The sequence below is a fragment of the Aedes aegypti genome, chromosome 3, assembly GCF_002204515.2.
Source record: "Aedes aegypti strain LVP_AGWG chromosome 3, AaegL5.0 Primary Assembly, whole genome shotgun sequence".
NCBI lineage: Eukaryota > Metazoa > Arthropoda > Insecta > Diptera > Culicidae > Aedes > Aedes aegypti.
In genome coordinates this window covers 356,899,641-356,971,729 of record NC_035109.1, presented here as the reverse complement: position 1 = coordinate 356,971,729, position 72,089 = coordinate 356,899,641, and the positions used below count along the sequence as shown (strand labels likewise).

The window sequence follows — 72,089 nt, the reverse complement described above, 5'->3', positions numbered from 1 at the left end:
GACTCTAAGCTAAACTGCGCACTATGGCCCTCTGAACATTTAGGGGGAATGGTCCTCCGGAAATCTAGGGGGTTGGTGTCAGGCCCTGCAAGCCAACTGTAAAAACACATCAGCACAGGAACGTCAACGAGAGAATACGGACCGGAACAATCGGCAAAGACTACAGCGACGAAAATGGACTAGCGATTGGAAACTCGGTACGTGGAACGGCAAATCTCTCAACTTCATTGGAAGTACTCGCATACTCTCCGATGTACTGAAGACCCGCGGTTTCGACATCGTAGCGCTGCAGGAGGTGTGCTGGACAGGAGCATTGGTGCGAACGTTTAGAAGTAATCATACCATCTACCAGAGCTGCGGCAACACACGCGAGCTGGGAACAGCTTTCATAGTGATGGGTGATATGCAAAGGCGCGTGATCGGGTGGTGGCCGATCAATGAACGAATGTGCAAGTTAAGAATCAAAGGCCGATTCTTTAACTTCAGCATAATCAACGTGCATAGCCCACACTCCGGAAGCACTGATGATGACAAGGATGCATTTTACGCGCAGCTCGAACGCGAGTACGACCGCTGCCCAAGCCACGACGTCAAGATCATCATAGGAGATTTGAACGCTCAGGTTGGCCAGGAGGATGAGTTCAGACCGACGATTGGAAAGTTCAGCGCCCTCCGGCTGACGAACGAGAACGGCCTACGACTGATAGATTTTGTCGCCTCCAAGAACATGGCCATTCGTAGCACCTATTTCCAGCACAGCCTCCCGTATCGGTACACCTGGAGATCACCTCAGCAGACAGAATCGCAAATCGACCACGTTTTGATCGATGGACGGCACTTCTCCGACATAACCGACGTCAGAACCTATTGTGACGCCAACATTGACTCCGACCACTACCTGGTGATGGTGAAACTGCGCCTAAAACTATCCGTCATCAACAATGTACGGTACCGACGCCCGCCCCGGTACAATCTCGAGCGGCTGAAACAACCGGATGTCGCCAATGCGTACGCGCAGCATCTTGAGGCAGCGTTGCCGGATGAGGGCGAGCTCGATAGGGCCCCTCTTGAGGACTGCTGGAGGACAGTCAAAGCAGCCATTAACGACGCTGCCGAAAGCGTTGTCGGATATGTGGAACGGAGCTCAAGAAACGATTGGTTCGACGAGGAGTGCCAGGAGGTTTTAGAGGAGAAGAATGCAGCGCGGGCTGCAATGCTGCAGCATGGTACGCGGCAAAACGTGGAACGATACAGACTGAAGCGGAAACAGCAAACCCGCCTATTCCGGGACAAAAAGCGCCGCCTGGAAGAGGTGGAATGCCAAGAGATGGAGTTGCTGTACCGTTCTCAAGAAACGCGGAAGTTCTATGAGAAGCTCAACACATCCCGCAAAGGCTTCGTGCCGCGAGCTGAGATGTGCCGGGATAAGGATGGGAGCATCTTGACGGATGGACGTGAGGTGATCGAAAGGTGGAAGCAGCACTACGATGAACACCTGAATGGCGCAGAGAACACAGGCACAGAAGGTCAGGACAGCGAAGGCGATGGCTACGTCAGCACAGCGGACAGCGGAAACCAACCAGCTCCCACGATGGGGGAAGTTAAGGATGCCATTCAACAGCTCAAGAACGACAAAGCCGCTGGCAAGGATGGTATCGGAGCCGAACTCATCAAGATGGGCCCGGACAGGTTGGCCGCTTGTCTGCATCGGCTGATAGTCAGAATCTGGGAAACGCGTTATATGCCCTATCTACAAAAAAGGCGACAAACTGGAGTGTGAAAATTATCGTGCAATCACCATCCTAAACGCCGCCTATAAAGTGCTATCCCAGATTCTCTTCCGTCGTCTATCACCTATAGCAAACGAGTTCGTGGGAAGTTATCAAGCAGGTTTCATCGACGGCCGCTCGACAACGGACCAGATCTTTTCCGTGCGGCAAATCCTCCAGAAATGCCGTGAGTACCAGGTCCCTACGCACTTTTTTGTTCATCGATTTCAAGGTGGCATACGATAGTATCGACCGCATAGAGCTATGGAAAATCATGGACGAGAACAGCTTTCCCGGGAAGCTCACGAGACTGATAAGAGCGACGATGGAAGGTGTGCAAAACTGCGTGAGGATCTCGGGCGAACACTCCAGTTCGTTCGAGTCTCGGCGGGGACTACGACAGGGCGACGGACTTTCGTGCCTGTTGTTCAATATTGCGCTTGAAGGTGTCATGCGGAGAGCCGGACTTAACAGTCGAGGCACGATTTTCACGAGATCCGGACAATTTGTTTGCTTCGCGGACGACATGGATATTATTGGGAGAAAATTTGAAACGGTGGCAGATTTGTTCACCCGCTTGAAACGCGAAGCAACAAGAGTCGGGCTAATGGTGAATGCGTCGAAAACAAAGTACATGCTGGTTGGCGGAACTGAACGCGACAGGGCCCGCCTAGGAAGCAGTGTTACGATAGACGGGGATACCTTCGAGGTAGTGGACGAGTTCGTCTACCTCGGATCCTTGTTGACGGCTGACAACAATGTTAGTCGGGAAATACGAAGGTGCATCATCAGCGGAAGTCGTGCCTACTATGGGCTCCAGAAGAAACTGCGGTCAAGAAAGATTCACCCCCGCACCAAATGCACGAGCTCGCTCAACTCTACGGCAAACCCACTATCGTGAAGGTTGCTAAAGCTGGAAGGATACGCTGGGCAGGGCATGTTGCAAGAATGCCGGACAACAACCCTGTAAAGATGGTGTTCGCCACGAATCCGGTCGAAACAAGAAGGCGTGGGGCGCAGCGAGCTAGGTGGATTGACCAGGTACACCAGGACCTGGAGAGCGTGGGTCACAGTCGAGGATGGAGAGAAGCGGCCATGAACCGAGGGAATTGGCGAAATATTGTTGGCGAGGCTTTATCAAGATAATTGATGTAAAGCCAAATAACAACAACAATAATAAGTATTCAATCATCAAATATTACAGCACAAATTTTTTGTCGGCACAATGTAACGTAATAGAGGAAAATATGTCTTCATCATTCATCTTTAAAGCCGCACAATTAAAAAAACACTCCCAAAAAAAGTGCATCGTCCTAGGAAAAAAGATGCGATGCTGATCAAACCAAAGTAGTAAGAGAGGTCAAATAAGCTCCTTTAACTCTTGGGTCCTAGGGCCTTTTAACATTAAACCCAGGGCTTCAAAATTTTCTTTTTAAGACACCTAGCTCAATTAATTAGAAATGTTATAAATTTCATGGTGGTTTGAATGCTGTTCAAACAAGAGTCTTCTACTTCAAACATTATATAAATTGATTGAGATTTGAAAGAGTCATGGCTAGTAAATGTTTTAAGACGTGAAAATTGTAAATTTTGGTCCATCGTTCGTGTCAGAATAATAATAAAAATAAGACATATTTTAATGTACGGACGTTTCTAGGCCTATCATAAAGATTCTTTGAAGTGCATTAGTTTTTAGCATAAATGTCTGAAAATCATTATTAGCCCATAGTGGGCAAAAGCTCAAATTAGCGGGGCAAAAGTTAGAGCCATTTATTATCCCACGGTAAAAAATTCAAATTGCCTAAAATTCACATATTATCCTTAAGTTTTATGGAAGTTCAAAGTATATTTTTGTGCAAACATAATATAATGGTTGGTATAAAGTACGCCTGTAATAAAAGTATCGGCAATATGTTTGCTCCACACAAGATTTGAGTTTTTACCCCACCGGTAAACAAAAGTTCGTTTGAGCCAACAAAAGCTGGGTAAATATATTGATACAAGTTTGTTCAGAAAAACATGCTGAATGTTCACTGTTTGGTATCTATTTCTTATGACTTTATACAGTTTTTCTGGAAATATTGGTTATTCCATTGAGGTCGAAATATTTCCCCACCTTACTCATTTTGCATAGCAAATGCTACACTTTCGGCAATGTTTGACGGGTTGCCTTCGCTTGTGTGAAAAAGCACGAGTTGAAAGCGCTAAAAGGTAGCGAGGATATTTAAGAGAATTTTTTTCCATACACTCAGGCAAATCAGCTATCAAAATACATAGGAACCCTTTATGAACTCTCCGCAAGAAACTGGTAGCATTTCTTGACTTTGCCTTATGAACCATTTGATCGATAGGCTCATGCACAGTTATATCACGCGACTTTCAACGCCTTAATATAGAGAGATGCTAAGGTTAGCATTAGCATTCGCATTCGCATTAGCATTGAACAATTGGCACAAATTCGTAGGTGGTACAGTCCTAGACCGTTGTGTGAGGGTTGCCTCCTTTCCGTCCGTTACCAAAGTCAGAGGTTTGGGACTAATCTTTGACTCTTAAATAAGATTGACGCAGCTTCCAACAGTCGAAATCTGTCCTGGCCACGCACACTGTAGCCGTCGCTGAAAAAACGTGATCGAAATTGTTTTGACCTTGAAAACATGATTTTAGTACTATAGTGTCTTCGGGAAAGTTTTTCCATTAAATAATTGCTATTTTATGAAAGTGTCAATTTGGTGATTAATCCACCTAAAAGTGAGAACGAAATTTTATTTTTCGTATTTATGAATTTAAAAATAAACTTTATTCGGGAAAGTTGTAGGTAATATTTGAAGAAACAACTTTACTGAAGACACCGTATGCATATTTTTTGATTTTCATGTACATTTATGGATTTTTTTGTGGAACACCCCTAAAAATCACTTTTTTCATCATAACTTGGTTGGATGATTTTAAACAATTTTCAATTGTTCTAGTGTTATTTGTTTCTTGCAATAACGCATAACTTTCTCCAAAAGAGCATATTTTTATCTCTCATACTTTTCGAGTTATTGAAGGTTTTATATAAAATTTTGCACCTTTTTGACACTAAAATCATTAGGTCGCGCACATTTCCGCAGTCTGAAACATGTTCATCCAACGGTTTGAAACTAATACTATGAAATGCAGAGAAAGCCGCTTTTAGCCTGCTTTAGCCTGACGGTCAAAAGAAAGTCTGAAAAAATGTTTACTTACATGCAGATATAATTTACACTTATTCACTACAATATTGGCTTAACTTGAATATCTGGCATCACTGTATCGAATTTTATGCAATAAAGTCAACAATATAATCAATCAACAAAAGGTCGGAATAATCTGTTCAGACAAGTTTATCACAGACAAACAGACAACATATCAAACACACTTTTCGTCGTTCACCTTTCCAACGTTAGCTGTTTATTTTTTGCAGAAAACCACTTATTGCTATTTTTTCTGCAGGAAGTCTTAGTCCTTTCTTGAGAATTTTTCGGAGCTCGCAGCAAAAACTAAAATGTATAATATAACTATGAAATTTTTTTTTTTTTCGTTTAAAATTCATATGCAATCCATAAATCAGTAAATATTAATGTTTAAGATTATCATCATTATTTATAGCTTCGCTATCACTGGTTTGTTCGTTATCTTTTTTAACCAAAAAATTTTCTCATCCTGATAAGGAAACACTTTTTTCTCGGGAATGCTCTAATAGATGTAATCACAGGATTTGATGTCGCCAACAAACAGTGTAATAATTCTTACACAGAAAAAAATATTTAATTTTCAATGTGATGTAAACTGAAGTCTATTGTAAAAATAAATCAAATTCGTTTGTTTTTACAGCATCATGTAATAAGTGTAGAACTAGCCCTCGTGTGTTAAAATACACTCAAATAAAGATTTAAAAAAAAAAAAAAAAAAAAAAGCATCATGTAAACTTACATGAATATACAACCAAAAATGGTTGAATTTTACATGATCGTGTAAATTTAAAGTGTGTTCGATTGAAAAATAATGGATTGGTCGTTGAAATTTAGGTTTATTTTGATGCTCCAAATATGTGCATCAAAATAAACTTAAATTTACAACATATTTTTAAGCTGTGTAGTCAGTATCAATTCTGGAGATCCTCCAATTCTTAATATCCTTGTTATATTTTCTTGAGCCTCTTCAGTCAACTGTCCAATAGAGACCAAGAAAGAAATTACCTCACTTCCTCGTATAAGGATTCAGTGTACAAAGCGTTGAGCAAATTTCTCCATAGCATCGATGTTACTGAATCGATTTACATTTGAACTGTCGAATCTATTTATTGATTTAATCGAATCCTTTGCATCTATATATTTGAATTGAAATTTTTGAAGTTTGGGATGGGATCAAATGAATTAGCAGTCGACACCAACATCTTTCAATAAAATCAGTTTTCATTTTCGATACAACATATTCACTAATTAAAAATTTGGTTTCTCTCCCATCAATTCATTGAGAAATATTTATCGATTTCTACAAAATGAATCGAATCAAAAACTCGAATTTAGAAAATCAATTCATTCGATTCTAGATGCTCCAAATATCGATTCAAAATATCGATTAATCGTAATGACAACTTAAATATTTGAAATATCAATTTAAACTCAGCCAAAGCTAGTACGGATGCTGATATTGGGTGCTACTCATATAAACCAAGAAGCAATTAAACAGTTTGAAACGTATACTTACCGATTTTCTCGAATTAAAACTTATTTACACTATTATGAAGAAACAATCCACAATCGCCTTCGTGTACTGCCGTGCTACGCATATTTGGCTCGCAGCTCATAAGGTTTACATAGAAAATGGGACAAGTAAGTGTAGATGAGCAGTGTAAGCAGGTTGTAATTTATTAATGGTCCCTTTTATACATCACCACAAATGAACAAATTCAACAAAATGTTATCATAGAAAAATGTAAGAAAAAATTTTGTTACATGATCTTTAATATGATCATCTTAAGATTTCACTAATTCCGCTGTTTTATTTTGAATCTATGACAAAAGGTCGAAAGACAAAAGGCCGAAAGGACAGAAGGTCGAAAGACAAAAGGTCGAAAGGACAAAAGGTCGAAGAACAAGAAAGAAGGGACAAAAGGTCGAAAATATTTTTTCAAAAAAGGAAAAATTTCCCACCAAGCAAATCATTTTCGACCTTTTGTCCTTTCGACTTTTTGTCTATCGACCTTTTGTCCTTTCAACGTTTTGTCTTTCGACCTTTTGTCCATAAACCCTACCGATACTGATCGATGTAGTACCGTTGAATTGGTATTCAGCAAAAGTAGTCGGAGCCGGAATCCCTAATTGACCACCTACTTCCTATATGGAACTAACGTTAGAAAAGTGAACGATGAAAAGAGTGTATGATATTAAGTCTGTTTGTCTGTGGTAAACCTGTCTGAACAGATTATTGCGATCTGTTGTCATTGTTGATTTGATTGCATAAAATTCGATACAGTGATGCCAGATATTCAAGTTAAGCCAATATAGGGGGTAGTGAATAAGTGTAAATTTTATCTGCATGTAAGTAAACACTTTTTCAGACTTTCTTTTGACCGTCAGGCTAAAGCAGGCTAAAAGTGGATTTCTTTGCATTTCATAGTATTAGTTTCAAACCATTGGATGAGCATGTTTCAGACTGCGGAAATGTGCACAACCTAGTGATTTTTAGTGACAAAAAGGTGCAAAATTTTATATAAAAGCTTCAATAACTCGAAAAGTATGAGAGATAAAAATATGCTCTTCTGGAGAAAGTTATGCGTTATTGCAAGAAACAAATAACACTAGAACAATTGAAAATTGTACAAAATCATCCAACCAAGTTATGATGAAAAAAGTGATTTTTAGGGGTGTTCCACAAAAAACTCCACAAATGTACATGAAAATCAAAAAATATGCATACGGTGTCTTAAGCAAAGTTGTTCCTTTTAATATTACCTACAACTTTCCCGAATAAAGTTTATTTTTGAATTCATTAATACGAAAAATAAAATTTCGTTCTCACTTTTAGGTGGATTAATCACCAAATTGACACTTTCATAAAATAGCGATTATTTAATGGAAAAACTTTCCCGAAGACACTATAGTACTAAAATCATGTTTTCAAGGTCAAAACAATTTCGATCACGTTTTTTCAGCGACGGCTACAATGTGCCACGTCCTTGCGAATGCTGGGGGAAATGGGAAGGAATGAATTTTTGAACACCTACTTGAGAGAGATGCAGAGAACTCTACGACCTCTCATAGGTGTTAAAGGATGTTGTGGAATGTTGATGGGAAGAGTAATGCCGTGGGATACGGTTGCAGACGTTTTGGCCAAATAATCGTGATATTTTCGCACCCCCGGAGTCGCGAAAAACGAAACGCACTTCTTTTGCTGCACACAAAATAATTTTCTTCTATTTGCCGGGTGGCATATCACCATCAGCCGATTCAATTTTTCACCGGCCGAACTAGTAAAGGTGTAAACATAATAATGTTTGTGTAGTGATTGAAATGCTACATCAATATAGAATTAAATGCGTTTCACTCATGGTCAAATTATGACTCAAATATATTGCTAATAATTATGTCAAATGCAGGTCGGACTCGTTTATCCGGCGACTCGATTATCCGCAATACTAAACTCGACTATCCGGAGTATGTTTTTGATATTCTTGTTTTTCAGTTTTTATGCATACATTTGAGATAATTAAGTCTTGCAATATACAATGTGAATGGTTTAACAATTTTAGATGTAGGTATGGAAAAGGTGATCAACATTTTTTTTCTCAAGAACCCTAATGTTCCTTAAAATAATTTCTGGCTATGCTACTGCATATACATAAAACAACAAAAAAGATAATATTTAAGTTCTTTTATCGCAAATTTTAAATTTTCATTTAGTGATTCGATTATCCAGAGTGAAAAAAAATCGATACTCCTGATATTCAAGTCCGGCCTGTAATTGCAAATGACATTGCTTACGATAGCGTTGAAATACAAATCTGTTTAAAGTCAAATCAAACAGCTTCTACTATATTCATAAAAATGTGCTACAAAGAATTTAATAACATATTCATATATTAGATTATTTTAAAATATTGATCGCTTACTTATGTTGCTCTCAGTCCATGAGAATTTCCATAAGAATAATTTAGAATCGAACTAATAGAAAGGGATGAAGTTAATCGATTTATCGCAATCTTCTTTAACAATGAAAACACGTGAAATGGAGAACAATCAAAATGAACCAAGATTTTTTCATTGTCTTTCTAAATACTATTGACTTTTCAAATATTATCTTAAAGCCTTATAAGATGTCAATGTTCCATCATTCGGATATTTTATTTATTTATTTTTGTTTCGATAAATTCAATGAAGAACAATTTTTAAATCGTGATAAAATCGAAACACGTTTTAACGTGGTATTATTTGGGGAGCTACACCATACAATACATACAACACCTTCCAGAGCATGGCATCACACATGTCAACAAATCTTGCCAAGTAGCACTGAGCACTAAATTAATAGCAAGTATCGTTACATTACTTTTCCCGAGACAATAAATCTGAAACAAATCTCTCCCACCAGCTAGAAGCGATTTATCTGCGACACTACATCTTCCAGCTATCAGCCGAACAATTTAGGCTTGCATAATTTACGGACCTTGTCTTGCGGTTACATCTTCTTGCTGGCTGTGGAGATTCTAACTAACCCATAATTCAGCGCATCTTCCCGTTCGATGTTACCAAGCGCTCCGCTCGCTGGCCAGTAAGTAGCAGCGGTGACAAACTGTCTGCCCGTTCTGTCCAATGACATCGCTGGTATAAATTAGTCAGTAATGAATTTAAATTTAGCAAGCATACTGAAGGAAGCTCTACGGCTGAAACCATGTATCTACGGCCCGAGTGAGTGAGTCGGTGCATTCAACAGTGAACCTACCTATTCAATTTTGTACATTGCACAGCTCGCATACATCATCATTTCCCAACAAGCGAACGGTCGCTGGAAAAAAAAGGCAGCTTGTTTAATGCACCTATGAAGTATTAAAAATGTACGATAAGAAATTGAATGTGCTCTATGAAATCGTGTCCTTCATGCTAAAACTAATACAATTTAAAAAATGTTCAAAATCAAAAATTCGGCCGCGTTATAAGGTGACGGTTATTCACAGAGAATATGCCCAGATAGCCGTCTCTCAAGCCAACTCATGACATGCAAGCACCATTAAGTTTTTAATTATATAGGTGTTTATATTTTATACTTTTTTTGTATAAAGTAAAACGAGTAAATAATAGGAAAATTTTATGATTTACCAGGAAAATATCTAATTTTTAGGGTCAACTTTTCTTTCTCATGGAGAAAATTTGAAACGTTATTGGTATGTTCTTACATACTTTAAGTAGGGGAGGTGTACCAGTTTTAGCCACCCTAAGGAAAAATATTGTTTATACATAAATCAAACGACCTTTAATAACTGTCAATACATTAAACGAAAGCTTTCAATCCATGCTCAGCAGGGAAAATATAAAAACTAATCAGAAACTTTGTTTTTGTATTAAAAATTGGGGTGGCGAATACGGGACCACTTGTCCCATCTTTTGCCACAATTTTAATTTCGGTTTCTGAATTCGTGGCGTATCAAAAACACCAAGAATGTGTTCGTATCATCTTGAAGCAATATAGCGAACACTAAACAATTGGCAATCATATATGTCGTTAAACGGTATATAATCCGGGGTGGCGAATAACTGGAACATGGCGAATACAGGTACACCTTCCCTAGCACAACAAATTTTTATGACGTTTTTTTGTATTCAATTGTAGCATAAACCTTTTACCCTGGAAAAACGTGAACAACTTGGTAACCGGCTCCCTGTTTCGTCCACTTCTACCCCTTTTGTCACCCATCGAACGAATACAGACTGCATCAATCAAAAAATGATCAACTTTCAATCTCTTCTCCTACCAGGTTGGTTAAGTAAAACGGTTTGCGAGCAATTCTCAATGGTTTATGCTGTACATAAGCCCCGCTCTGCGCCACCATCTCCCGTTAGCAGCGGAATCGATACCGGCTGAGCTCACAACTACCACCAAGCCCTCAAAAAGCCGGCTTCGATTCCGACTCCTATGTGGAAAAGGCAGCTACCCTTCTACATTGCGATATATATATACAAAGAACTCGTGCCAATGCCGGTCACTTTGACAGCTCTCAGCTGATGTTATTTACCCGGCGAAAACCTGTGCTGTGCTCATAGATGGGTCGGTCGGTCGGTTTTTGACGTTGGATAACGTCCTTCGGCAACATATGGGGGTACAATTTCAAAAAACGAAAAATTGAGCATGTAACGAAAAATGGTCAGGTTTTGACCGCTAATAACTCAGCCATTTGTCGATAGATTTTCAATATTTATACATCAATCGATCGGAAATTTATCTACGCGTCGATTCAAATGGAGGACACTATTGATTATTGGCAACAAACTATTGAAAAATCGTAAAATGTTGACCCCTTTCTTATCTAACCAATTACGTTCAAGCACATTTTTGGGTTCCGCTTCCCACTATAAAAGCGCACCGGTCCTGCTTCTTCCCTCAGTCTTCTTTTTGCGGTCGGACTGTGAACACGGTCGGGCGAGTCATTTTCGCTTTGCGTTTGCTCCCGCCGTCACAGTTCGATTTGTGTCGTCGGAAGAGGAAGACGCAAGATTGATTTGCGGCGGCTATGACGGCGAACTACTGCCGCTCGGAAAAGCGTCCAAGCCGTCGTCATCGAGCGTCGAGCTTGTGAAATCGCTCAAGATTTTGAGAGTGAGCATCGTTTGCAGATTTCGACTTATGCCCGGTAATCAACAACCCGTTGCTCTTGTGCGCCATCCACGTCACGTCATTTAGATGGTTCGTCGTATAAGCAAATCGGCGCTTTTTAGGGCCATCAAATGTGTTGAAAAGAGTTGAAAGAATAATATTTGCGACCTTATTACATCTTATATTTCTCAATCAATCTCACAGCTTCATACAAAATTTAATTTGTCATGAATAATTGATGGCACGACAATTTGATACTGTATTCGCGGACGCTGCTGCAGTGCCGTCACAACATTTCACAACGATTGTAAAATAGAGTGGCATGTCCAACAGCTTCTTAGACTTGCCATATTTTATGAGAACATATGTAACAAAATTGCGACATATTTAGAATGCTTCTGAAAAGAAATTCTCATTGAACAATTATCATCATTTTGGCACCCATGGATCATAAATTTTCCTTCATACAAAAGAAAACTATTGATTATCAATAGCTAACCATTGCATATTGGAAATCTTTCTACGAATCGACTCCAATAATTAAAACTATTGATTTTCATGAATAAACTATTGAAAAATCGATAAATATCAAGGCATGTCTTATTTTCCATAGAAAAGCACATTTTTATTGTGTATTCCTAGCACAGACATCATTGCTCGATACCTTAGCCACTTTCGTCATGCAAAGGGAAACGCCCCTTTCGGTCTTCTTCTTACTCCTCTTTATTCTATCGTGTTCAGTCGAAGCCAACCAAGATTCAATGAGCCCCGCGCACATCAGTCAATCGTCGACCAGCAATTGGAGAAGGACTCCTATCGGAATAATTTTTACACATTCGTCGCTGCCGCTGCTTCTGCTCTTGTTTATTCCCAACCCAAGCTAAATGCTGCAGGTTCCGTGAAATCGCTCATCATGGCCATGGGCATCCAGCTACACCATCAAATTCGTGGAGAACTCGTCTAGAAACCTTGAAAATTGCCGTCGGAGGAGTGAGCGAACCAACGAAAACAACGAAGCACAACATTACCGACTGCATTTCGATTTAATCGTCTTCGGTAATCTTTTGGTGTGTTTCTGTCTAACAATAGATTGACAACCCAGTTCGATCGACGGTGACTAGCCCCAACCGTCCTTTTCAGGCCGACCATTTCATTTTGAAAGAGTTGTGAGAATTTTCCACCGTGAAGAGCGACATTACTGGTGATTGGATGTGATTGATTCAGAGTTTGGTCAGTAATTTGCATGCAATCATTTATCACGGCTAAATAATACTTCTCGAGAATCACAGTGTCAAGAAATAAAATTCCCATTGTGCGCGCGCGGTCGTCGCATGCTAGAGCGATCAGTAAAGAGCTAAAACTCATCAGCAACAGCTTTGTTGACGTTTTGATTTGGTAAGAAATTGTCGATCGAATCGAAATACACACACAGAGAAGACTGCAAAAATGCTACCGCCGCCCGACGAAGTTACAATTGAAAACTAAATATTAATTATTCAATAGTGGCCCTGTAAAGGGTTGTTGTTTGAAATTGTGCTTCAATGCAATTTAAGCATCTTCGCCACGGATACGACGAGCCAGCTGGATGTACTTCGGCATGATGGTGACACGCTTGGCGTGGATCGCGTACAGGTTGGTATCCTCAAACAAACCGACCAGTTAGGCCACGCTCGCTTCCTGCAGGGCCATGACTGTCGCGCTCTGGAATCGCAGATCGGTCTTAAGGTAAAACGGGAGACCGTTTTATTTTCCCTATCTTTTGTCTCACTCTAACAATTATCATCAAAACTTTGCAGAAGCAAATCTCCAGTTTTAGTGAACCGATTAAACTGAAAATTTAATGGGTTGTGCACTACATATATATAATGCTAGTGATACATTTTTCGCATCGATATATTGAGTGGTGCTTGAGATTAACTTTTCAAATGGAGAGGGTGATTAAAACACCGTCCCATGGCCTTAATCAAGAAGTCCTGATCAATTTCACCGCCAGCAACAACGATTGCTGTGGCGCACAAGATTCGCAAACTCTGCACCTGTTATGATGTGGAGCTGGGCTTGTCAGATGATTATGGTGATATTTGCGCTGCCGAGATCACTATAATGAATTGTCGGGAACTACTGGTTTGCTTCTATATTTCTCCGGATACCACAATGAAGCAGAAGAAGTTCTTTATGGCGCGGAACTTCTTCGAGTATCAAAAGGAGACCATGCCAATCATCGTGACAGTTAACTTCGACATCGATTTGAGCAAAGAGGAGTACACAGAGTTAGCGGACTTCATAGACAAGAGCCTCAACCTTGAACTGGCTTCGGAATCCACTAAAGCAACCAATCTTAGTGGATCATGAATGGACCTAACGTTCAACCGGTAGATTTGTTTGGAGAGCAAAAGTTACCGCTCATGCTTCATCTTCCATCGACCGGTTCTATCGGTGTTGAAGTGTTAACCGAACCAACCAAATAATAACACTCAATGTCCATAATAGATCAGAATTGACATGCAACAAATAGTTTGAAAATTGATTAGATTTTTTTGTCAGTACCTAGAAATCTTTCATAAGTTCGTGACGGTCCTAAATCAGGAAATAGAAGAAGCTAACGTTATCCAACGTCAACTTGGCGGTCGTATCTCGGAAACAACCTCTTACTTTTTGCTCCTCCTTAGGGTTACCAAAGATACTCTCACCGGAAAGAGTACATTTTTCAAGCTCTGTAAAAGAGTATTGAAGAGGACACTTAGCCTATCCTGAAAAATGGAAATGCAATTCTTACTACTTTTTTTTGTCTCAACTATCTTGTGTTGACTATTTTTTTTTTTCCTAATTCTGGAGTCTTAGTTGCAATATTTCTATGTATTAATTTTCAAAAGATAGATCTGAAAAAAGATTATAATATTTTTTAATTATTATTTTTTTGACAGAATTCAGACAGTTTATAAAATTTCGATAAAATATCAATATTCTTAAATAAAAGGGGAAGCCCATTTCGCCCCGTTTGTTCAATTTGCTAATAATACCCCAAATATTTTTGTAAAGAGTACACATGAGCCTGTTCATCAGAAAAGGCAACCCATCTTTAATACAAAACAGAGTGCATCTAGAAACCCTATTCCCGCTCGAAGCCGAACATGAGCTCCCCCACAGGGGGAAAAGCGCTGGCAAGAGGGAGGTGGAATGGAAAATGGAAGCCAAAGCAAAGCGAGAAAAACGAAACACAACAAACTGTTCGGCTTCGCTTTCGAAGGTCGCTGCACATACAAAGCAGAGAAGAGCCGGCTCGGTGTGGGTGGGCGGTCGGTCGGTGGGTGACAATGCCGGGATGGAAATGTGCTTCGGTGTTCGTCGGGAGGTTGGTCGCTCGCTCATATGTTTGCACGGCTGTGAGTTGAGCATAGTCTATTTCTGCAATGAAGCCCGGTGCATCCGCATAGCAACAGAGCGAATTCTCGGAAATGGAACCTTTTACTGATATTTTCGATCGAATTTCCGGGAATATCATACGGAGCCAGTTATGCACGGCATGATTGATGAATAGGCCGAAAAATTGGACGAGGTGAAAATTTTCATTTCTTTGTTCTGGAGGTGAGTCGGTCGATGTGTTTAAAAATGCTATAGCTTTGCACTGTTGAATCTCGGTACCAGCAGAAGCAGCATATATCAGTCGTTCTTAAACGTCGGACCACGATTCACAATAAAAATATTAGTAGTAGAACGCTGTTGTCACAAAGGTGAATTGATTTATATTTACCTTTAACTGTACACTTTCATTGTTTGTTGAATGCCATTTTGTAGATGATGATTTGTTATTATTTATAAACATTTATTTGGCCTTAATTTGTTCGAGATGGCTGAAGAAAATCGACCAAAGCCGCTTGTTGAAGCGCACATCGTCATCCGCACCGAAAATCTCACCGGGCGAGGAGGATTGCAACCAGTGCGCCGTCAAAGTGTGTCCGTGTTACGCAAATTCAACAATTCAATCGGCACTTTTCATAGCCAACAAATGTGTTTTAAAGAGTTAATTGTGTAATATTCGCTAATGTGTTTACCACATATTTGCTATAATTTCTTAATTCATCTCATAGCAGCATACAATAATTGATTTATTACGAATAATTGACAATACGGCAATTTGAGGATGTTTCCGAGGACGCTGCTGCAGTGCCGTCGGGATGCAATAACAGCATAATGCTAATCTTGTACATCCCTTACCCAGACATCAGTTTCATATAGCCGAAAATCCGAAAATCGATGCGAACAAGCTACCGGCTGAAGCAAGCGCTGGTCTCCCGACCAGTCAGTATGAGGCGAGTATTCTCGCAAATAACACCTTCTCAACCCTGAAGGATGGCGAAACTGGTGTTCCACCGGTTACCAACAAGCAGAAGAAACGGATCGCAGCTGTGCCAAGCATGGCTGACCCAGAGCGGAAGGAGAAGTGCCCGCCGATCTATATTCAAGGAGACCCTCCGGGTCTGCGTCAAACCCTCAGAGAACGCATTGCGAAGGGCACCCTCAAGTGTTCCTTACGGCTGTGCTCCGATGGGCTAAAAGTACTGGCTGATTCGAAGCCTCAATTTTATCGGGTGCTGGACATCCTGAAAATGGGAAAACATGAGTATTTTACTCATGATATTCCCGGGGACAAGCCACTGAAGGTAGTACTTCGTGGACTCGAAGACATGGACATCAAGAATGTCGAGAAGGAGCTGGAGAACTGTGGTCTGAAGGTGACAAACCTCTACAAGATCGCCCGGCGTGACACAACACGCAAATACCGCGACCAACTTTACCTGGTCCACATCGAGAGAAACTCCATCACCCTCAAGGAGCTGAAAACCATCAGGATCATCAACTACACCCAGGTTGAGTGGCAGCGTTATCGTCCAGTGCATCGCGAAGTGACACAATGCATGAATTGCTGTGGTTTTGGTCACGGCACAAGAAACTGCTTCATGGCTCCCCGCTGTGCTAAGTGTGGTGGAGATGACCACAACATCGAAGGATGCATGCGTGTTGCATTCGAGAAGGAATTTCCGGACACGAAAATGGAATCGAAATGCTCCAATTGTGGAGGCCCACATCAAGCTTCATCCAAAGATTGCCTGAAGCGTAAGGAGTTCATCGAAATTCGCAAAAAAGCAAGGACGAAGAACCAACCAAGAAGCCATCCTCCGGCGCTGGACATCCTGAACTTCCCGGAACTAACATCTGGATCAGCGGCTTCCAGATCCAATCCCACACCCAAGTCATTCAACAATCCGTGGCTGCCACCCCCTCCACCTCCTGGATTCCGGCGACAACAACAAGAAGGCGAATCCCTCCCGGAGGAGGGTTCTCCTCTATATACGATGGAGCAATTGGTGCCCATATTCCACCAACTTGCGGAACGACTGCGATGCTGCAAAACTCGCTACGAGCAGATCTGTGCTCTAGGCCTTTTCATCCTTGAAAATGGCAACTAGAGAGGTCCTGTTCGTAGGAATGTGAACGCCTGCCCCGGAGCTGGCCCTTTAGGCTAAGGAAGATTAGGTAGGTTATCAAATTAACAAATTAAAACAAACAGAGCTATTTAAGCCAAAATGTAAATTTTGAAAAATTACCTGAATTAAAACTAACATAAGACATGTTTAAAATATCGAAAACTAAAGATGAAGTACCTGAGAGTAGAAACACTTAAAATGTAAAATTATTGTAAAACCAAAACAAGAATGAATAAAATGAATTAAATTGGCAAAATTGAATTCGGTTTCATTCCCAAGTAACACCGAAAACATAAATCCAAATTTAAAAATACACAGTTTGTCCTACAATGGTTGCTAGAAAGTTTTTGAAACATGTCATGTCTCACGTAAGTCGCTATTTTGTTTTGTTAAACCTTTCAATATTGAACTTGAATGGAGATGTTCTACTAAGGCATATAATTTGTTTTGCAATACAAATCTACCATTTTGCTGAAAATGTTCTAATTATGTTTACTATGTTTCAACCATATTATGTTTTATATTTGTCTTCTTATGTTTATCAAAACATGTGTTTGGTTATATGTCTTATTTCGGTTGTTTTAGACATGTACGACAAATAAACAGTCTCAATATGTCATATTAATGTTACATGTATGTCATAATATATACTCTTTTCAAACATGTTCTGAATAAACAAATAATGTTTATATTCAGTCATAAATAAGTTTTTCTAGTTGTCTATAAAACAAATGCAACAAAAGTGACATTTAATACTTTTGATAGCATGAATGATACACTGCCGGCTAAGAAATTCGCCATATGGTGTTCACTGAATACTTTTAAGCAAATGTTTTGAGTAAATTATTATTTTTAAGGTATGCTCTAAATGCCGATTTATCAATTTATATGAATGAAAAGAGTGTGGTGGTTGTTTGCCACTGTTTAGTACGAAAGAGGTTCGATTTAATCCCTAACTCGCTTACAGTTGTGTTCATGCAGGGCTAGCGTGTTTTTGTGAAAAATTGTAGGAAAAAAATATAAATACTTAGAAAACACTTCATAGTCATTTGGTATAGGAGTTTTCCGTCAACAAAATTGTAACATAAAGTTTGCCGGAATAGTTTTTGGTAATAATCTGATTAGACTGTTTTACAACGGTTCGTGAGATTTGAGAAGCAACTTCCATGCTACAACTTCCATTCACGCTGTCATAGTCAAGTGATTTATCAAACTTATATCACACTGTAAATTTATGATCACACTAGTCCATGAAAACTTTTCACTGCCTTGAATGAAACAATGGCAAATGATTGGCAATGAAATTTTTGTCTTTTCCCAAAACACTCGTCATGCAGTGTGTCTAAGGGGATCATCTTTAATTTTTGAATTTAATTTTGAATATTTACCATAACGATGAGATTTTTGTTCTGAAGCTTTGAAAAAAGTAATAATAGTTCAGTAAAAGTTCAGTGTATTAGTAGAAAACAAAATAATGAACTAATTTGCAAAATTGTGATGATTCCTTTTGGAAGTATTTACTTGGCTTGATGTCGGAAAATTTATATTGAACGATTTATAAGGGCGAATTGATTTTTTCGAAGCAAAAGTGCATATTTCACCATAATTTTCGATTCACATATTAATTTAGTGTTAAATAACAGTTATCAATCAATAACAGTTATGCAATCAAAAATGAAGGCTTGTCAATGTTTGCACTTTTACATTTTTCATTGTCGACCATCCAATGCATTTCCACTACCAAATGTTCTCAGTATTTTGTTGCGTCAATGGTTTGTTGGACAAAGTATAATACATAATTATGTATACCTAAACCCATATGATACATAATTTTGACAACCAAAATATGTTGCACAAGCTCCACCTTCTGCGCTTTTTCAGTCATATATAAGTATGAATTCCAGTTTTTTCGCTATGAAACAGAACATTCTCATTAGTCATATTGAAGTCATTGTGATTTATATGAGACATGTTGTGTTACTTGGGTTTTGATAGCATGAATGATACACTGCCGGCTAAGAAATTCGCCATATGGTGTTCACTGAATACTTTTAAGCAAATGTTTTGAGTAAATTATTATTTTTAAGGTATGCTCTAAATGCCGATTTATCAATTTATATGAATGAAAAGAGTGTGGTGGTTGTTTGCCACTGTTTAGTACGAAAGAGGTTCGATTTAATCCCTAACTCGCTTACAGTTGTGTTCATGCAGGGCTAGCGTGTTTTTGTGAAAAATTGTAGGAAAAAAATATAAATACTTAGAAAACACTTCATAGTCATTTGGTATAGGAGTTTTCCGTCAACAAAATTGTAACATAAAGTTTGCCGGAATAGTTTTTGGTAATAATCTGATTAGACTGTTTTACAACGGTTCGTGAGATTTGAGAAGCAACTTCCATGCTACAACTTCCATTCACGCTGTCATAGTCAAGTGATTTATCAAACTTATATCACACTGTAAATTTATGATCACACTAGTCCATGAAAACTTTTCACTGCCTTGAATGAAACAATGGCAAATGATTGGCAATGAAATTTTTGTCTTTTCCCAAAACACTCGTCATGCAGTGTGTCTAAGGGGATCATCTTTAATTTTTGAATTTAATTTTGAATATTTACCATAACGATGAGATTTTTGTTCTGAAGCTTTGAAAAAAGTAATAATAGTTCAGTAAAAGTTCAGTGTATTAGTAGAAAACAAAATAATGAACTAATTTGCAAAATTGTGATGATTCCTTTTGGAAGTATTTACTTGGCTTGATGTCGGAAAATTTATATTGAACGATTTATAAGGGCGAATTGATTTTTTCGAAGCAAAAGTGCATATTTCACCATAATTTTCGATTCACATATTAATTTAGTGTTAAATAACAGTTATCAATCAATAACAGTTATGCAATCAAAAATGAAGGCTTGTCAATGTTTGCACTTTTACATTTTTCATTGTCGACCATCCAATGCATTTCCACTACCAAATGTTCTCAGTATTTTGTTGCGTCAATGGTTTGTTGGACAAAGTATAATACATAATTATGTATACCTAAACCCATATGATACATAATTTTGACAACCAAAATATGTTGCACAAGCTCCACCTTCTGCGCTTTTTCAGTCATATATAAGTATGAATTCCAGTTTTTTCGCTATGAAACAGAACATTCTCATTAGTCATATTGAAGTCATTGTGATTTATATGAGACATGTTGTGTTACTTGGGTTTTGATAGCATGAATGATACACTGCCGGCTAAGAAATTCGCCATATGGTGTTCACTGAATACTTTTAAGCAAATGTTTTGAGTAAATTATTATTTTTAAGGTATGCTCTAAATGCCGATTTATCAATTTATATGAATGAAAAGAGTGTGGTGGTTGTTTGCCACTGTTTAGTACGAAAGAGGTTCGATTTAATCCCTAACTCGCTTACAGTTGTGTTCATGCAGGGCTAGCGTGTTTTTGTGAAAAATTGTAGGAAAAAAATATAAATACTTAGAAAACACTTCATAGTCATTTGGTATAGGAGTTTTCCGTCAACAAAATTGTAACATAAAGTTTGCCGGAATAGTTTTTGGTAATAATCTGATTAGACTGTTTTACAACGGTTCGTGAGATTTGAGAAGCAACTTCCATGCTACAACTTCCATTCACGCTGTCATAGTCAAGTGATTTATCAAACTTATATCACACTGTAAATTTATGATCACACTAGTCCATGAAAACTTTTCACTGCCTTGAATGAAACAATGGCAAATGATTGGCAATGAAATTTTTGTCTTTTCCCAAAACACTCGTCATGCAGTGTGTCTAAGGGGATCATCTTTAATTTTTGAATTTAATTTTGAATATTTACCATAACGATGAGATTTTTGTTCTGAAGCTTTGAAAAAAGTAATAATAGTTCAGTAAAAGTTCAGTGTATTAGTAGAAAACAAAATCATGAACTAATTTGCAAAATTGTGATGATTCCTTTTGGAAGTATTTACTTGGCTTGATGTCGGAAAATTTATATTGAACGATTTATAAGGGCGAATTGATTTTTTCGAAGCAAAAGTGCATATTTCACCATAATTTTCGATTCGCATATTAATTTAGTGTTAAATAACAGTTATCAATCAATAACAGTTATGCAATCAAAAATGAAGGCTTGTCAATGTTTGCACTTTTACATTTTTCATTGTCGACCATCCAATGCATTTCCACTACCAAATGTTCTCAGTATTTTGTTGCGTCAATGGTTTGTTGGACAAAGTATAATACATAATTATGTATACCTAAACCCATATGATACATAATTTTGACAACCAAAATATGTTGCACAAGCTCCACCTTCTGCGCTTTTTCAGTCATATATAAGTATGAATTCCAGTTTTTTCGCTATGAAACAGAACATTCTCATTAGTCATATTGAAGTCATTGTGATTTATATGAGACATGTTGTGTTACTTGGGTTCTGTTTTCGCTTTCGAGCTGGTAAGAGCTCCTCCAAACCTGCTCAGCTCCTCGCTACCAGAGGCAAGCTGTTTGTACGAGATGGCTGAAGAAAATCGAACAAAGCCGCTTGTTGAAGCGCACATCGTCATCCGCACCGAAAATCTCATCGGGCGAGGAGGATTGCAACCAGTGCGCCGTCAAAGTGTGTCCGTGTTACGCAAATTCAACAACTCAATCGGCCCTTTCCAGAGCCAACAAATCCCATCATGAAGATGGCTGATATCTTGGCCTTGTCCAAAACTGGCAGCCCCTCAGAGGTAAAAGGATTTACCTGCGCCGCCAAGGCCAAGCGTTATTACGCTAGAGCTGCCGGTGTAGCAATACATCAAAACAACTCTGCGTCTACCTTGGCCTTACCTCACACGATCCGGCAAGAGTGTACCAGTCATGATGTGGAGCTGGGCCGTTCAGACCAATTTATTCGAGTATCAGAAGGAGGACAGACCAATGATCGTGACAGGAAATTTTAACATCGATCTTACCAACCAGGAAAATATCGAGTTTGTGGATTTCTTGAAGAAGTACCTGAAACTCAAACTAGCTTCGGATCCCTCTAAGCCAACCAATCTCAGCGGTTCTTGTGTCGACATGACCTTCACGCGCAACATTCGGGTGGAAAACATGGGTTATTATTCTTGTTTCTTCTTTCGCCGACCGATTCTTTCGGTGCTACAGTGTTAATCAAACAAACGGAATCAGGGCCTGAACTGAATCAGGGCCACCGAATTTTTCAAAAAGAGTTATTTAGCATTGATAAATTGCTTTAAACAAAGAAACAAAACAACAAACATATATCTTTTCTAAATTCACAAACCATTACATTCTGGATTATAACTAAAGGAAGGTTGCGTAATTATGGCATTTGACTATTATACAAATGCAGCAAATTACATAGCGTAGTTAACGTCATGCGGTCGTGTCTTGTACACAACCCCCACTGATTTTTTTTTTCAAAAACGTTTCTTGAATTCTTTCTGCAAATCCTACCATGATGGGACATGATCAGAATCGAAATCAGAGTGAGTAATCAGTTGGCTACAAAGATGACTAGAGTTGATTAAGACCAAATCAATCGTAGAATTGTTTCATGTAAAGCTTTTAGATTATTGAATTGATAAATAACCTGACGAGCACGAAATTAAAAGATTCTAACGGCTACCCGACGGATTAAAAATAGTTTATGAATGAGCATTATTATAATCTTCCTGATGGGTATGATTCTTAATCAAGCGATCGTTAACTGCGCATTGTTCAATACTCTACCAGGAAAATTTCGGAAACGACCATTATCGTAACAGACATTACCGTTCATCTGCCTGGCACGGACCTCGATGACTCCCCTACGCGAAGAGCAAGCTTAAAAATTTGACTTATGATTGCCCCGCAATTGGCGCTTATGAACTTATCGGTATCTTCCCTCACTGGACAGACGTCCTTAGCGCAAATCATTAGAGTTCATGCGGCAATTGATTAAACCATAACCCCACTTTTAACACCAACTGCACTGAGTGGGGTTCTGGTAATTTGCACCAGGTTTCTGGAAATGTCACACGGACATGGAATATAAGTTCAGCTTTTAGAAATAATTAATATTATTTAGATCTTTTTTGTTAAAAGGAACTAAATAATATTCTTGAGAAAGCCCGTTCCAAGCAATGCCAGATTGGGTTCTCATTTTCATAATGATTACTTGGAATGGGAAAAATCCAAGAAAATCATTTGTTCCATTTTTGATCTCTTCAGGTGACTTATTATCATTTGAGAGGCCTTTCAAGATGGCATCGAGCAAACGTTCAGTTTTGTCGTCATAAGTAAAAAGATTGCGCTTCTTCTCTTCAAAATGTTCGAGAAGAAGTTCACGATCTTTAAGAGTTTCCGGGAACACGTGACAGTCTCCTTTCTTTGCGATTTGGAAGGAGACCTTGATTCCCCTAATGGAGTTCAAGATCTCCTGCCTAAATCCCCCAAATTCGGAACAACTGACCACGATAGGCGGCACTCTTTGCTTCCTCACTTGAATTAAAGAGCCTGGGCTAGAGGCTGCTTCGATTTGGTGTTCGGAATATTTAGCTAGAGCATCGAACTGATTGCAATTATCAACATTATCCATTTCACCCTTGGAAAGAAGCGCGCATTCCGGAGAAACGTTATTTCTTTCATTCTTGTCACGTGTAGTGACAGTTTTGAATCCCACTTTTTTGGAAGGAAGTTGCGAATTCAGAGATTCACCATTCCTTTTGTTTGTGGTTGCATCCATGTTTAGTGAATAAACGAAAGAAGACGGGACCTCCCAAGAGGTTTTTTCCCAAGACGGTGTCCAAGAAGGATTACCACCGCCAGCTTTCGCCAACGGGTCCGACGAAAAATCGAAGGCACGGGTTCAAACAAGGATCGTAAAGCGATCAATGGTTGAAAAAATAGCACTGAAATGTACCGTTTTTTTAAATTTTAGCACTGAAAAATAGGGGAACTGGGTGTAAAATGCGCCGGTTGGGTTAAAACCCGCCACCCTTGTTTCGAACGAACGACGTGCTTTGGGATGCTGTTTTTCACCCGAGATAATTGAAAATGTATTAAAATGCTTCTCCATATATATATATTTTTAAGTGTTTTCCTGGCAAAAATCGTGAAAAACCATGCATAAAAAGTGTTGAATTTATCGAGGAATACTACCACTCCTATTTCATAACACCAAAACAGCCGTTTGAATTCAAATTCCAGCAAACGTAATACCAAGCTGTTGTTACGTGCCAATTTGATCCTTACAAATGCGCATTTTTCGAATCAGCATGTATACTATAATCGAACAATAACATCTGATCAAACGCCCTTATGTATGCAACGTATTTGCTAGCATGATTGCGCATGCGTGCGCGCGAACGACTAACGCCGAGATCAGGTGGCGCGTTTTACCCCGCAAAAAATAAAAATGCAGATAAGCAAGCATTTTAGAAAAATTGATTTATTAACACCAGAAAAAAGAAAATGGATTGCTGTTTCTACTAATTGATAGAAAACATGTTTGTCCATAAGATAATGAATTAAAAAAGGATAATAATAATGTTCTTCATCGCTAAAAACGTTTCCTTCCTTAGAAGGCGCGTTTTACCCCCAGTTACCCTACTGTTTTTGTAGCACTAAAAAGTTCTGTTTTGTTGCTTTAAGTAGTTTTTGAAAAAATTCCTAGAGCAGAGAGAATTCTTGTACGCACAGCACAGCTGAAACAGCTTCTTGTTTGTTGATTTAGCAAAAGCGTAAATAATAAAAAATCTTCAATATTTTTATCGCAATATGGAAGACTTTCTTCTGACAAATGTTTTTACACTGATGGCTCTAGCATAGATAATAGTGTAGGTTATGGTGTTTTCAATGAAAACGTTTCTATATACCATCAGCTTAAGAATCCATGTTCAGTATTTGTTGCGGAGTTGGCAGCGATATGTAATGCTTTAATTACACAGCGTAACAAAAATGACATTTTTGCGTGTCTCAAGGATCAAATTATGTGTCTCTAGTAGATTTGGGGTTGCTGAATCTGGTGCCATTCTCAGAAATGTTCCAGCACGTCACAATTTTTAGCTACAGGTCGCTAAAGTTGTATAAAATACTGGTTTTGTTAATGTTTACATGAAATTTAAAGTACAATTTATCGAACTTTTTTGTAATCTAATTCACCAAACATGCAAAATAGAACTTGAACCTTCGTTTCAAACATAATTTGATTGAAATTGCGCGATGAAATTTCGATTAAACCGATTTTTCTAACATGCTTGCAGTCTCCATACAAAATTCTTCGTTTCTTCTATATGGCAAAATACAACAATTCTGTAAACCATCAAAAAATAACTTTTCCGCATCGAAAGTATTACAATCTTTGATGATAAGTATTGTTATACACATAAAGATTGAATTCTGTGGCAAATTAGGCCAATATATTACCTTACAAGCTGGCAAACTTGCATGCAAGTTGGCTAAAATAGTCATTTTTGCATTTTCAACAGCCAATATCTCAAAAACAAGACGTGCTATGATATTTCTGAAAACGGCAATGGATTCAGCAACCCTTAATTAAGTGAATAGCGGTTTTTTGGTGCTGGAGACAAAAACGTGTTCCGCAGTGTTATCATCCTTAATTTATCGGTTGGCAACTATTACAACATATTTTCCGACAGTCTTAGCTCTATTGAAACTTTAAAATCAATAAATCCACAAAATGCAACATATTTTATTATTGAGATAAGAAAATTATTGAATACATTAACAATGCGCTCTTTCAGCATCACTTTCATATGGATACCATCGCATTGCCTCATCAATGGTAATGAAAAGGGAGATATTTTAGCCAAAAAAGGTGCCACAGTAGGTGACATTTTTGATAGAAAATTGATTTTAGGGAGTTTTTTCAAACATGTCGTAGGACAGCAATTGCTGAATGGCAAAGATCTTGGGATGAAGGATCTATGGGATGTTACTTATTCGGTCTTGAACCAAAAAAAAAAAATGGTTTAAAGATTATAATCTGACTAGAGACTTTATTTAGGTTATTTCTAGACTAATGTCGAATCATTATAGATCTAAGGCTCACCTTAAGCGTATTGATATAAGTAATACTAATCATTGAGACTGTAGTGAAGGATTTGAAGATATAGAACACGTTGTTTGGGTTTGTTCTAAATATGAAGTAAAAATCAGTGGGGGTTGTGTACAAGACACGACCGCATGACGTTAACTACGCTATGTAATTTGCTGCATTTGTATAATAGTCAAATGCCATAATTACGCAACCTTCCTTTAGTTATAATCCAGAATGTAATGGTTTGTGAATTTAGAAAAGATATATGTTTGTTGTTTTGTTTCTTTGTTTAAAGCAATTTATCAATGCTAAATAACTCTTTTTGAAAAATTCGGTGGCCCTGATTCAGTTCAGGCCCTGATTCCGTTTGTTTGATTAACACTGTAGCACCGAAAGAATCGGTCGGCGAAAGAAGAAACAAGAATAATAACCCATGTTTTCCACCCGAATGTTGCGCGTGAAGGTCATGTCGACACAAGAACCGCTGAGATTGGTTGGCTTAGAGGGATCCGAAGCTAGTTTGAGTTTCAGGTACTTCTTCAAGAAATCCACAAACTCGATATTTTCCTGGTTGGTAAGATCGATGTTAAAATTTCCTGTCACGATCATTGGTCTGTCCTCCTTCTGATACTCGAATAAATTGGTCTGAACGGCCCAGCTCCACATCATGACTGGTACACTCTTGCCGGATCGTGTGAGGTAAGGCCAAGGTAGACGCAGAGTTGTTTTGATGTATTGCTACACCGGCAGCTCTAGCGTAATAACGCTTGGCCTTGGCGGCGCAGGTAAATCCTTTTACCTCTGAGGGGCTGCCAGTTTTGGACAAGGCCAAGATATCAGCCATCTTCATGATGGGATTTGTTGGCTCTGGAAAGGGCCGATTGAGTTGTTGAATTTGCGTAACACGGACACACTTTGACGGCGCACTGGTTGCAATCCTCCTCGCCCGATGAGATTTTCGGTGCGGATGACGATGTGCGCTTCAACAAGCGGCTTTGTTCGATTTTCTTCAGCCATCTCGTACAAACAGCTTGCCTCTGGTAGCGAGGAGCTGAGCAGGTTTGGAGGAGCTCTTACCAGCTCGAAAGCGAAAACAGAACCCAAGTAACACAACATGTCTCATATAAATCACAATGACTTCAATATGACTAATGAGAATGTTCTGTTTCATAGCGAAAAAACTGGAATTCATACTTATATATGACTGAAAAAGCGCAGAAGGTGGAGCTTGTGCAACATATTTTGGTTGTCAAAATTATGTATCATATGGGTTTAGGTATACATAATTATGTATTATACTTTGTCCAACAAACCATTGACGCAACAAAATACTGAGAACATTTGGTAGTGGAAATGCATTGGATGGTCGACAATGAAAAATGTAAAAGTGCAAACATTGACAAGCCTTCATTTATGATTGCATAACTGTTATTGATTGATAACTGTTATTTAACACTAAATTAATATGCGAATCGAAAATTATGGTGAAATATGCACTTTTGCTTCGAAAAAATCAATTCGCCCTTATAAATCGTTCAATATAAATTTTCCGACATCAAGCCAAGTAAATACTTCCAAAAGGAATCATCACAATTTTGCAAATTAGTTCATTATTTTGTTTTCTACTAATACACTGAACTTTTACTGAACTATTATTACTTTTTTCAAAGCTTCAGAACAAAAATCTCATCGTTATGGTAAATATTCAAAATTAAATTCAAAAATTAAAGATGATCCCCTTAGACACACTGCATGACGAGTGTTTTGGGAAAAGACAAAAATTTCATTGCCAATCATTTGCCATTGTTTCATTCAAGGCAGTGAAAAGTTTTCATGGACTAGTGTGATCATAAATTTACAGTGTGATATAAGTTTGATAAATCACTTGACTATGACAGCGTGAATGGAAGTTGTAGCATGGAAGTTGCTTCTCAAATCTCACGAACCGTTGTAAAACAGTCTAATCAGATTATTACCAAAAACTATTCCGGCAAACTTTATGTTACAATTTTGTTGACGGAAAACTCCTATACCAAATGACTATGAAGTGTTTTCTAAGTATTTATATTTTTTTCCTACAATTTTTCACAAAAACACGCTAGCCCTGCATGAACACAACTGTAAGCGAGTTAGGGATTAAATCGAACCTCTTTCGTACTAAACAGTGGCAAACAACCACCACACTCTTTTCATTCATATAAATTGATAAATCGGCATTTAGAGCATACCTTAAAAATAATAATTTACTCAAAACATTTGCTTAAAAGTATTCAGTGAACACCATATGGCGAATTTCTTAGCCGGCAGTGTATCATTCATGCTATCAAAAGTATTAAATGTCACTTTTGTTGCATTTGTTTTATAGACAACTAGAAAAACTTATTTATGACTGAATATAAACATTATTTGTTTGTTTGAAAAGAGTATATATTATGACATACATGTAACATTAATATGACATATTGAGACTGTTTATTTGTCGTACATGTCTAAAACAACCGAAATAAGACACACAGCAAAAAATAATGTAATTTGCATCAACGTAATTCAACCGATGTAATAAAAATCCGATGTAACAGCAAAAATCAGATGCATAATAGCATATTTTTGATGTTATATTACATCGCCCTGAAATTACACGAAAACAAGAAATCAATTTCTCATTACATGGTACTTGCGTAATATTCACATCTTAAATATAGAAATATTACACAGATACCGCTGCAACCAAGTCAATCCGACGAACGTTGTCATATTACACAAATTTATGTGTTATTTTGCATCCCTAATTAACGCGATAATAAGTCTCGCAACACTTCCCATAATTTGTTTTCATTCGTTGCTGAGTCCGCCATGTTCTATTTTCTCCGATGTCTTTCCGTCGCGGCAAAATGATTAAATCTTGCACGAAAAGTGAGTGTTTTAAAAGTGTAGCTTCAGCCAAAGGTAAATATGATCGTGATTTGCCTGCAGAACAAAAAGATCCAGAGCGAGACGGTCGTTCCGCTGGACAAAGGCGATTCCTCTTCCACACCTCCGAATGCCGCCGAGGAAGTGCAGAAGAAGACGCACACTTTTTATCAGCTCAACGGGACCGTCCGCATACACGACCGAACGGAGGCCATCAACATCATGGGGAATCCGGAATCCAGCAGTATATGCCATTCCGGAGCTGACTCACTAGGACATATTGCCGTATAGTTCCGGCGAACAGCATCCGCTACAGCGCGATGTATTGGATAAGTTTCTGGGACATCAACCGGAGCGCGAAGAAGAATCTTCCCTGGGAACATACGGGAAAACCGTGGCACGGTAGTTTCGGTGTATTGGGTAAGTGAACGTTCTGTAACATTCCCCCGAATTCCACTCCTACCACCATTTCTGAGAAGAGCATTAGAGCTGGTTGCGCCTGAGTGTCTAAAAATTGGGAACTTCAGACCGCATACTTGAAAATAAGAGAACGCCGTCTATTCGTCCAGGAAAAGCGGGAAAACCCAGGGATTCTAAATAATCGGTAGAAATACGAGAATACCAGAAATTGTATAATAAACCGGTAAAAAGCACTATGAGCCAAAATAGAAAAAAATTGCCAGCAAAATCTTGTCAGAAATCGATGGTTTTACGTTACTTTGAAAGTTCCATGGATATGGAAATTCTTGAGGGTAGAAATAAGGCAGAGCTGACGGATTTTATGGAAAATTTCATGGGAGATCTAAGTGGAATTCTTATACTTTAGACAAATTAATTAAGAACTCCTGTTTAGAGGTTTTCTGGAGATACTAATGCTTGAAGAAGCTTTGTTTGGAATAATAACTCGACTAGTCCGTGATTTATGACAAAGCCCTTATGAGATCCCTGTCAAGATATTGTATGATTTTCTTCACATTTACAGCGGATTCTTCCAGTCATTATTTGAGACCTTTGATTAATGAATAAATGTCAATGACCCTTAGCTATTCTTAGGCTGATTTTAGTTTAGTTCCTGATGATATTCTTTACAAACATGCTTGATAAATACTTGTGAAGATACTTGTTTGGATTTGGTATCTATGTCAAATGTTTTGGCGAGCAAGTGATCAAATTTTCTTTGGTGGGATGTCGTTTTTGTCCTTGAATCAACAAGTGTGCCACCAGATCAAAAATTTCTTCAGGAATCATGTCTATCGCATTCTTAAGCTAGGTATGCTGTTCCGCTCAAGAAAAGTAAATATTTCTGCCCAAGAAATGGCCAAGAAATTTCCTACAGTGAGCTCCATTTGAATTGACATATCTTTTCAACTACGTACTGTGATTAAAGAAAAATGCTTTTCTTGATCATTTCTTGCAAAAAATTTCCCACGCATCGAGATAGGCGATTACTTTACTGTTAAAGTGCTTACTTCGCTTTAGAAGACAGTATAATTAGTCATATTACAGTGTATCGTATTATGAAACTATGGTAGAAATTTAAATGCACAAAGCAGTTCATATAATCCGAAATTCTCTCACTTGCCTTAAATAAATACTGGAAAGTTATTTTAACCGTGCCAAATATTTAATTAAAAAAAAATTGAAGTTATAAGTAATTTTAGGACAACAAATTTTAATTCAGATATCCAAAAAATCGAAGAATTGGTTACAGTCAGAATAAATATCGAAACTTCTATTTAAAATGCCTGGCAAATATGAAGTCGTATAACCATGATTCCATCAGTTTTAAAATTTCATGACATCTGGGAAAAACTTGAAAATTGGAAAACTGATTTTAAACCCAGGAATAAAAAATAGACCAAACTGGAACCAGGGTATACTAAAAAGTTACGCCAGGTGTAACATAAGGCATCATGTCATGATTTTGTCGGGGAATTTGATCACAAATAAATTCCCTGGGCTTGGTATTGTATTTTCCAGAGAGCGATGGTTTTAGATATTTTATCGCTGTATTTTGTAGTGTTGATTAGGTTGTACATAAATTTCAATAAATGTGTTTTCATTGTAATAATCAAAAATTTTCTTTATTTTCTACGTGGCTTACTTTTTCCCAGAGGTCAAAAATTCTTAGAAATATGTTTTAAAACTATATTAATTACATTCTTCTACCAGGAGTGACATTTTTTAAACCTTTTCCGTACTCATTTGATTTAATATTTAACATCAAAGTTGAGTAACTTATGGCAAAGAACTTTGACATTCAAAATTATCAAACAGAGCATCAAACCCTTGGAGTTCTATAGGATATATCGTCCAGGCCTCAGAGGTGCATCTAGAAATTACTCTAAAATTCGTAACGCAATGTCTTCACAAAGTTATTCATAAATCCGTAAGGAATGATTTCGGGAATTCTAATACGTTCTCCAACCATTTTTTCAGAGGTTTATTTAAACGCAGAGAAAACAATTTTGATATCAAATAACTATTTTGTATCAATTCCATTTAACAATTTTTATTTTGACAGCTTGGTGCAATATGGTTCAACTAAATTAATTTTAATTATTTTTTTAAGCAACTTTATTTTTACATGAAAATAAACTTTTTCTTTTTTGATTCTTCTTCTTGGCATTACATCCTACCTGGGACAGCGTCTGCTTCTCAGCTTTTAGTGTTCAATGAGCACTTCCACAGTTATTAACTTAGAGCTTTCTTTGCAAATTCCTATCACAATTCATCCATAGAGTTGTTCATAAATTCCGCCAGAAATTATTTCGAAAATTTTTTTTATAATTTCCTTCAGAAAATATTTCGAAAATTTCTTTTATAATTTCCTTCAGAAATTCCTTCGAGTATTCTTCCAGTTGTGTTTTTTATACATTGTTGGTAAAGAAAAATTCATTAGTTGCATTCAGAGGATACCCGTAAACAATTGCACAAAATCCTCAAAGAATTTATGAAGTAATTCTTGCAATAATTTCTCCAGTGGTTGCTCAAGTAATTATCTAGAATTCGTTGAACATTTTTGTTAAAGAACGCGTCGAAATTGATTCAAGAATTTCTCCTAAAATTTTCCTCTTAAATTGATTTAGGAGTTATTTTATAAATCTTCGGGGATTCGAACAAATATCATTTTAGAGATTTCTTCAAGATTATTCGTCATAAATTATTTTTAAGATTCTGCCAAATTCTTCTATAACCGTTTTCTAATGCAAATCTTTTAAGGTGAAACATCTCTGAATCCAAAAATGACACAATGGCCGACATCTTCCCCTACTCACGTTTTCAAAGGCACAAAACTGGAGAAAAAGTTGGCAAACGTTCCTTATCTTCTTATTTTAATCTTACTGCTAGTGCAATCCAAACTGTTTCACCTTAAGGATTCTTCCAAAATTATTAGATTGTCTATCTTAATTTCTTCAAAATTACTAACGCAATTCCTCCACAGAGTTGTCCATAAATTTCGTCTGGAATGATTGCGGGAATTTCTTTCATAGATTTTTCCAGAGTTTCGATCGAGTATTCTTCCAGCTGTTTTTTTTATTATTCGCGATGTTTTATTTTCATAAATCCCTCAAGGAATTTTTCAATTGATTCTTGCAAAACTCCAGGAATTTCGCAAGTTGTTATTGTAGAAGTCGCTAAAGATTTGTGTCCCTCTTGAAATTGTCTTCTAAAGTTGGTTCCAGGAATTATTTTTATTTGTTTTTTTTTATATATATATAGAAATTCACCATATCTGAAAAAGTCAAAACTTATTGAGAATATTTTAAAAACCCTCGGGAATCCGAACAACACATTTCTCACAGATTTTCATTAAGAGATTTACTCAGGTCTTGGTCCTTTTGAAATTACTTTTAAGATTCCGCCAGGAATTGAATTCTTTTAAAAATATCATAACAGTTTCCTAACGCAATTTTTTTCAGTATTTTTCTAGTAATTCTTAGTTTTTCTATCGTATTTTCTCTAAAATTCGTAACGAAATTCCTCCACAGAGTTGTTCATAAATTTCGCCAGGAATTGTTTAGATCATTTATATATTCCTCCAGAGATTCCTTCGAGAATTATTCCAGCTATTTCTTCGGTGTTTTTAAGAGGAAAATAATCTTAACAGTTTTACAATTTTTGTTGCTTAAAATTGAAGCAATGTTCATGAAAATCTATCATTGCATCACAATTGCTTTCTGTAATGTAATGATAGATTTTCATAAATTTGAACGAAAAACTGGTTTACAATTTTTGATGATTTGATGATTATTGAATGATGGATTCTTGAGAAGAAGAAATGTCAGTTCAAAAGGGAGTCGCTGTAGAAAATTTCTGCAATCGGCAAGAAATTTATTTAGCGATTCTTTTTCATCGCCAATTCAGGCTTCAACGTGAAATGCTGTTCTGTTGCTATCAAAACTGAGCAGATTTGTTAATTGATGAAAAAAAAACTTAATATTTGAAAATATTACTTCAAAGTCTATAGTTCGAAACAAACAATGTTGAAAGTGAAATAAAATAATAAAACTTCTGAAAATGTCTGAAAAAAATTAAGTTGCAGAACCATTATAATCCGATTCTGAACTTTGAAACATTCGGGAAAACATCGGGATTTGGAAACTTATTTTGAATGGATACCCTGAATAGATTACAAATGCAAAAATGATCAATCGGCAAAGAAAGCCCTCTATCCCAGTAAAGACGTATTGTGCATTGCGAGATTATTTATCGGGACGGCGATCTTGAAAACTTCTTGAAATGCGTATGTATGTAGATCGCCGCAGATATCGTAAAAGGGGTAACTTTGATAGTTTTTTCGAAGAAAACTTGACTATTTATGCATGCTGTTTCAAAGAAAAATAGTTTATTTTTTTAAAACAAGTACTGGCATCCTAGGTATCGATTGCAGTTGATAAATTGTCAAAAGATTTATTTTGAATGGATATATAATTTTTCAAACAATCGAAAGTCGGCTTTCTGTTTTGGGGTAACTTTGATAATGGAGTATAAATCGAACGAAATAGAATGAATTACGTAACATTTATAGGGCATTACATACCTCTAGGCGTTCAACCTTATATGGAAATTTCTGACTTAGATTACAAAAATGGTCCCAGTTTATGAAAATGATATTCGCTAAGAGATTAGGGCTGTCGAAAATAAGTGACCAAATATTTAAAACTACATCAAATAGTGATCATAGAACAGATTGTTTGTAAGCGTTTCGAAAATGCCAAAATCGTTTCAATTTTTAAAATTCGTATAAAGAGCCTCAAATGTTTTCAATTAAAATGAAAACAGCTCTTACATGAAGTGTCATACTAATATTCTTTAGTTTTGCATTCGTTTTACTTATCCGATTAACAGAAATTATGATATTTGGTTCAGTATATGGTGGGTAACGCACTATCAAAGTTACCCGCATTATCAAAGATACCCCGTTTTACGGTACTTCAAATCGTTTTGATGTCTTCTGCGCCATTATTCCTAATAGGGTCCTAAAGCCCTGTCCCAATTTTAGTGCCAAACGCTTGAGTTTAGGCCAAAAACACATGTTTACTCAATTTTCTAATGTTTTCCGTTGGTTTAAGTCCAAAAAACATTTTTTTAGATTTTGTCACATCCTTTGGCTTAAACTCAAATTTTGGGTGTATTTTGTTTTCCGTGTCACTTACGAAATGTCAGATAGGAACAACCCCAGTGGTCGAACTAAAACCCCTGTGGTGTTTTTGTCGACTAAGCGAACGTCAAACATGATCAAAAGTGTCAAGGTTCGTTTATGGACCAAATTTTTAAATTAAAGTTTAAACATGATATAGCCATTATTTGAGCGGGAAAAATTGCTAAAGTAGTTACAATAACATGCTTTTTCGTGTTATTAAATAAAAACAAGATTTCATTAAAAATTTTAGGACCCAATTGTCCAAGGTATGATCGCGCAGAAGACACCAAAACGATTTGAAGTACCGTTATTCGGGGTGTAGTTGATCAGTGGGGAAAAGTTGATCATTCCCGTACCCACATGTATAAACTGCCAACAGAGCTATTATCCGTTTTCAATTATCACAACTTCTGTCATATCGTATTGCCTGATAGCTGATCTTGATGTTTCTAAATTCAGTTCGTCGTTCAAGATAGTTATACCATGGAAAAAACAGATTTTTGAGGAAATGTTCAATAAACTGTTGAAGGGTTCTACTCCAAACATTCGACTATTGCCAAAGCTATATAAATACAATATTTAAATGAACTGTTTCATACATTCCATATATGTTCTGTGAACACAATTTTATTTTTGCATTGAGGATAAAAAATCATTTTCAAAGAAAAACAATGTTCTTTTTGTGAGCGAGTTGGCGTTTATTTGGTGTATTCTGTAATTCACAACATTCAATTCTAAAATTGACCGATTTTTTAACAAGTTGTAAGATTTTTGAGACTTAATTCGGAATAGTGATCCCAAATTCAGTAAATAGCATGTCTCTTTATTTTAGGAAACCTGTCACAGTAATTGATCAACTTCACCCCGGAATCTAAGATTCCACTTTTTGATTTCTAAAAAATGTTTTTGTTATTATGATAGCAATTCGTAAAAAAAATCGTTTGTATAATTCGATAAACATCCAACCAGTATAGGTTTTAAAAATATTTGGATGAGAATACATGCATCCTACTAGGAATTATAGAACAGAATCGCTCAAAAGTGATCAACTTCACCCCATTTTACGGTACCTACAAGCGTTTTTAAGAAAGTCTGCGCGAGAATTTTTTGCGCCAAGCATGATAACACCAGAAAGAAACATAAGATTGCTTAGAATACATTGACCATTCTTTCATTGAAATATGTTTACATTGCAATGAGCGAATGCCATTCGTTAATTGCAATACATATGCAGTGAACAAAATTGCATTGAACAAATGGTCACTGACTTTGTAAATTTCCAGAAAATGGCGAGATATAAATTCCACAAGTTGGTTGAAAATCATATGAATATGTGTGTGTGGATTAGTGGATTACTGTAGATGATCAAAATTTTTCGATATTTTTTAGCATCGATGTTGATGTTGATGATGTTGATATTTAAAACTAAATTTTCGTGCTGGACTTTTGCAGAGTTACTGGGATAAACATAAAATTCTTAGAAATAACTGAAGGAGGCTAATTGTTTCTAAGAATGTTTAACGATTTTTTATTATGTTTTTAACATTTCTAATTACAGGAAAATGTTTCTAAATGTTCATGAATTGAATTGAGAAGGCCTAGAAAAACAAATATATTTCTGGGAATATAAAAACATCGTTAGATGAACAAAAAAAAATTTGGAAATATTTAAAAATTATTATAAATTCTACGTTGTTAGAAATTAATAGCTAAAGTGACTGAAATCCAAAAATGTTAGAGTTTTTAAGAAATAAAAATGAGTTATATTTAGTGTATAGATTATTTGAAAAGTTGAAAGTTCAGGAAAAAACAAACATTTACCGTCAATTAAAAAAATCTACGTATCAAAAAATATTGTTTCCAAATTATTTAAAGCAAACTAAAATACCACTAAAAAGCGGAAATTTCAGGAAAAATTAAAATTAGTGATACATAACAAATAATTATTCAAATATTGTGCTTACAAATGTTATGTTAAGGTCGCCTCGTGCCGTTTTATCTGACCATATTTCATCAGTTTTTTTTTTATTTTGCTAACAAAACAATAGTTTCTGAAAGTTGTATGTACATGTGCACGAAGACTGGTGACTTAACGGTACATCAAGTGAGCATATTATGATTTTTTACTTTTGCTAAAAATGGGTAATTCTGGAAATGTTTGGCGGTTTGTAAGACTATGTTATTACTGATTCTTGAAATGATGAAGAATATTACAAAAATTTGTTTTCTTCTTTCTGACGTTTTGTAATAACAGAGACATAGCCTACTTCTCAGATTAGTGTTCTTATGAGCACTCCACAATTACTTACTGAAAACTTCCTTTGCCAATTGACCATTGTTGCATTCGTATATTGTGTGGCAAGCTCGTAGATACTCTTTGCACTGGGCAGTCGAGAATATTTCCTTTCACGAAAAGATCCTCAACCGGTGGGATTCGAACCCATGACCCTCAGCTGGGCCTTCAGGAATTCGTCCAGAAATTCTATTTCGTCATTCCATTTAATTTTGTTTCCTTTTTCTAAAGCATTGTTTAAAAAAAATGCTCCAGGAAATTCTTCAACTTCTCAACGCTTCCTTCACGAGCTTACACAGGGATTACTTCTAAACATTTTCCTGAAGATCATTCCCTAGTTATTTTTCCAGCTATTCTTATTGCGATTTCTTCAGTTGATACTCTACACGGTCAGATTGGTTGAATACTAAATTTAGTTGATGACTGTCAAAACATTAGGCGTGTTATTTTAACACATGCTAATAAATCTGCTCCTTTTTTGAAAAGTATATGACACATAAGGAATCGTGAGTTTGGAAAAATAAGTAGAAATCCGGAAGTAGAAGAGCTCGATTTTGTGTTTTTTTATTTTTTCCAAAGATTTTTGCAGGATTTCTATAAAACAATCTTCAAAGCAGATTTTTTTTAGAAATTCGATTGGGAATTTTCCTTCGACACCGAACAAGAATTCCTTTGGAAATACATAAATCAGCCGTGGGCTGAAAATCTCCCTGATAATAATAATAATGATGAAAGAATTCCTCTAAAAGTTCCTAAGACGAGTTTTAATCATTTTTTCCCGCCATTTTCGAAAGATTTTCTCTTAAAATTCATTAATAGCTGTTTCCACGGATTGCTTCAAAAATCCACGAGGGATTATTCTAGAAAAGCTTCTAGGGACTTTTCCAAGAGTTCCTCATTCTTCATGAAGTTCCTCCAGACATTTCTCTAGGAATTTCTTCAGCATTTCATGAAAGAATTACTCTTGAGTGCTTCAAAATGTGTATCGATTAATTTCCCTAGTGCAGCCTCCAGGGATCACTCGGTAGAGTTTACGAAAGCAAATAATACAGGAATTTTTCAAGAAATTCCAGGGATTCCGTCAAATGTTTTTAAGGATTTTTTCAGACAATTCAGCAGGATATAATCAATCTAGATATTCGACCTTAAGAATCCAGGAATTCTTTATGAAGGCCTTGCAGGTGTTCATTAGAAATCTGAACAGAAGTTTCAACAGTTTTTCATAGAATTTCGTTCAGGAATATCAGAGAAATCCGTGGAATAATTCTTGGATAAATTAATCTTAAAAGACATTTCTGGAGGAATTCCTGAAAGTATTCTCAGAGAAATTTTTGGTTGAAATCTTAAAGAAAATTATAGCAAAACTTGTAAGGGGAATTCTAAAAATCGTGGGAAACTTTTTGAAAGTAATCCAAGAAAAATCGACGGATGAATTCCTGAAGGACTTGGGACTTTCTTGAGAAATTTCTGAAATACCGTAAAATTGGATAAAGTTGATCACCTTCGAGCGATTCTGTTATATAACACCTGATAGCATGTATGTATTATCATCCAAATATTTTTGAATCCTATTCTGGTTGGATCCTTATCGAATTGTGTAAACGACAAAAACATGTTTTTGAAATCAAAAAGTAAAGTTTTTGATTCCGGGGGGGATATTTTTCATCCTTAATGCAAATTCAAAACTGAGTTCACAGAACAAAATTGGAATGTATGATATAGTTTATTTAAATGGTGGCCTTGGAAATAGTCGATTATTTGGAGGAGAACCCATCAACAGTTCATCAAACATTTCATAAAAAATTGTTTTTCCGTGGTATAATTATCTTGAATGTTTAACCGATCTAAGGAAAATCGAGAGTAGCTATCAGGTGATGTGACATCACAGAAATTATGATAATTGATATCAAATTATAGCTCTCTTGACAGTCTATGCATGTGGGTGCGGGAATGATCAACTTCTCCCCACTGATCGACTACACCTCGATTTGGGTAGTTTATGTAGGACTTCCTGAAGAAATTTCTGATGTACTCTAAAACCAGGATTCTGAAATTTTCTTTTTCTTGGCATCTCTACTGGTACAGAGTCTGGCTTAGTTTAGTGTTTTAAGAGTAATTCCACAGTTTTAAAGTAAAAGCTTTCTTTTCCACAGTTGCATGGCAGATAAGAAGATACTCTATGACCTGGGAAGTCAAAAAATACCATTACAAAAAGATCCTGGACCTACCGGGAATCGAACCCAGTTACCTTCAGCTTGGTTTTGCTTGGCAGTTAAGGACGCATACTGTAGTGCTTATCGTAATGTCAAGAGTAGTTCATTGAAAACTCTTTTAAATGTCTGGTTGTATTATCTGCGAAACATTTATAAGAACTTATATATTTGATTTTTGTTTGGTTTCTGATTGTTTATTTGATTCCTTTATGGTTTCATTTTGGTCGTTGTTTGAAGCATGTATTATTTTATTTTTAGTTTTAAGGCACTCAATTACTACCAGCCCAGTGGGATTTCTGAAAATATTTGATAAAGATTAGTTTTGACTCTGATTCTGTGAATTAAAAAAGTTGAGGAATTTAATAAGGTATTTAAAGCTTAGAAGGAAATTCATAAATTACACCATAAGAATTGTCTTGAAGATTTTTGGACTAAACATGGAAAATTCCAGGAGTTGCTTCGAAAAGAAATATAAAAAAGCGTCTAGAGTATTGTATGGAAACCCTATTTAAAGAATTTCACGTATGAATTGAAAAAAAAACTGGATGGATTTTAAGCCCCGAAGGTATTTCAGAAAATATTGAACTCCATAATAATTTAAGAAGGATTCTCTGCAGGAGTATCTTGGAAGAATATCAATTAGAACTTTCAGTTTTTGTAGTATTAAGTTACTCAAGGAGGAATTCATATAAGAACGTTAGAAGGATTCAAGTTATAACTCCAGAAGCAATTCCCTAAGAAACACCAAAAGTAACCTATGGAGCAATTTTATAAGACACCTCCAGATTAATTTTCAATGAACATTTGGATAAATTTATCAGAAGATCTTGTAGGAATTCCAGAAAGAACTCTGAGAAGTTCCAAAACATAATAATGGAGTTTGGAAGCAATTTCACATCGACCTCCAGGAAAAATCTGAATGTAGCCTGTGGGGAAATAAAATAGATTAAAATTCAAAAATTTTGAGTAAATCCGGGGAAATTCCTGTAGAAATCCTTAAACGACTTGACCAATTTTTCAAGGAGTTTCTAAGCAAATTCAAGGGGAACAAGATTCCAGAAGGTTATTCTTGAAAAATTCCAAGAAGAAATATTGTAGAAGCTTTCGAGATAATGATGTGATTTAAATTCATAAAGAAATGTAAAAAAATGAAAATGATAAATTCAAGTGAAAATTATATTGACTGGTCCGCTGGATATGATACACCGCGCGACTATTTAAAATTTCAAAAACGTTCATTTGCCCAAAATTCCACGCGTCGAATGGTCCAGGAAAGGAACAACCGCGTTTGATGAAACGCCGCAATGTTATCTCCCATAAGAATCTAGTGAAAAATAAGCAAAACCGCGGTTGTTCCTTTCCTCCATGGTACGCCACGTGTCCTCTTGAGCAACCGCGCTAATAGAGAAATTTTATAACAAAACTTCGACGGAATGTCAGAAGGTAAATGTGTTTGAATTTTACTATTTTTGTGGTGAAAACTTGAAATATATGTATTCAACTCGATACCACCCTAACACAATGGTCCCTTCAATATCGAGCTAGGAAAATTTTACTGCATTGTGCAAATCATCTAATATAACACTGCAGAACACGTGTTTGTCTCAAGCACCAAAATACCGCTATTTACTTAATAAAGGGTTGCTGAATTTATTGCCGTTTTCATAAATATCATAGCATGTCTGGTTTTCGAGATAAAGGCTGTTGAAAATGTAAAATTGAACTATTTCAGCTGACTTGCGTTTACTAGCTTGTATGGCAATTTATTTGTTAAATTTGGCACAGAATTCAAACTTCATGTGTTTAACAATACATATCAACAAAGTTTCTAATACTTTCTTCGCTCAAAAGTTATTTTTTTGATGCTTCAGAAAAGTATTGTGTTTCAACACTTAAGAGATACGACGAATTTTGTATGGAGACAGCAAGTATGTTGAAGAAATCGATTTAATCTAAATTTTATCGTGCAATTTCAACCGGATTACCTATATCTATAATGAATCTATCTGCATCTATATCTATTATGAAAGTTAAAGTTCTATTTCGCATGCTTGGTGGATCAGATCATTAGTTTGATAAATCATACCTTAAATTTCATGTAAACATCAGTGAAACCAGTGTTTTATACAACTTTAGCGACCTGTAGCTAAAAATTGTGACGTGCTGAAAAATTTCTGAGAAAAGCATCTGATTCAGCGACCCCAAATCTACAAGAGACACATAATTTGATCCTTGAGACACACAAAACTATAATTTTTGTTACGCTGTCTAATCATTTGAGCTTGAAGAGCAATCTGTAGTGGGATTCTCGAAGCGCTTAAACTTGAAAATCTCAGAAAAACCTTGGTTGCAATTTCAACAGGATGACTAAAAAAGACATTCCTTGCAAAATATTTTTTTTTTTTTTTAATTCTTTATTAGAGTGTATTTTAACGCACGAGGGCTCCTTGCAAAATACCTGCAATAATTTCTAGACGAGGAAACTGTTTCTAGAATTTCTGAAAGAATTCCCAAAAAAAACAAGATCTTGAAAATATACATCGTAGTGAATTATTTGAATAGAACTTCATATTTAACATAACAATACTTCCTCGAATGTTTAATCCCCCCTAAAATAATTCAATATTTTCTTTCTTTTTTCTTTTAGATCGGTACAAACACATCCCCGAGTGCTTATATTTTATCTGCACAGCAAAAAATAATGTAATTTGCATCGACGTAATTCATGCCGATGTAACAAATATTCGATGTAACCGCTAATTTCAAGTGCAAAATGGCATATTTTTGATGTTATATTACATCGCTTAGAAATTACACAAAAATATAATTACCATTTTTCATCACATTGACATTGTGTAATATTCACATCTAAACTATATAAATATTACACAGAAACAAATGCAACCAAGTCATTCCGATATACCTTAGTAATATTACACAAATTCAATGCTATTTCGCATGCGTAACGAATGCAATAATCAGTCCCGCAACACTGCCCAGACTTTGTTTCGGTCGGTGTCTGACGAAGTGTCATGGCGTCAGATTCCGTGCGCGTTTGCATCAGATATTTTTTTTGTCGAGTTTGCATGCAGATATTTCCTGCTATTATAATAAATTTAATCAATGGTAAGTAAACACCTGTTTAAATATGATTTTAACAAACCAATAATAATTATTAATGGCCATTCAACATTGTTCATTCCAGGTCAAAAATTCTTCCGGAATTTCTTAAGGAGTTCCAGGAGTTTTTAGAAGTACATCCAGGAGTTCCTCCAGGAATTGCTGCCCAAGTTCCTCAGGTAATTTCGCTTGGAGTTTCTCTACGAATTCTTCATGAGTTTCTTCAACAACTTCTCCAGAAGTTCCTTCAGGAATTCCTCCATGAGTGTCTCAGAAACTCTGTAGGATTCTTTTTCAGGAATTACTCCAGGATTTCTTCAAATTTTCTTCGATAATTTCCTTAAGTGCCTTAAGAAATCAGCCACGAATTCCTCTAGGAGTTCTCCATAAAATTCCACTAAGAGATGTTTTCCATGAATTTTTACTGGAGTTCTTTCAAGAGTACAGAAAATCCACCAGGAGTTCCTTCTGGAATTCGTTCAGGTGTTCCCACTGGAATTTCTACAAGAGTTCCTTTAGGAGATCTTTAAGGAACATCCCAAGGAATCCCACCAATAGTTCTTTCATGAATTCCTTCAGAAACAAAGGGATTTGAGCAGTAATTTCTTTCAGGAGTTCCATTGGGAATTCCTTTAGGAATTCTTCCAGGAGTTCCTCAGGTTTTTATACAGGAATTCCAAGGATATCATTCATCTTCTCATTGAGGTAGTTTACAAACAAGCAATCAATAATCTCTAGAAGGGTGATAAAGAGTGTCACGAAATAATATTTACATTAGGCGCTCAGCTTCCGGCTTGCCTATTTAAACACTTTTTTTAATCGGTTCTCCCTTCTTCTTGTCTGTGTGTTTTGTTTTAGGATGGCGGTGAAGGCCTCGTTAGAACGGTGCGTAATTTCGAGTCTCAAGAAGAGGTGGTCGTCGTTTACGACAAAGGCACTGCTAGCAACTATTGGTACGCGGACGCATCTGATCTTCGAATCCTGGATAGTGCCCCGACCGAAATTAAACACGTGAGAACCATGTACGACAGATGCCGATAATTGCCATATGCTGGAAGTGTGCCGAGTGTAACAATTACGATCTGTGCTCGATCTGCTATCACGGAGATATGCATCATTTGAGGAATCGGTTGCATCGAATTTTGACACCAGGTGGCGAAAAAACGCTGTTGGAACCGCAACGCAAATTAAAAAACATTGCAGTGCGGGGGATTTTTCCTGGGGCACGTTTTGTCCGAGGAGTCGATTGGCAGTAGGAAGATCAGGACGGTGGTAATGGCCGACGCGAAAAGGTCAATGTAATTCAGGACTGGTCTTCGGCTTCAACAAATTCAGCTGCACTGCAACAATTTGCTGTGGGTGATTTTGTCGAGATTTGCAGTGATTTGGAGAGGATCAAGTGGTGAGATTTGCTTTTTTTGCCATGTCGAAGAACTTCTAAGTCTCAATTTCTAATTATAGGCATTTTCATCGGATGGATCAACGGCTGTTACTACAAATGGAGAACGATTGTCGGCACTTTTGGAAAAGTTATTTGAACCACACGCGTCTGATGATACGACTGAAGAATTGGTGAAGGCAGCCAATGGTGATGTTGCTAAGGTAAAAGAATTTCTCTTCGGATCTTCCTCACAAAATGTCCTTTCATCTTCTACCAGCTCCCAGCATTCCTCCCAAGTGGTAAAAGTCGATGTTAACGGAGTCTTTGCCAATCACACGGCTCTGCAAGCGGCCAGCCAAAATGGTCACCTTTAGGAAATCCTTCAGGAATATCCCTGGGAATCCCACCATTAGTTCTTTCATGAATTCCTACAAGAATTCAGGAATTCCTTCAGAAATATAGGAATTCGACCATTAGTTTCTTAAGAAATTCCTCCAGAATTGTTTCTTTCATGAGTTCCATTGGAAATTCCTTTAGGAATTCATCCAGGAGTACTCCAGGATTTTATCCAGGAATTCCAAGTATTTCTTTCAAGAATTCATCCAGAAATTTTACCAGGATTGCATTCAGAAATTCCTCCAGGGGTTCTTTCATAAATTGCTACAGAGATTCCTTCAGGAGCTGTTTCTTAAATTGCTTTATGAATTTCACCAGGAATTCGTTCAGAAATTCTTAAAAATTTCACCTAGAGTTCCTTCAGAAATTCATCCAGGATTTCCTCCAGAAATTTCCTCCCCTTGGTTATGGGACCTTGACATTAGCCCATATGATAGAAACCAAAGGCGTAACCTGTAGTGGTGGTATCACATTTTGGCATTTTTTGCTTAAAGCCGCGTCATTATTCATATGGCATAGACGCAATAATATCTCGGATGTGATCCAACGGACATTCTGCGTCATTGATAGAATTGATGCCCATTTCAAATAATTAATCTATTCGAAGTGGACCTTAATACTATTGGTGACGATCAGTTTGCCTTTTGCTAACCAGGATGATCCGTAGCCACTCTTACTATTAGCTAGCGAGAAACATCCTTATTATGTACGACGTAGGGAATATTACTTTGAGGAAAATGACTAGTAGATTCACTGAGTAGAAACAAGTGGCGACAATCTTATTTAAATATAGTTTTTACATTGCCATAATAATAAATACCTCTTTTGTAACATTGGTATAAATAATCTAATTCCAGCTTCGTTTTTGCAAAATTTACAAGTAGAAAGTAGGCGTTGTGAAGCATTGCATTTGCCACCGAAAAGTGAATCTTGTAGGAGACTGTAATAGAAGCCTAAGGTAACTTTACTCAAAATATTCACTATAATAATGACTATTGAAAGTAAGACGCTGGGATCGATCATTATGGTACATTTGCTAGTTTCGAGAAATTGAACAGACAAGGAAAGTGACTTTTTTCTTCAAGGATATATGAACGTAATGACCAATAAATACTTTTAACAACAAAAATGAAATTAACTAGAACTACTACTAAACAGCCTAATTTTGTTAAGACTTGACGACAATTGACGTTTAAGACTCTAATCTTACGTGAAAGACAGGAATAATCAGAATAGCACTTGAATGACAAATTATTCAAAACCATTTCGACTAGACAGTATTAGTAATGACTACTACACTACTATTTCAAACAAATTCTGATGGAGCTGTTGATTTTCACAATGCTTCCTTTTCTCAGAACCAAGGGAATATGGGTACTTTTCAAAAACTAGCACGTCACAACACTAATAAAAAAGCAGTGTTCATGTGGGCACCAATGCCTAGTCCGTCTGAGTATTGGTCCTGGTAGAGGGGGAAACTTGGCAAAAGCCAGACCGAGGGTTCGGCCTTGACAAGTTAAGCTGTCAGGCAGCTCCAACTGAATACTATACAAAAAAAAAGGATTTCCTCCAGAAATTCATACAAGGGTTCCTTTAGCAATTGCGCCAGGAACTTTTTCATACATTATTTAATGAGTTGTACGGGAAATTCCATCAAAGATGTTTCCACAGGTATTCAACCAGAAATTCCATCAAAAACATCCCCGAGAATTTCACCTAAAGTTCTTTCATGAATTAATACATATAATTTCCATCAGCAGTTTCTTCAGGAATACGATCAGTAGTTCCTTCAGAAATTTCTAAATAAATATTTCTAGAAAATTCTACAGAAGTTTCCCAGAAATTCATCCAGGATACGTCCAGAAATTTCTTCAGGAGTTCCTCCAAAAGTGCAATTGGAATTTCTTTAGGAATTCTTTCAGTAGTTCCCCAGGATTTTATCCAGGAATTCCACTAGGTGTTTCTTCAAGAATTCCCTAAGAAAATCTTTCAAGAATTCCTCCAGGAATGTCACCAGGATTGGATTCGAAAATTCCACCAATAGTTCTTTTATAAATTGTCACAGTACTTCTGTCAGAAATTCCACCAGGAGTTATTTTATAAATTGCTTCATAAATTCCCCCTTCAGTAATACAGGAATTACTCAAAAAAAACTTTAGGAATTCCCCCAGGAGTTCCCCAGAAATCCATCCAGGACATCCTTCAGGAAGTCCTGTAGGAATTGCTCCTGGCACTTTTTCACAAATTCTTCGAAAAGTTACTAGAGGAATTCTATCAGGAATTTTTCCATGAATTAATCGTGGTATCTCCCTAGAATTCCACAAGAAGTTTCCCTAGAAATAATAACGGTTCTCTCCCAAGAATTCCACAAAGATTTTCCACTAGAATTTCCAGAGTTTCTTCTGCAACTCCACCATAAGTTCCTTTAAAATTTCCTCCAGAAGCTTCTTTGGATATTCCTTCTTCAAAAATCCCTCCAGTAGTTCTTTCAGGAAGTCTTCAAAAATTTCCTCCAGAAGTTTCTACAGGTGTTCCTCCAAGAGTTCCTTCCAAAGGAATTTCTCCAAAAATTTCTCCAGAAATTCCTGCTAATGTTCCTCTAGCAATTTCTTCAGGAGTTCCTCCATTATTTTTTCATAAGTTCTTCCAGTAATTATTCCAAAAGTATCCAGGAATTCCTTCCGTAGTTTCTTAAGGTTTTCCTACAGAAATTCTTCCAGGAATTCGTTCCAGAATTTTTCCAAAGAGTTGTTTAGGAGTTTCCCCAGAAGTTTCTAGAAATTCATCCAAAAGATCCTCTAGAAATTTCTACCCAAGTTCTTCCAGTAATTTCTTCAGGAGTCTCTCCAGGAGTTCCTTCAGGTGTTCCCAGCGGAATTTTTACAAGAGTTCCTTCCGAAATTCTTCCCATAAGTTTTGTCGGCATTTCATGTAGGAATTTCACTAGGAGTCCCTCTAAGAATTCCTCCAGCGGATCTTTCAAGATATTTTCAAGAATTTCATCAGGATTTCCTTCAGAAATTCCACAAGGAGTTCTTTAATTATTTGCAACAGTGATTCCTTTTGAAAAAAACAAGGCTATCCGTTCCAACTACAGACTACTACTGACTGATATTGCTGCGATGTCAGCAGCACCTTGTCTTCCACATCTGGATACATATTTACAACATGGATACATATTTACAATCTTACTCGCTAAGCGTAACCTCTATAATTCTTACACGAAGATATCTCCAATGCAGGATGTGTGATAACCTGCTCTTCAACAATTCCATGAGGTGTTCTCTCATAAATTTCTACAGGAAGTCAAGGAATTCCATTAGAAATTCCAAATGGAATTCTTTCATAAAATAAGACAGGAATTTCTCTAGGAGCTCCCCCTGGAATTCCTCCGGGAATTCTGTCAGGAATTCCACCAGTATTTCATTAACTAATTGTTACAGGAATTCCACTAGGAGTTCTTAAATTGCTACAGGAATTTCATCAGAAGATCCTTCAGTAATTCCTAAAAATAAAATAACTCTGGAAATTCCTACAGAATTTTCTCCTGAAATTCATCCAGGACCGGAATTCATCACAGGAATTCTACCAGGAGTTTCCCCAGGAAGTTACTTTAGAATTTCCGCCAGTATTTTCTTCTAATATTGCTTCAATAATTCCTTCAAGTATTTTATCAGGAGTTTCGTCATGTATTTCTCCAAAGAAATTACTTTAAAAATTGTTCTATGAGTTATCACAAATTCATCCAGAAGGTTCTCCAGAAATTCCTGCGGGAGTTATTTAAAAATTCCTCCATTAGTTTCTTCAATAATTTCCAAAAGAGTTTCTTTTCTTTTAAAGCTTCAAAAATTATTTAGATAGCCCCATTACTTTCCTGTAATACTTTCAAGTAATGTCCATGTTCCGTTAGGATTTTACTCATATTTTTTATAGAATTATTAGAGAATTCATCAGAATTTGTTAAAGAATCTCCTTAGAAATATTTCGACTATTGCTCTGACGAACATTGTGTTTCATTTCAAGAAATCTTTCAAAAATTTTCTCAAAAATAACCAGAAGTTTTTCCGAAATCTTCTATAATTTTCGCCAAAGATTCATTAATCGATTCTGATTTGCTTTTACCTTGATGAGATTTTTATTATTGTAAAACGGGTTGACATTTATTTACCCCCCTCGTAAAAGTGCAAATCAACATTTTTCGATGGCACATTTACAATGCATGAATGGTGGTTCTCGTTCTTAAATTCATTAACTTATGGGAATTGAGGTTTTTGATAAAATTGAGTTTTGTTTTTATGCGCAAATTTATGAACTTTTCAAAACAACGATTTCCATGATTATGGATTACATTACCGAAGATTCATGCCTCACATGAATGCTGCAAATGAAATACGTAAAGAAATTGTTGTTATTACTAAAAATAATATCAACGAAAACGATTTAGTTGTCATTTTTTCAAATTATGTTCAATTTAGCAAAAAGAGCGAATTACTATAAAGAATCCCAAATTGCTCTAGTAAATTGCCTATATTTAGGCGTATTCCACGCTTTATTTGGTTTTTAATTTTCAAATAAGGTACCGTGGAACAAGTGGGTAATGAAAATCCTATAGTTGAGACTCTTCAAATTCTAAAGACGTTAAGTTGAAATAAATGAGGTCGTGTATATTTTTTAATTTGACTCCCACTAAATATAAGCGGTATTCTAAAATTGAGTTTTATGTAAAATTGAAAAAAAAACAGAAAAATTTTTTAAATGTATACCTACTTTTCACATGCCCCATAAGTTTTGAATAATAAATTGATAAACTAACAGTTATATTTACGATTTCTATTATCTTTAACATTTGTTAAGCAGTTCTAATGAACAATAACATAAGTAACTTGTTAACAAAAAAATTGTATTATAGTCATTTAAATTTCTTGTTCAATTGATTCGACAACATTACAACTATAATATTTTCAATGTTAGTTCTTATATCATGGAATTGCAATTGCATTTCAGTAGGTGAATTGCGGCGAACAATTTCTTCGAAGAGAAGACATTTTCTTCCACTACTAAACAAGAAAATTTCCTTTTCTTCTAAGAAAATACGCGCCGGAATTCGCCTACGGCTCTGTTGAATTTCCACTGCTTGTTATTTGTTTCTAAGCAAGTCGGAAATGACGTCGAATAACATTTCGGGAGAAACCGTTTTAGGAACGGAATCCTTCAATAAAGTGTTTAGAATCTTTTTCGTGTGGATAGAGCTATACTCCATTTTTATGTTTTTAACTAGCCTTACATAGAAATTCCACGGATTTCCGTGCGTTTCCTTTTATATTTGAACTTTTCAATCAACGTATTCCTTTCAATCGGCTGTACGAAGTAGACACATTAATATCGTAATGTTTGGCAAACTCTTTTAAAAAAGTTTCATGATTTCTAATAGCTTTGAGTAAAGTGTTTCTTTAATTATTAGCACGTGCTTTTCTCTCACCTAAAGAGCAAGCAAAAAATCAATCCCTAATGAAAAACTTTTCACTTGCCCCACGTGATTAGAAAATTGACAATGTTTTAATTTCGTTATTTTTAGGTCTACGTCGAATTAATTTTAAAATTGTTTTTATTTCAGTTTGAAACTGAAACTTAAAAATGGTAGAGAAAATTATTGTCCGCAACTTTTTTCCACTAAAAATATCGAAATAAGACTGCACTCCTCTAACTTGTTGCGGATTTATAGTTAACAAGTTAAAAATATTTTAATCTTTTATGCAATAATGGTTGAAAAATCTCAGGAAACTCTTCCCTATCGTAATGTTCTGAATTGCCCCAAAGGATTAGGCATGGGTTTAAAACGTTAATTCACATATTCAGTAAAATACACACATTATGTTCATTTACCCTATTTACTCACTTGCCCCGCGGTACCTTATCTAAAAAAGTAAATGACTTGTAAAAGTTCGGTCTTCATATTCGGTTTCAGGGGGCCATGATTTTAGTAATGACATTTTCAACATTACCGAACATTGTTCACTTGGGCAATCAATGTTGCCCTATATCAGCTAAACCAAAAAAGCGCTTTAAACACTTTTCAAAAAATGCTTAAAACTTAAAAAAAAACAAAAAGTCACAAGCGATGGGTGCCAGTAGTTTTTTTTTTGTATGGTGTTCAGTTGGAGCTGCCTGACAGCTTAACTTGTCAAGGCTGAACCCTCGGTCTGGCTTTTGCCAAGTTTCCCCTCTACCAGGACCAATACTCAGACGGACTAGGCTATGGTGCCCACATGAACACTGTTTTTTATTAGTATCGTGACGTGGTAGTTTTTGAAAAATACTTATATTTCCTTGCGTCTGAGAAAAGGAAGCATTGTGAAAATCAGCAGCTCCACCAGAATTTGTTTGAAATAGTAGTGTAGTAGTGTCATTACTAATACTGTCTAGTCGAAATGGTTTTGAATAATTTGTCATTCAAGTGCAATTCTGATTAATCCTGTCTTTTACGTAAGATTAGAGTCTTAAATGTCAATTTTCGTCTTAACAAAAATAGGCTATTTAGTAGTAGATCTAGTTAATTTCATTTTTTGTTGTTAAAAGTATTTATTGGTCATTACGTTCATAAAGAAAAAAGTCACTTTCCTTGCCTGTTCAACAATGTCTCGAACCTAGCAAGTGAACCCTAATGATCGATCTCAGCGTCTTACTTTCCGTAGTCATTTTTATAGTGAATATTTAAGATTAAAGTTACTATAGGGGTCTATTACAGTTTCCTACAAGATTCACTTTTCGGTGGCAAATGCAATGCTTCACAACGCCTACTTTCTACTTGTAAATTTTGCAAAAACGAAGCTGGAATTAGATTATTTATACCAATGTTACAAAAGAGGTATTTATTATTATGGCAATGTAAAAACTATATTTAAATAAGATTGTCGCCACTTGTTTCTACTCAGTGAATCTACTAGTCATTTTCCTCAAAGTAATATTCCCTACGTCGTACATAATAAGGATGTTTCTCGCTAGCTAATAGTAAGAGTGGCTACGGATCATCCTGGTTAGCAAAAGGCAAACTGATCGTCACCAATAGTATTAAGGTCCACTTCGAATAGATTAATTATTTGAAATGGGCATCAATTCTATCAATGACGCAGAATGTCCGTTGGATCACATCCGAGATATTATTGCGTCTATGCCATATGAATAATGACGCGGCTTTAAGCAAAAAATGCCAAAATGTGATACCACGCCTTTGGTTACGCCTTTGGTTTCCATCATATGGGCTAATGGATTATGCCCTCCCATCGCGGCAAGGTCGCATAACCAAGGGGAGGGCACAAGCGATAGGTGCCAGTAGTTGTTTTAAAAATATTAAATTAGCAACATTTACATTTTTAAATGATTTTTGACGTTAACTACGTCTTACGGCAATATATTGGGTGTCAATTGAAAATCTTAAATGTTGCGACCGTCACGAAATTATGTAAGATTTTGAATACTAATAATTCAGCCATTTACAGGTAGATTTTCAATATTTTCCCACCAATCGGTCGGGAATTTATACAACATTTTACTCAAATTAAGAAAACTTTTGATTGTTGACGATAGACTGTCGAAAATTGTGAAAATGTCGACCCCTTTCTTACGCAACCAAGCACGTGGGTTGGGAAGCACACTATAAAACCAGACCAATTTCTGCTTCTTCGCTCATTCTTCTTTTGACGTTAACTACGTCTTACGGCAATATACTGGGTGTCAATTGAAAATCTATAATGTTGCGACCGTTACGATATCATGTTAGAGTTTGAACTAAAGGAAGGCTGCAACTATGACAATCGACTAAAATTCAAATGCAGAAAATCACTTGGCGTAGTTAACGTCATGAGGTCGTGTCTTGTACACAACCCCCTCTGATTTTTTTTAATTATTCAAAGAACCTGATCAATGTTACCCCAGATTACGGTACCAAGAAATTTGTTCGGTAATGCTTTCAGAATCTCTTCTAATCGTTTCCCTTGGAATCCATGTATTTCTTCTTCTGCTGTTGCAATGACTTCTCTTCGATCTTTTTTCCTAATATTTCCCAAGAACTTTTTTCTAGAGAAAAAAAAAACAAAAGAAATCTGAATTATTCTCAGAAATTGCTTTAGAAATAACTACTGTAATTTATCAAGTTACGAATCTTGAACAAATTGCTCCAGAAAATTCTCCTGCGGTTCCTCGTGATGTTATTTTCATGTACTACCAATAAAAAATCATCCAATCAGTATCTGTATACAGTTATAACTAATGTTATTATTTTTCAGGATTGAACCCAACTATTCAGAAAAACCAGCTAGCAGAAGTTCGGGAGGAATCCAAATCCGTAGAGACGCATATTACGTATAAGGAAAAAGGAATAAAAAAATAATAATCAGGTAAATCTCACGAAATCTCTGTATGCCTACAGGATATCCTAGAGTTTCAAAAATAATTTCTATAGAAAGTTAAATGCGAAGAGATGTTAAAAAGCCTTAAATTAAGCCAAATCTCAAGTAACCATGCTACTCAAACTGCAATTTAGACATATAAATAAACGGTATACATAAAGCTTGCATTCCTGTATAACTACAAATAAAGTTGATTTATTATCGTTTATAATATGAGTGGCTTGAAAAATTCTCGCGCCGGCGATCTTATTCATAAAACGCTTGTAGATCGTCGCAGGTATTCCAAACAGTTTTGGTGTCTTCTGCGCGATATTCGCTTGGTCAATCAGGAATAATCGTGCAGAAGAAACCAAAACGATTTGAAGTAGCTGCGACGATCTACAAGCATTTTAAAAAAAAAGTAAGAGGTTGTTTCCGAGATACGACCGCCAAGTTGACGTTGGATAACGTTAGCTTCTTCTATTTCCTGATTTAGGACCGTCACGAACTTATGAAAGATTTACCTAGAAATCTAAAAATCTAATCAATTTTCAAACTATTTGTTGCATGTCAATTCTGATCTATTATGGATATTGAGTATTATTATTTGGTTGGTTCGGTTAACACTTCAACACCGATAGAACCGGTCGATGGAAGAAGAAGCATGGGCGGTAACTTTTGCTCTCCAAATAAACAGAGAAAGAGTTTTGGGTGATCTGTTTGTAGTATGAAAATGATGTCCGTAATAGGGAATGCATCACCAAACTCGCAACTAATCAATGATCATGACTGCGATAATTGACAAGAAAATTATGAATAAAATGGATCACTTGGGAAATGCGACCGTTCCTTATGAATAATCCCAGAGATAATCATATTCTTTAGTCCTTACATTTAATAGATGGAAATAATATCCTTAGGGGCCATCCATTTATTACATAAAGTTTCAGGGGGGAAGGGGGTTTCAGATTTCTCACGCGCCATGCAATTTATATTTTAATTTATTTTTATTTCTATACAAAAATCAAAGGGGGCTGTGTACAAGACCCGATTGCATGACGTTAACTACGCTGCGTCCTCGGAAACAGCCTCAAATTGCCGTATTGTCAATTATTCGTAATTAATCAATTATTGTATGATGGAATGAGATTAAGAGATTATAGCAAATATGTGGTAAACACATTAGGGAATATTATACAAATAACTCTTTAAAACACATTTGTTGGCTCTGAAAAGGGCCGATTGAGTTGTTGAATTTGCGTAACATGGACACATTTTGACGGCGCACTGGTTTCAATCCTCCTCGCCGATGAGATTTGCGATGCGCATGACGATGTGCGCTTCAACAAGCGGCTTTGGTCGATTTTCTTCAGCCATCTCGTACAACAGCTTGCCTCTGGTAGCGAGGAGCTGAGCAGGTTTGGAGAAGCTCTTACCAGCTCGAAAGCGAAAACAGAATGAAACCAGATTCAACGAAGGAGGGATGCTTTATACCCTTAGAATAGCAGGTGATGCTCCTCCTTGCATATTCTTCGTTTTCTTATCTGGGAAATAGGCTATATGAAACTGATGTCTGGGTAAGGGATGTACAGATTAGCATTATGCTGTTATTGCAACCCGACGGCACTGCAGCAGCATCCTTGGAAACAGCTTCAAATTGCCGTATTGTCAATTATTCGTAATAAATCAATTATTGTATGATGCTATGAGATGAATTAAGAGATTATAGCAAGTATGTGGTAAACACATTAGGGAATATTATACAAATAACTCTTTAAAACACATTTGTTGGCTCTCAAAAGGGCCGATTGAGTTGTTGAATTTGCGTAACACGGACACATTTTAACGGCGCACTGGTTTCATTCCTCCTCGCCCGATGCGATTTGCGGTGCGGATGACGATGTGCGCTTCAGCAAGCGGCTTTGGTCGATTTTCTTCAGCCATCTCGAACAAATTAGGGAATATTACACAATCAACTCTTTAAAACACATTTGTTGGCTCTGAAAAGGGCCGATTGATTTGTTGAATTTGCGTAACACGGACACATTTTGACGGCGCACTGGTTTCAATCCTCCTCGCCTGATGAGATTTGCGGTGCGGATGACGATGTGCGCTTCAACAAGCGGCTTTGGTCGACTTTCTTCAGCTTGCCTCTGGTGGCGAGGAGCTGAGCAGGTTTGGAGAAGCTCTTACCAGCTCGAAAGCGAAAACAGAATGAAACCAGATTCAACGAAGGAGGGATGCTTTATACCCTTAGAATAGCAGGTGATGCTCCTCCTTTCATATTCTTCGTTTTCTTATCTGGGAAATAGGCTATACGAAACTGATGTCTGGGTAAGGGATGTACAGATTAGCATTATGCTGTTATTGCAACCCGACGGCACTGCAGCAGCATCCTCGGAAACAGCTTCAAATTGCCGTATTGTCAATTATTCGTAATAAATCAATTATTGTATGATGCTATGAGATGAATTAAGAGATTATAGCAAGTATGTGGTAAACACATTAGGGAATATTATACAAATAACTCTTTAAAACACATTTGTTGGCTCTCAAAAGGGCCGATTGAGTTGTTGAATTTGCGTAACACGGACACATTTTAACGGCGCACTGGTTTCATTCCTCCTCGCCCGATGCGATTTGCGGTGCGGATGACGATGTGCGCTTCAGCAAGCGGCTTTGGTCGATTTTCTTCAGCCATCTCGAACAAATTAGGGAATATTACACAATCAACTCTTTAAAACACATTTGTTGGCTCTGAAAAGGGCCGATTGATTTGTTGAATTTGCGTAACACGGACACATTTTGACGGCGCACTGGTTTCAATCCTCCTCGCCTGATGAGATTTGCGGTGCGGATGACGATGTGCGCTTCAACAAGCGGCTTTGGTCGATTTTCTTCAGCCATCTCGAACAAATTAGGGAATATTACACAATCAACTCTTTAAAACACATTTGTTGGCTCTGAAAAGGGCCGATTGATTTGTTGAATTTGCGTAACACGGACACATTTTGACGGCGCACTGGTTTCAATCCTCCTCGCCTGATGAGATTTGCGGTGCGGATGACGATGTGCGCTTCAACAAGCGGCTTTGGTCGACTTTCTTCAGCTTGCCTCTGGTGGCGAGGAGCTGAGCAGGTTTGGAGAAGCTCTTACCAGCTCGAAAGCGAAAACAGAATGAAACCAGATTCGTTGTTGTTGTTGTTTGAGAGGGACTTTAACCCGAAGGTCATTCGTCCCTTGAAACCAGATTCAACGAAGGAGGGATGCTTTATACCCTTAGAATAGCAGGTGATGCTCCTCCTTTCATATTCTTCGTTTTCTTATCTGGGAAATAGGCTATATGAAACTGATGTCTGGGTAAGGGATGTACAGATTAGCATTATGCTGTTATTGCAACCCGACGGTACTGCAGCAGCATCCTCGGAAACAGCTTCAAATTGCCGTATTGTCAATTATTCGTAATAAATCAACTATTGTATGATGCTATGAGATGAATTAAGAGGTTATAGCAAGTATGTGGTAAACACATTAGGGAATATTATACAAATAACTCTTTAAAACACATTTGTTGGCTCCGGAAAGGGCCGATTGAATTGTTGAATTTGCGTAACACGGACACATTTTGGCGGCTTTGGTCGATTTTCTTCAGCCATCTCGAATAAATTAAAGAATATTACACAATCAACTCTTTAAAACACATTTGTTGGCTCTGAAAAGTGCCGATTGAATTGTTGAATTTGCGTAACACAGACAAACTTTGACGGCGCACTGGTTGCAATCCTCCTCGCCCGATGAGATTTGCGGTGCTGATGACGATGTGCGCTTCAACAAGCGGCTTTGGTCGATTTTCTTCAGCCATCTCGTACAAATTAGGGAATATTACACGGACGGTGACGGCTGTGCCGCTCGATCTAATGAACCAGAATGACCGCGCTAGCCTCCCGCATGGCAATGACAGCGGAGCACTGGCTGGTAGCGACGATTTCTGGCCGAAAACGATTATGCTGGCTGGTGCACTCAAATGAGCGGCTTCAGTTGCTGCGGCTCCGAAATGCGTGGTTCTGCGGTTCTAATGCGTGTTGTATTCGCGTCCTATTGAAAACTGAACTGAGGACGCGAATGACTCTCGAAATTTGCTCGCCGACCGTGTTCACAGTCTGACGGCAAAAAGAAGAATGAGGGAAGAAGCAGGGTGCGGTGCGCTTTTATAGTGGGAAGCGGAACCGAAAAATGTGCTTGAACGTGATTGGTTAGATAAGAAAGGGGTCAACGTTTTACGATATTTCAATAGTTTGTTGCTAATAATCAATAGGGTCCTCCATTTGAATCGACGCGTAGATAAATTTCCAATCGATTCATGGATAAATATTGAAAATCTATCGATAAACGACTGAGTTATTAGCGGTCAAAACCTGACCATTTTTCGTTACATGCTCAATTTTTCGTTTTTCTGAATTGTACCCCCATATGTTGCCGTAAGACGTTATCCAACGTCAAAAAAATTCAAGATCCCCATCGCGATGAATAGGGTGATCAAATTAATTTGGACAGACCGTTACGCGTATATAATTTGGCCATTTACGGCAAAATCAAATGGAGATGGCCAAATTATATACGCGTAACGCTCTGTCCAAAATACATAAAACACCCTAATCGCGCAATACACATAATTCATAAATTGCAGCTTGAGCAAAGAATCTTCCTGAAATTTCTGTAATGAGGACTAGGCGTGCACCTGAAAAGTAATCGCCTATCTCGATTCGTGGGAAGTTTTTTGTCTGAAATGCTTGTCTTAAGTCATAAACGTTTCGGAAGATCTCTGAACCAATCTGATTCAATATTCTCTCGTCACATGATAGTTTTGAAAAATGAATAACCGAACATGACAAAAAATGTGTAGCCTGCGAGATATTTAAGGTAAAACATCTCGAAATTCAAAGATAGCCGTCACAATGGCTGACTTGTACCACTATTTTCTGTTTTCAGAAGCATTAAACTGATTAAACAGTCAGCTAATATATCTTAAAATTTTAAGCTTTTGGCTAGTACACAAAGTACCGATGTCCTAAAATCCTTAAATAAACAGGGTACTGTTGTTCGATGCTTTGTTCGCAGATTTATACCTTTGAAATTTTGGTACAAGATTGAACTAGGATTCCAAGGTGTTTCATCTTAAGAAAATTATGGCTACGCGTCGGGCTCCCTAGAAATTAAAAAATTGTTAACAATTCCAGGTAGATGAATAATTATATTAGATTTATTTACTAAAAATCACATTTTACATTTAAAAATTATCAAACATTACATTTCTCTAATATTTCATTTTATTTTATTTTGGTATAGGTTCAACAGACTTGTACGAACTGCTCAAAATGGTTCACAGTCTACTCTGGAAGTCAGCACACAAGATTGAGCGTCTTCTAGCATTCATCCCTCTGGGTGCCATTACGAAGGACTACATATAATTAAAAAATTAAATAAATATAAAAAAGGATTTATAATAAAATAAAATAAAATTTATGACTGTTTGTTTAAACATTCGTTATTTTTATTATCAAATTCTGTACAATGGCTGTTCAAATTGCTTTTTATCCATTTTTGAATATGTAATAATATGAATATCTTGTCTGCGAGTAAAACGCGTTTCACACCATAAATGATTTTGATATAATAAAGGATAATAAGGCAATTTGATCAACCATTGGACGGAATTTGCAATTGTTTTGTTGTTAAAATCGTTCTGATTACATAGCTTTCATATTACATCGCATCAATTACATAGTATTGTGTACGTCGAATATATTACATCGAAAAAATTACATCGGTCGCATTTATTACACCAATTGCCCTCGAGTACGTCGGGCTGTGTAATATTCCACAATCGAGGGAACGACTTGGTTGCAGCAGTTTCGATGTAATATTCAACAACTTTTTGACGTTGGATAACGTCTTACGGCAACATATGGGGGTACAATTCAGAAAAACGAAAAATTGAGCATGTAACGAAAAATGGTCAGGTTTTGACCGCTAATAACTCAGTCGTTTATCGATAGATTTTCAATATTTATCCATGAATCGATTGGAAATTTATCTACGCGTCGATTCAAATGGAGGACCCTATTGATTATTAGCAACAAACTATTGAAATATCGTAAAACGTTGACCCCTTTCTTATCTAACCAATCACGTTCAAGCACATTTTTCGGTTCCGCTTCCCACTATAAAAGCGCACCGCACCCTGCTTCTTCCCTCATTCTTCTTTTTGCCGTCAGACTGTGAACACGGTCGGCGAGCAAATTTCGAGAGTCATTCGCGTCCTCAGTTCAGTTTTCAATAGGACGCGAATACAACACGCATTAGAACCGCAGAACCACGCATTTCGGAGCCGCAGCAACTGAAGCCGCTCATTTGAGTGCACCAGCCAGCATAATCGTTTTCGGCCAGAAATCGTCGCTACCAGCCAGTGCTCCGCTGTCATTGCCATGCGGGAGGCTAGCGCGGTCATTCTGGTTCATTAGATCGAGCGGCACAGCCGTCACCGTCCGTGTAATATTCCCTAATTTGTACGAGATGGCTGAAGAAAATCGACCAAAGCCGCTTGTTGAAGCGCACATCGTCATCAGCACCGCAAATCTCATCGGGCGAGGAGGATTGCAACCAGTGCGCCGTCAAAGTTTGTCTGTGTTACGCAAATTCAACAATTCAATCGGCACTTTTCAGAGCCAACAAATGTGTTTTAAAGAGTTGATTGTGTAATATTCTTTAATTTATTCGAGATGGCTGAAGAAAATCGACCAAAGCCGCCAAAATGTGTCCGTGTTACGCAAATTCAACAATTCAATCGGCCCTTTCCGGAGCCAACAAATGTGTTTTAAAGAGTTATTTGTATAATATTCCCTAATGTGTTTACCACATACTTGCTATAACCTCTTAATTCATCTCATAGCATCATACAATAGTTGATTTATTACGAATAATTGACAATACGGCAATTTGAAGCTGTTTCCGAGGATGCTGCTGCAGTACCGTCGGGTTGCAATAACAGCATAATGCTAATCTGTACATCCCTTACCCAGACATCAGTTTCATATAGCCTATTTCCCAGATAAGAAAACGAAGAATATGAAAGGAGGAGCATCACCTGCTATTCTAAGGGTATAAAGCATCCCTCCTTCGTTGAATCTGGTTTCAAGGGACGAATGACCTTCGGGTTAAAGTCCCTCTCAAACAACAACAACAACGAATCTGGTTTCATTCTGTTTTCGCTTTCGAGCTGGTAAGAGCTTCTCCAAACCTGCTCAGCTCCTCGCCACCAGAGGCAAGCTGAAGAAAGTCGACCAAAGCCGCTTGTTGAAGCGCACATCGTCATCCGCACCGCAAATCTCATCAGGCGAGGAGGATTGAAACCAGTGCGCCGTCAAAATGTGTCCGTGTTACGCAAATTCAACAAATCAATCGGCCCTTTTCAGAGCCAACAAATGTGTTTTAAAGAGTTGATTGTGTAATATTCCCTAATTTGTTCGAGATGGCTGAAGAAAATCGACCAAAGCCGCTTGTTGAAGCGCACATCGTCATCCGCACCGCAAATCTCATCAGGCGAGGAGGATTGAAACCAGTGCGCCGTCAAAATGTGTCCGTGTTACGCAAATTCAACAAATCAATCGGCCCTTTTCAGAGCCAACAAATGTGTTTTAAAGAGTTGATTGTGTAATATTCCCTAATTTGTTCGAGATGGCTGAAGAAAATCGACCAAAGCCGCTTGCTGAAGCGCACATCGTCATCCGCACCGCAAATCGCATCGGGCGAGGAGGAATGAAACCAGTGCGCCGTTAAAATGTGTCCGTGTTACGCAAATTCAACAACTCAATCGGCCCTTTTGAGAGCCAACAAATGTGTTTTAAAGAGTTATTTGTATAATATTCCCTAATGTGTTTACCACATACTTGCTATAATCTCTTAATTCATCTCATAGCATCATACAATAATTGATTTATTACGAATAATTGACAATACGGCAATTTGAAGCTGTTTCCGAGGATGCTGCTGCAGTGCCGTCGGGTTGCAATAACAGCATAATGCTAATCTGTACATCCCTTACCCAGACATCAGTTTCGTATAGCCTATTTCCCAGATAAGAAAACGAAGAATATGAAAGGAGGAGCATCACCTGCTATTCTAAGGGTATAAAGCATCCCTCCTTCGTTGAATCTGGTTTCATTCTGTTTTCGCTTTCGAGCTGGTAAGAGCTTCTCCAAACCTGCTCAGCTCCTCGCCACCAGAGGCAAGCTGAAGAAAGTCGACCAAAGCCGCTTGTTGAAGCGCACATCGTCATCCGCACCGCAAATCTCATCAGGCGAGGAGGATTGAAACCAGTGCGCCGTCAAAATGTGTCCGTGTTACGCAAATTCAACAAATCAATCGGCCCTTTTCAGAGCCAACAAATGTGTTTTAAAGAGTTGATTGTGTAATATTCCCTAATTTGTTCGAGATGGCTGAAGAAAATCGACCAAAGCCGCTTGCTGAAGCGCACATCGTCATCCGCACCGCAAATCGCATCGGGCGAGGAGGAATGAAACCAGTGCGCCGTTAAAATGTGTCCGTGTTACGCAAATTCAACAACTCAATCGGCCCTTTTGAGAGCCAACAAATGTGTTTTAAAGAGTTATTTGTATAATATTCCCTAATGTGTTTACCACATACTTGCTATAATCTCTTAATTCATCTCATAGCATCATACAATAATTGATTTATTACGAATAATTGACAATACGGCAATTTGAAGCTGTTTCCAAGGATGCTGCTGCAGTGCCGTCGGGTTGCAATAACAGCATAATGCTAATCTGTACATCCCTTACCCAGACATCAGTTTCATATAGCCTATTTCCCAGATAAGAAAACGAAGAATATGCAAGGAGGAGCATCACCTGCTATTCTAAGGGTATAAAGCATCCCTCCTTCGTTGAATCTGGTTTCATTCTGTTTTCGCTTTCGAGCTGGTAAGAGCTTCTCCAAACCTGCTCAGCTCCTCGCTACCAGAGGCAAGCTGTTGTACGAGATGGCTGAAGAAAATCGACCAAAGCCGCTTGTTGAAGCGCACATCGTCATGCGCATCGCAAATCTCATCGGCGAGGAGGATTGAAACCAGTGCGCCGTCAAAATGTGTCCATGTTACGCAAATTCAACAACTCAATCGGCCCTTTTCAGAGCCAACAAATGTGTTTTAAAGAGTTATTTGTATAATATTCCCTAATGTGTTTACCACATATTTGCTATAATCTCTTAATCTCATTCCATCATACAATAATTGATTAATTACGAATAATTGACAATACGGCAATTTGAGGCTGTTTCCGAGGACGCAGCGTAGTTAACGTCATGCAATCGGGTCTTGTACACAGCCCCCTTTGATTTTTGTATAGAAATAAAAATAAATTAAAATATAAATTGCATGGCGCGTGAGAAATCTGAAACCCCCTTCCCCCCTGAAACTTTATGTAATAAATGGATGGCCCCTAAGGATATTATTTCCATCTATTAAATGTAAGGACTAAAGAATATGATTATCTCTGGGATTATTCATAAGGAACGGTCGCATTTCCCAAGTGATCCATTTTATTCATAATTTTCTTGTCAATTATCGCAGTCATGATCATTGATTAGTTGCGAGTTTGGTGATGCATTCCCTATTACGGACATCATTTTCATACTACAAACAGATCACCCAAAACTCTTTCTCTGTTTATTTGGAGAGCAAAAGTTACCGCCCATGCTTCTTCTTCCATCGACCGGTTCTATCGGTGTTGAAGTGTTAACCGAACCAACCAAATAATAATACTCAATATCCATAATAGATCAGAATTGACATGCAACAAATAGTTTGAAAATTGATTAGATTTTTAGATTTCTAGGTAAATCTTTCATAAGTTCGTGACGGTCCTAAATCAGGAAATAGAAGAAGCTAACGTTATCCAACGTCAACTTGGCGGTCGTATCTCGGAAACAACCTCTTACTTTTTTTTTGCTGTGTGGAAGAATCCACTGCGGTTCCTCGGATTCGTCATTTGAAGCGTTCCAGCCATTGTGATCCATCATTTGTTTAATTATTAGATGCAATAAAAAAATGAGATGAATGCAATAAAAAAATAATTCGATGTTTTAAATGATCCTGTATTCACATTTTTGTTTGAAACATATGAAAATATATATTTTATTTTCTTATCATCGAATTCTCGTCAATGGTTGATTAAATTGCTTTTATCAATTCCAAAATTATAATACTCAATAACTTGTGATTTTAAATCATAAATATAATTTAAGATCGAAAAAGGATGAAAAGCAATTTAATTAACCATTGAAAATAATTTGTGTTCGCTACCTTCTCTTAAATCGCTTAGATTACATAGGTTTCATATTACATCGCATCGATTACATCGTTTTGTGTACGTTGAAACTATTACATCGGATAAATTACATCGGTCGCATTTATTACAGCATTAGGCCGCGAGTACGTTGGGCTGTGTAATATCACACGACCGAGGGAACGACTTGGTTGCAGCGGTTTCGATGTAATATTCAACAACTTTTTTTGCTGTGCATATAACCAAACACATGTTTTGATAAACATAAGAAGACAAATATAAAACATAATATGGTTGAAACATAGTAAACATAATTAGAACATTTTCAGCAAAATGGTAGATTTGTATTGCAAAACAAATTATATGCCTTAGTAGAACATCTCCATTCAAGTTCAATATTGAAAGGTTTAACAAAACAAAATAGCGACTTACGTGAGACATGACATGTTTCAAAAACTTTCTAGCAACCATTGTAGGACAAACTGTGTATTTTTAAATTTGGATTTATGTTTTCGGTGTTACTTGGGAAGTATTAAATGTCACTTTTGTTGCATTTGTTTTATAGACAACTAGAAAAACTTATTTATGACTGAATATAAACATTATTTGTTTATTCAGAACATGTTTGAAAAGAGTATATATTATGACATACATGTAACATTAATATGACATATTGAGACTGTTTATTTGTCGTACATGTCTAAAACAACCGAAATAAGACATATAACCAAACACATGTTTTGATAAACATAAGAAGACAAATATAAAACATAATATGGTTGAAACATAGTAAACATAATTAGAACATTTTCAGCAAAATGGTAGATTTGTATTGCAAAACAAATTATATGCCTTAGTAGAACATCTCCATTCAAGTTCAATATTGAAAGGTTTAACAAAACAAAATAGCGACTTACGTGAGACATGACATGTTTCAAAAACTTTCTAGCAACCATTGTAGGACAAACTGTGTATTTTTAAATTTGGATTTATGTTTTCGGTGTTACTTGGGAAGTATTAAATGTCACTTTTGTTGCATTTGTTTTATAGACAACTAGAAAAACTTATTTATGACTGAATATAAACATTATTTGTTTATTCAGAACATGTTTGAAAAGAGTATATATTATGACATACATGTAACATTAATATGACATATTGAGACTGTTTATTTGTCGTACATGTCTAAAACAACCGAAATAAGACATATAACCAAACACATGTTTTGATAAACATAAGAAGACAAATATAAAACATAATATGGTTGAAACATAGTAAACATAATTAGAACATTTTCAGCAAAATGGTAGATTTGTATTGCAAAACAAATTATATGCCTTAGTAGAACATCTCCATTCAAGTTCAATATTGAAAGGTTTAACAAAACAAAATAGCGACTTACGTGAGACATGACATGTTTCAAAAACTTTCTAGCAACCATTGTAGGACAAACTGTGTATTTTTAAATTTGGATTTATGTTTTCGGTGTTACTTGGGAATGAAACCGAATTCAATTTTGCCAATTTAATTCATTTTATTCATTCTTGTTTTGGTTTTACAATAATTTTACATTTTAAGTGTTTCTACTCTCAGGTACTTCATCTTTAGTTTTCGATATTTTAAACATGTCTTATGTTAGTTTTAATTCAGGTAATTTTTCAAAATTTACATTTTGGCTTAAATAGCTCTGTTTGTTTTAATTTGTTAATTTGATAACCTACCTAATCTTCCTTAGCCTAAAGGGCCAGCTCCGGGGCAGGCGTTCACATTCCTACGAACAGGACCTCTCTAGTTGCCATTTTCAAGGATGAAAAGGCCTAGAGCACAGATCTGCTCGTAGCGAGTTTTGCAGCATCGCAGTCGTTCCGCAAGTTGGTGGAATATGGGCACCAATTGCTCCATCGTATATAGAGGAGAACCCTCCTCCGGGAGGGATTCGCCTTCTTGTTGTTGTCGCCGGAATCCAGGAGGTGGAGGGGGTGGCAGCCACGGATTGTTGAATGACTTGGGTGTGGGATTGGATCTGGAAGCCGCTGATCCAGATGTTAGTTCCGGGAAGTTCAGGATGTCCAGCGCCGGAGGATGGCTTCTTGGTTGGTTCTTCGTCCTTGCTTTTTTGCGAATTTCGATGAACTCCTTACGCTTCAGGCAATCTTTGGATGAAGCTTGATGTGGGCCTCCACAATTGGAGCATTTCGATTCCATTTTCGTGTCCGGAAATTCCTTCTCGAATGCAACACGCATGCATCCTTCGATGTTGTGGTCATCTCCACCACACTTAGCACAGCGGGGAGCCATGAAGCAGTTTCTTGTGCCGTGACCAAAACCACAGCAATTCATGCATTGTGTCACTTCGCGATGCACTGGACGATAACGCTGCCACTCAACCTGGGTGTAGTTGATGATCCTGATGGTTTTCAGCTCCTTGAGGGTGATGGAGTTTCTCTCGATGTGGACCAGGTAAAGTTGGTCGCGGTATTTGCGTGTTGTGTCACGCCGGGCGATCTTGTAGAGGTTTGTCACCTTCAGACCACAGTTCTCCAGCTCCTTCTCGACATTCTTGATGTCCATGTCTTCGAGTCCACGAAGTACTACCTTCAGTGGCTTGTCCCCGGGAATATCATGAGTAAAATACTCATGTTTTCCCATTTTCAGGATGTCCAGCACCCGATAAAATTGAGGCTTCGAATCAGCCAGTACTTTTAGCCCATCGGAGCACAGCCGTAAGGAACACTTGAGGGCGCCCTTCGCAATGCGTTCTCTGAGGGTTTGACGGTTTGGCGGGCACTTCTCCTTCCGCTCTGGGTCAGCCATGCTTGGCACAGCTGCGATCCGTTTCTTCTGCTTGTTGGTAACCGGTGGAACACCAGTTTCGCCATCCTTCAGGGTTGAGAAGGTGTTATTTGCGAGAATACTCGCCTCATACTGACTGGTCGGGAGACCAGCGCTTGCTTCAGCCGGTAGCTTGTTCGCATCGATTTTCGGATTTTCGGCTATATGAAACTGATGTCTGGGTAAGGGATGTACAAGATTAGCATTATGCTGTTATTGCATCCCGACGGCACTGCAGCAGCGTCCTCGGAAACATCCTCAAATTGCCGTATTGTCAATTATTCGTAATAAATCAATTATTGTATGCTGCTATGAGATGAATTAAGAAATTATAGCAAATATGTGGTAAACACATTAGCGAATATTACACAATTAACTCTTTAAAACACATTTGTTGGCTCTGAAAAGTGCCGATTGAATTGTTGAATTTGCGTAACACGGACACACTTTGACGGCGCACTGGTTGCAATCCTCCTCGCCCGGTGAGATTTTCGGTGCGGATGACGATGTGCGCTTCAACAAGCGGCTTTGGTCGATTTTCTTCAGCCATCTCGAACAAATTAAGGAATATTACACAATCAACTCTTTAAAACACATTTGTTGGCTCTGGAAAGTGCCGATTGAATTGTTGAATTTGCGTAACACGGACACATTTTGACGGCGCACTGGTAGAAATCCTCCTCGCCCGATGAGATTTGCGGTGCGGATGACGATGGGCGCTTCAACAAGCGGCTTCAGTCGCCGCGGCGTGTTGTTGTTCCATTCGCATTCCATTGAAAACTGAGCTGAGAATGCGAAAGGCACTCGAGAATTGCTCGCCGACCATGTTCACAGTCTGACGGCAAAAAGAAGAATGAGCGAAGAAGCAGGAATCGGTCTGGTTTTATAGTGCGAAGCGGAACGCAAAAGAAGCGTGGAAAACTGCTTGCACGTGATTGGTTGCGTAAGAAAGGGGTCGACATTTTCCAAATTTTCAATAGTTTATTGTCGATATTCAATAGTTTTCTCCATTCGAGGAAATTGCTGTATACATTTCCGACCGATTGGTGGGAAAATTTTTAAAATCCATCGATAAATGACTGAGTTATTAGCGTTCAAAATCTTTCATAATTTCGTGACGGTCGCAAAATTTTAGATTTTCAATTGACACCCAGTATATTGCCGTAAGACGTAGTTAACGTCAAAATCTCAGTAGGACCCTGGCTCTAAGCCCTTTTGGAAATTATCTAACATTAAAAAAAACTCAGAAGCCAATGCCGGCATTGAAAGAGGAAACAAAATTATTACTAACTAATTGCGAAAAACCTCAAAAGCACACTAAGCAGTTTGAAAGAACGCACAATTTTATCTTTGAACTTACTAGTCCAATAGAAAATATAGTTACTAAGGACTTCGAGAATATTCTCAATCAAGAGAACATTTTCGAAAATTCCCGAGGGACTGATTTGGAAGAAGTGAGAACTATTATTAAAAAATTCAAAAATATGAAAGCTCCTGGCGATGATGGAATTTTTGACATCCTCATCAAGAAACTTCCAGTAAGTAGCTTATCATTTTTAGTTGATATATTCAACAAATGTTTTCAGTCAGCATATTTTCCTGACAAATGGAAAAATGCTAAGGTTGTTCCAATTTTAAAACCAGACAAAAATCCTGCAGAAGCTTCTAGCTATCGTCCAATCAGTTTGCTTTCCTCCATCAGTAAACTTTTTGAAAAGGTTATTTTGAATAGAATGATGGCCCACATCAACGAAAATTTAATTTTTGCCAATGAACAGTTCAGATTCCGCCATGGACATTCGACCAATCGTCAACTTTTACGTGTAACAAATTTGATCCGTTCCAACAAATCTGAAGGCTATCCTACTGGTCTTGCTCTTCTAGACATAGAAAAATCATTCAACAGTGTTTGGCATGAAAGCTTGATTGTAAAATTAAAAAACTTTAATTTTCCAACAAACATTGTTAGAATAATTCAAAGTTATCTGTCAAATCGTACACTTCAGCTTAATTATCAGAACTCCAGATCTGTAAGACTTCCTGTAAGAGCTGGTGTTCCTCAAGGCAGCATTTTGGGACCAATATTATACAATATTTTCAAATCTGAGTTACCTGAGTTACCAGGGATGTCAGAAATCTTTGTTTGCGGATGACACAGGCCTCTCCGCCAAAGGAAGCCTGCTTGTCATCTGTAGTAGATTGCAAAAAAGTTTGGATATTTTTTCTTCATGCTTGCAAAAATAGAAGATTTCTTCTTATGCTTCCAAAACTAATAATATTCCTACTTAAGCCAAAACCTTTTAATTTAAAATTTTCAAGTAGACATGTTGTCACGATGAGAGGGGTTTCAAAAAATTGGTTAGATGACGTTAAGTATCTAGGGCTCATGCGAACTTTCAAAAATCACATTGAGGGCATTCAAGCCAAATATAACAAATATGTAAAATTTCTCTATCTTCTAACTGATAGAAAATCAAAACTTTGTCTTAAGTACAAGCTTTCGATATTCAAACAAATTTTCAGGCCAACCAATATGGACTAGCAGTTGTAACACCAGGAAGAAAGCTCTGCAGAGAATTCAAAATAAAATTTTAAAAATGATTCTAAACCTTCCTCTCTGGTATAGTACCAAAGAGTTACATATAATATCCAATGCTGAAACATTGGAACAAATGTCAAATAAAATAATTATCCAGTGAACCACGTATCGTATAAGAATGTGCATCTAAAATCATATATTCATGCGTACAAAATCATAATCGCGCAAGATGCCAGACAAAGCGTTATCAATGTTAATACAAGTTGTATATAAATCCCCAATACGATTCATAAACGACAATCTGTGCTGACAACAAAACATGTAGTAAATAGTGCAACATAGAATCGCGTTATGTTATATAAACTGAAAGATCATATAACAATCCAGAAAGCATCGAATGAAATCGCAATAACTTAGCAAAAATTGCCACCCAAACTTTGTATCTGCTGACGATGGGCCTCAAAGAATAACAAAGTATGTGTCGCTGTACATGAAACATGTATAAATTTTGGCAAATAATCACCCATCTGATGTGTAACCCTTAGTGGGACAATGGTAAAGTGTCCAATTCCTGATTCAAAGGTCACACGTTCGAGACTCGCTGGAAACTTTTTTTTATTTTCATTCAAATTTTGTGGCATCTGATCACAGAAAGTCTGAAAAAGTCGTGCCAAGTACGCATATAACCTCCACTTTGGTAGGTATATAGCCTTTTCATGCATTCTATACGATTGAATTGGTTCATATAGAATGATGTATAACAAAAGTTATACCAACCAAAATGTTGACTAGGTAATAATTTCAGGCAAAAATCATTACAGTCTTCTATTGCCACGATTAGTGCGTTATATATTAAGGTTGAGTTAGGTTGAGTAAATTGAAAACATGTTTTTCTTTTCTCTTATAAGCAGGTGAAATCAACTCATTTGTAAAAAATCTGAACTGCTACGGCAAATAAAATGTAATATGTTGTAAACAAAATGTTAATAAAATCTTAAATTTGTTTTACCAATTTAGGATGAAAGTGTTGTCTAATAACACAGAACACCTATATATAAGAAATGAATGTAATGTTTAGAATAATTATAATAATGAAATAAAAAAAAAATAAAAATAAAACTTGATATATTTTTTCGAGTCTTCTAAAACAATCTAACAGAATTTATTAAGTTATTCATTATGATTTGATAACGTTCCACTGTATCAACTCGAAATCGTTAAGAATGTCGAATGTGACAAATATGCTATTGATGGCAGTATACATCCATAAGAAATTTAAGGCGTACTCAAGAAGAAGATCAATGTTCAATGTTTCATTTGTTTGAACTACTGCTACTTCCTTGAAAAATTGTGACCAATGACTCCGAGTTGCCATGAATATCCTGGATCAATAACGTATTAATTTTATATTGAAAAAGTCAATTAAGCGTATCTCTCTCAGTTAATAACTGTGGAAGTGCTCATAAGAATACTTAGCTGAAAAACAATCTCTGTCTCAGTTGGACGTAACACCAGAAGGAAGAAGATTAGGAAAAATAGTTGAAGAGAAAAAAAAAGTAGGGACAAATGGTCAAAAACAATTTTTAGAGGAGTAAAAATTTCCAGCCTATCTTTTTGACGTTTTATCTTGCGACCTTTTGTACCTGAACCTTCTGGTAGATGTATTGAATAAAAAATAGGCATAAAAATAATTAAAATTAATGAATGAATAGCAAATTATTCCAACATCCAGCAGTGATGCAAGCATCAAGTTGAGAACCTTTGACACAGTTGGAAAATGCACAAGCCCTTAGCAACAAGCGGCGACTGCATCTGCCTTGTGCGCATACACGCTCACGAAGCATTTGGTTCATCATAGCACATATGCATTTGCAATTGCACCCATAGCCGAGCCGTACTGTTCAAACAGTTAAGGATGGCCAGAGGATGGCTGTTTGGTTGGTGCGGTAGGGTATGTATGTGGCCATCGGTACCGGTTCAAACCAGTTATGTATGCATTCACATGATGTCACTTTGGGAGCCGCGCGATCGAACCAACAGCGCAGCAGGGCAGTCCATCTCTTTCGGTTGGTTTTCGCCGAGCTGCGACCTAGTCTCTCGCATAGAACTCCGCTGAGCAGCGAACAATGTAGCATAAATAAGCATGTTGCAACGATCGGGGCCCGAGCTGGAGAAAGAGAGACCGGCACCGAAACACCGAAGCACCGAATCGAAAGCTAAATAGAACTCGGTGGACGGACTTCGGATGGGACCCGGTCCAGATGTGGACCCGGCAGAGGTCCCCCTTTCGTCATATATGTAGCTTGCTAACTACACACCTACAACGTTGTTACTCCGAGGATCCGACTGGGCTGGATTGATACTGTCAATCATGTGGTCGTTTTGCAAATGAAGGAAAATAATCAACTGTTAATTAAAACTGATACGTTGGAACATTTCAGGATGAACGATTTGCCGGCGTACTGTGAATGTGGGTGGCATCAAAATATGCAGCTTTATTTGACTTGTGAAGTGAAAAGATAATCCAATTATTTGCAGAAGGGTGGATTCGGTTGAGAGCTCGAATTTATGCAAAGCTAGATTGAGCTGAAGTGTTGCATTTTTTTTGTTCATCATGAAGCTTTTCTAACCAACTGATTAATAAATCAAACTGACCGGATCATAAGAACAGGATTCATTGGGCGATTGAATATGACTAAAGACCGGTCCAAAATCCTAACACGATATAAGAATGCGAAAATGGCAAATTTGGCGAAAAGCGCTCTCAGTTAATAACCATGGAAGTGTTCATTGAACACTTATCTGAGATGCAGGCTCTGTCCAAGTGAGGACGTAATGTCAAGAAGTTTTATAATAATTAATTGGATTCTTTCTGCTTTCTAGCGTTCCGTCCTACCTGCAACTCAGCTTAGTGTTCTTATGGGCACTTCCACATACTGAGAGCTTTCTTTGACGAATGACTATTTTTGCATGTGTATATGCCCTGGGAATTTGAGAAAATTTTCAACCCGAAAAGATTATTGACCGGTGGGATTTGAACCCACGGTATATCCTTTGAATTGCCGTGAAGACTATGGTCCATCCATCACCGCCACATTTCATAATCGTCGGGAACTATGACAATATGATAAACGTTTGTGCCTATTGATCAATCTTGCTCTAGAAAATGCTGAGTGAAAATCCGAGTTTTACAGCCAAGGGAGGTTTTCTACAGATCCTGTTAATTTGTTTGCTTCGTGGATGATATTATCGACCGAATTAAGAAAGATGACAGTCCTGTACATCCATCACAGAACAGATGGGAAAGATGACAATAAAAAACAGCTGCCAAAATCAACTCGAACACTAGCGCACCTGGTGGCGGCGGGCAAGCTTTTTACACTGTAAATTTTTTGAAAAATGTACAGAATTAGACAAGAAAACTCGTCCAATTTTTTTTTAGATTTCTACTCCAAGGTTGTTGCAAAAAAGGTAGTCTCCAGAAAGCGTGAAATATTTTCGTCGAATTTTAGGGTAACGAAAAATGGTTTTGCATTTTCTCCTTATTGACGTTGGATAACGTCTTACGGCAACATATGGGGGTACAATTCAGAAAAACGAAAAATTGAGCATGTAACGAAAAATGGTCAGGTTTTGACCGCTAATAACTCAGTCATTTATCGATAGATTTTCAATATTTATCCATGAATCGATTGGAAATTTATCTACGCGTCGATTCAAATGGAGGACACTATTGATTATTAGCAACAAACTATTGAAATATCGTAAAACCTTGACCCCTTTCTTATCTAACCAATCACGTTCAAGCACATTTTTCGGTTCCGCTTCCCACTATAAAAGCGCACCGCACCCTGCTTCTTCCCTC

General features: G+C 37.2%; 2 long non-coding RNA genes across 3 annotated transcripts; both read left to right on the top strand.

Annotated features, from left to right (window-relative positions):
* The first annotated feature begins 28,944 nt into the window (after positions 1–28,944).
* On the top strand, positions 28,945–42,457 carry LOC5574307. The gene is made up of 3 exons (XR_002501993.1): positions 28,945–29,478; positions 41,859–42,337; positions 42,417–42,457. It is a non-coding gene; the product is annotated as an uncharacterized LOC5574307 (long non-coding RNA).
* Positions 42,456–58,006, top strand: LOC110678857. Of its 2 annotated transcripts, XR_002501995.1 has the most exons (5): positions 42,456–42,510; positions 43,190–43,733; positions 43,793–43,933; positions 52,391–52,501; positions 57,839–58,004. It is a non-coding gene; the product is annotated as an uncharacterized LOC110678857 (long non-coding RNA). The 2 variants fall into 2 exon arrangements; XR_002501994.1 differs by lacking the exon at positions 42,456–42,510 and having other exon boundaries at positions 43,071–43,733; positions 57,839–58,006.
* Positions 58,007–72,089: the final 14,083 nt, after the last annotated feature.